Below are 72089 nucleotides of genomic sequence, written 5' to 3' on the forward strand. Positions count from 1 at the left end.
GGGAGATGGGGAGCTCTGATCACTTTGGGTATAGAAGATTTTTTTCTCTCCATTAATTTGGAAGTCATTTGAGGATTTAAGCATATAAATGACATGGTGTAACTTTAAAAGTTTTTGAGTAGCATACTTCAGAGAAAGGAAGTGACAAATCTGTCTGCTTGAGGTATATTAACTTCTAGCACCATTATTTAAGCTACTTTTATTTCTTAAGCGTGGCAGTAGCTATCCAACTTGTCTTCTCACAAACTGTCTCACACTTCCAAATGAGTTGTTAAATTGAAAAACAGTGCCATGGTCCCCAGCAACCAGGATTGACAGCTGTAGGCAAGAGGTGAAGGGCAGGGTGATAGAATCAGAGATTGTGAGCAAGAAGTTCTATTGGGTTTCGTAAAACAGTGGAAAGAATTACCCTGGAAGCAGCAATGGAGAATAAAGAAGAGTCAGAAATGGGCAGGGTTGGGACATGAGGAAGCCTGCGCTTGGGGGTTAGTTCTGGCTGAACCAGGCAGTGTGGACATGACAGTCTGGCAATATAGATGTACAGGGAGCCTTGTCTTCTAGCAGGGCTCATGGGACCAGTTGTGATCATCTCTTTCCGGAGGGACGCCCAGCAGGCTGTGCTTCTGAATGCTGTCCTGTGAGGCCTGAGGTCTACACTTGGTTTTGAGAAGGGTTGGATTAGTCTGTGAAAGATAAGGAGTTGGAAAGATGACTGAAATTTTCCAAACACTGCAGACCTTTTGCTTTCCAAATAAAAGGATATTTTTATTGGTGATGCCCTGTAATGCCTCATGCTGCAGTATCAGCACTTAATGGTCCAACAACACAGCAACACTATAGTTAGAGTTTTAATAAATGCATTGTGCTGTGAATCATATCATTCGCTTTTATTTTATTTATTACTCGCCTACAGCTTAGTTTTATATTCAGTGTGGATTAATTTTTGCAAGTTCTTTGATTTAGAGGAAACGTAAACTCATATGAAGAGTTTATAATCTAATTATAAACCTGCGAAGAGGCATTGTGTAAGAGATTATTACATTTGGTTGGAGGTTGTGTTAGATGGCTTTGAAGTTTCATTCTACTCAGAGTCTTTGATTTAATGATTCTAGCATTATTCGGTATCAAAGAGTGAGTCAGAAAAGTGAAGGGTGTTAAATGTGACCTGGAGAAAAAAAATCAAGCATCATAGTAAAGACATATATAATGTGAACAGTTCTGAAGTTTGTAATCACTTGGTTGCTTATATTGGTACAGATTTATGCTGGCTTTTAAAGGCATGTTTCAACTGAGCGAGTCAGTTGTAGAAAATAAAAGAGATTATTTTAGGTCAAGGTTTCAAAACAACATGGGGTCTTAGTCCTTTATTTCATTTCTATTGATTAAATTCCTTATATATTCACATTAAAATTTGATGAAATCAGTAGCATTTTTAGCAGCTTTTACTAATTTTCTAATGCAACGATGAATGAGTTAAAATATAAAGTAGAAAGTAAAATAGAACATGATAATATATGCTTTTGGGGTGTAGGGGTGTACAACTAGTAAGAGATTTTTTTTCATTATTGTAAAAATGTTTTTCACCTCATAAATATTCTCTCCACATAGATGCCCTGAATGATTGACTCATACTTTTAATTTTTGAGGAGGTAATCCGTAGCTGCAGAAAAAGAGTAAACGGTGATTTATATAAGATTATAAACAACCCAATTGTTAAATATTATAATAAACCAACATGAAGCACCTACTCTTTAAATGTTTATAATTTTTTAAAAAAAGTTTGCAGTCAGATGCTTTGGGCCGAAGGACAGCTGCTTGTTTACAAGGCTGACTTACTTAAATGTGGTAGACTGAACCGGGTATCTGTAGCACGCTTCAGCTTCAGGGTCACATTTATAAGTTCTGTATCTTACAGCCACAAAGCTCAGTGTCTATTTAGATAATACATTGCACAAATAATTTATTCAGAGCATATTGCCTAACAAATGTTAGGTGCATTTTCAGATGTTGGAGTGCTTGGGATCCTGGAATTTTGTGGATTCTTAAACAGCATTTTGTAGAGTTGAAGATCTTGTGGAAAGTAATCCTATGAGATTACTTTCCACCAGTAAGGAGGTTATTCTCATTATAAGAGGCAGGGAATAGTTTTATTCATCCTTCTAACAAAGGAAACCTTTACTCATGCAATTATGTAGAGTAATGTGAAGTATTTGTTACTGAATTTGTTCAATATCAAGTACAACATCCCTATACCAAAGACCAGGTTTTAAAGTATTACAGGGAGTCCCACTAAACAATTGCACATGAACATAAGTACTTTTATATAGCTGCCTTGCCTGTGTATGCAAGGAATGTTTATAAGAATTCGTAGATTTGGTCATAAATTAAGAGACTGTTATATAATTGATAGTCCAGAAAATTTCAATACAATAATTACTCTTTTGAATGAAAAATACCAGATGCCAAAATATGTATCACTGCCCTCCTGCTGACAACTATACGAAACACAACTTTAATCAAAGAAAGTGAGCTTGTGGACACATTGCAAGAAGGGAGTCCACACAAATGAGGAACCATACATATCCCAGTCAGCGTGTTAGAAAACTTCACATGGTACAGGTTTGTGCAAGATAATTTGGCAGTGGGTTGAAGGCAGTGGGTCTCTGTCTACACTGAATGCTGGCAGGGAGGGAGGTAATTTTCTGCTTGAGTATCTTAATAATCCTTATTAAAGTAGAAGATGTCATTGGTAAAGAATCAGCTGTCACTGATAATAGCCCAAAGAGAGGATGTACATCGTCATTCCTCTGGCCTGCGCAGTGGTTATTTTTGGAGGGCGATGCTGCTCTTATTTTATCTTAATCTGTCCTGATCTCAGGCACCTTTGCTTTATGATTGTGTTCTATGGAGCCGTTCATTTTCAGCAAGAGAACAGGACCCAGCTGTGAGTAGCAGCCTAACTTCTAACCAAGTCAAGGCCCTACTGATCCTGCTGGGTCAGTTGCCAGTTGTCAGGACATCTTTATTTATTTATTTTTTCTCACATGTAATAGCATATACTTGGAACTTTCATAACAAGATAATTTCACATGTGTGCTGATTATACTTTCATACTGATTATACTTTCATAACAAGATAATTTCACATGTGAGCTGATTACTTTATAGGTGTACATCATCTTCCATGTCATTAACCATTCCCTTCTGCACCACCACATCCAGCTTCCCCCATTACTGGACAGTAAATTCTACAAAGGCAGATGTGTGTGTGTTTTTTTTTAATTTTAAAGAGAATAATAAAAAAGAATAGCAAAATACCTTGACTTGTTTTATTTTTGTTTGTTTATTAGTAGGCATTTTGTCCAGGGTTTTTTGCTCAGAGATATTTCTCTAATTATTTTTATATTTTATTTTGAGACAAAGTCTGGTTATGTCACTATGGTGCCATGCTGGAGTTGAATTTGCAGTCCTCCTGCCTCAGCATCCCAGAATGTTGGGATTCCAGGTATGTACCACCGTGTCTAGAAATCTTAATATTTTTCTTAAAGAGCTGTACCCATGCCAGCACCAGTTTATCATGTTGACTACAACTAATACTTATCAAGCCTTCACAGGCCAGTTGTGATTCTCAGGATTTTGTATTACTACTGGCCCTTCATTTAGTGTACACAGAAGCACTCTGAGGTGAGTACAGGTTGTTGATTTCTTCATTGCATAAATGAGAAAATAGGGGAATAGAGAAATGAGGCAGTGTACCGAGATCGTGTACCATCAGTAAGTGATGCATTGAACTCAGGGAGTCTGACTGTAGATTCCTTGCTCCTCCTCACTGTGCAGTGTTCAGTACACATTTGTTGAATACTTGGTAGATGGATGAGGAATATTTTGATTTTTAGGAATATTTTTGTGGAAACAATTGATCTTTGAGACCTAGTATCAATCTAGGATGAGGGTAGACAACACTGGAGCTGTTCTGCAAGCACATTTCTAGTAGTCTGTCTGTCTGCCTGCCTGCCTGTCTGTCTGTCTCTCACTTTCTAGTAACAAAATTTAGACTTTGGTGTTTTTCATCTACTTTTATTCGTTACTTATTTAAGAATCTTACCACTAACATACAGGTAGAAGCCGTATAGTCTGGAGAACAATATATAATAGTACCTGTAGGGTTTAAAAAGTTCTTAATTTTATGAAGCTAAAAGGTTAATAACCACATTCACTGAACCCAAATCTTGTACTGAGAACACTGGACAGGATTTATGAGAAGCTTGTACAGTTCCTCCTGATCCCAGGGAATTTGTAATAACTCTGAACATGTGACTATGGTTTGTGTTTCATGTGCAGCTCTCTGTATGTATTACAGGCTAAAGTTAACTAATGCCTTTTATTTTTCCCTGATAAGGCAGTTTATTGCCTCTTAATAATAGTAAAAATTGGATTGTGCATTTGCTCGAAGTATAACTTTCAATAGAAGTCTTTCCTGAATTGATTTCTACAGTGACTCTGAAACCCAGCAGCAAACTTTTCTCATTGTTGTCCTGTTTCACTCTAGAAAAACATCTATAACCACACTTGTGTGTGAGGTTTTAGCTCACTTCTCTGCCTCGGTTAATGTGCTGTCATTGTTCTACTGGCATTGAGCTCTTTTAGCAATGTCAGCTGCCTTCTCGCCACTGATTTATGACTGCAGTGTTTTAAGTTCCTTGGAAAGAGGATCTTTTTTTGCATAGAGCACTCCTCAGAGATTACTTCCTTCACACAAAGATTGTATTTCTTGTGTAAAATCAGTCCCTCAGCTTTATTGTTTTTCATAGAAATAAAATTCAATAAGAATATGAATTCTAAAAATATTTCTTTTAATTGGATTGTTTTTCTAGCAACCATGTGAGGTGTTTTTGTTTGATGACCAAAGGTAGTGAACCTTTTGAATGAATTCTAGTATTTATTTAACTTTTACCTTTCCTTTATAAATGGTCACTTTAAAATGTTTTTAAAGTAACTGAAGTACTATGTTGTTCTACAAGTTTAGCTCTCCTGACGTTTTGTAAGTTGAAATATTAGATGTTAAATTTATTTTTTTTTTTTTACTGAAATTACTTATAATGAAACTCCTTCCTCTCCTATATGGGAAAGAACCATATAGGAATCAGTAGACTCACTCTGAAACTTTCTTGTATAACAGCTAACTTTCACTAAACTTCACCATCACCACAGACTCACAGCAAAACTCAGTTGTACTTACCGCATCCAGCACCAAAGAGCCCAAGCTTAGTTAATATGATTTACCAAGCAGCACAGGACTGTATTAGCGCAGGTGAAGTATGGAAGGAGTCGGGCCCTGTACTGAGAGAATGTAGATGATCCCCGCACTCTGCTGAGAGCTCATGACTTCAGGTTACCTGTTTTGTTTCCTTGTTCTCAACAGTATTTCCTGCATGGGGAAAAAACATTTATACGTATGACCCTAAAAACTGTATGCTTATTAAAATGCTATGAGTTAAATCATGTTTTAAATTCAGTAAGGCAGATAGCTTTTTAAGAAAACTTCTTAATATTATTTTATGTGATGAGTAATTTTGCCAGTTTCTATTTAAAGCTATATACGGTTATTAGAAATGTGTAACTCATTTAACCTCTTGTTGTAAGTATACTAAGCCCTTATATTTCCGATTATGAACTTTCTATTTTAAATGAAAAAGGAAATGCTGTGCTTCCTTATGTATTTTTTGAAAAAATATTATTTACTGCTTTGGAAAACTTCTTTAGCTTTCTTTCCTTTTTTTGAGTCTCAGGTTAATAATAATGTAACTTAAGTTCTCTTTTTTTTTTTTTTTTTGTACTGAGAATTGACCTCATGACGTTGTGCTTGCCAGGCAGGAACCATGCCTCTGAGCTATATCCCCAGCAATAATGTAATTGTAACAGAGACATTTTTTTCATAAAGTTAAATAATTTAAGTCTGTATAACACAAAATTTTTACTCCCCAACTTCACTCCTGGTGATTTGATTTAGCTTTCTCTTCCTCCTACCTTTTCATGTCTTACAAGTGTATTTTGTTGGCTTGTGTTCCATGTATATTTATTAGTTGCTTAAAATAGTTTTGCATATATATCTGAGAACTCATTGTATATTATAGAATTTATTATTTCATATATACTACATATAACTTTGTAGATGAATAAAAACTAATTGTTGCTATAAATTCTTATTTTTGTTTTAGAATACAAAATTTATAAATTTTATCAAAATATAAATTTATGTGTTCCAGATATGTTTTGCTTATGGCAGAGTTTACTATTTAGAGTATGATTTATTTTCCTTAAAAAAGAAGCTATTTCAGTTCCCATTTCCCTAATTAAATCATGAAACCAGCCATCTATGTCCATGAGACCTGTACCCCCGGATTCTTCATCCACTGATTTAACTAACAACACATAGACCGTGTGGTCAGGCTGGTAATCTTTGTATCTCAGCTGAACATGTGCAAAATATTTCTTATTATTATTCCCTAGAAAATCATATAACAACTGTTTACATAGCATTTACCTATTGCTAGGTATTAAGTTACTAGATATAATTTAAAGTGTATGGAAAGGGTGCTTAGGTTATATGCAAGTACTACATCATTTTATATAAGGGACTGGCAGTGATGGTGAACCTTTTAGGGACAAGTGCCCAAACTGCAACCCAAAACCCACTTACATATCATGAAGTGACAACACTACAATTAAACTTAAATACTGAGGTTTTAGTTTAGAAAAAACAACTATTATCCAGTGCTCAGCTGCTGGGGTGACTCGAGGGCTGGGATGACAGAGAGGGCGCTGAGTGTCCTCTGTGGCGTGTGTGCCATGAGTTCACCACCACTGCACTAGAGAGTAGCCACTGATTTTGGTATCTTGGTTGGAGGGGTCATGGGAAAAATCCTCCAAAGATACTGAGGGACCATTGAATAATAAAAACACCAGATATAACACTACGCTTCATCCTTAAACACACAATAATTGCTCCATGATATGCTCTGCAACATCAACAGTGGAAAGCTCTGTGTAACTGTTATATTAACCAGAAACCACTTGTTGTCCACCAGCATTTTTGTCCCTGGTATTAATCTGTTAGTTTATCTTGTGTGCCATACAGTGTGAAACTCTCCCTTTTGCTAGATACTGTTGTAGCTGCTTTAGGTTACCATTGTAAATTAATTCCAAAGTTAAACTAATTGGCAATGATTATTATTTCCATATAGGATGAGAAAAATGAGGCACAAATAAATTAATCAATTTCCCTTTAGTTACCCAGTGAGTGAGATCTTCAAACAGGTATGCGCAGCTCAGGTTTTCTCCACACTGCTGAAGTTTCTCTGTTCAAATGCATTCTTTTCAGGGAATGAACCACTACCATAAGGAATTCTTTGTAGCTTAATTTCCCTTGTGAAATATCAATGAATTGATTCTAAAATCTGAACTGAACTCTGACTCATTTCTCAGCTAGTATACAGATGCACTTTTTCTTATAGCTGCACTCTTAAATCTACCTTGTGCTTTTATTTTTGCAGAACCTATTTAATACCCTACCTAATTTCATTCCTAGACAACCAAAGGAGATGATAAAGAAAATAGAGATCAGAGTATATACAGAGTAGAAATTGATTTATTATTATTTTTCAAGTATTTTATTTTTTTTCCCCCTAAATAGAAATTGAATTTTCTAGAAATAGATTTATGGCACTAATTTTTGTAGGCCAGTGAGCATTCCATTAGTATTAAAAAGTAGTAGCATCTCAATGTATTAGAGTTTTAAGTTTGTCTATCTATGTATCTATTTATCTAGATTGAAAGTACGTTAGAGAACTAGAATTTAGTGTAAGTTTTCTTTATTCTGTTAAGTGACTGTGTGGAGTCCATGGCATTACATGTTCTCCTAAAGAAGGAGGTAATGCCATAGTTTTTAAGAGGAACTGAAAAAAATGTAGAGATACCGATCTCCATGGGAATGGCACCCATAGGGGAGGGAGCCAGTGTGTGCAGCTGGATACCGTGCAGAAACAGTGGGTTCTATGGGGAGGAGGAGGAAGATTTGGACTCAAGACTAGGGTGGGCTTTTAAAATGTTTCCAATTTAGCCATCTGTAGACAGTATTGATGTGTTTGAGCCCTTTTTATTATCTTAAACGTCATGTTAGTGATTTCAGTTTAGACTAGTTGAAGAAATGGGTGTTGTAAAATCAGTAAGCTTGTGTTTAAGGTTTGCACTGATATGGGGTAAGCGCTTCTGGAAGATAAAAAAATTAAGAAATAATTCATTGGCTGTGTACATTAGTGAGGAATTGCAGTCTGTATGCTAAAATAAAGTTTCAAATTTAGAAAGGTAAGATCCTTATTTCACAAGTACCTATTTTGTTTCCAACATGACTATGCAAGTTTGTATATATACCACATAGTTCTAGAATGCCATTTCTTTTAGTATGACATATATCATGGACACTGAAGAATGTAGATATAAGCATTTCTAGTTAATACTAAAGTGAGTTCTTTCTAGTAAATTAAGTTAGAATTTCTGAAAATGGTTTCTTATTTTCTAAGTAGTTTAATTTTTTCACAAACCTAAGTCATTAAGTGCCATATCCAAGCTTTCAAGCCATAAGTACGAGTACTTAAAATTTGTCTTTGAATCCAGTCTACCCTCTCCAGCATAAGAAACCAACCCATTTGCTTTCATTTTTTCCTTCCAGGGTTTCTGGTTTATCATAAAGGCCAATATAGAGAAAGATACTTTGTAAGGTTCTTAACTTTCCTGTAACTCTAAACAACAGGGCATGCTCTCTATTCCATTTTGTCCACCCCAGTCTTCAATTAAGTACTCGCTATGTATCTCTTCTTTTTCTTCTTTTATTCCTCTGCCTCTTCCTTTCTGCCTCAACCTCTTTCTAATGATGATTGAATAGCTGCATGAATTATTTGAAGTCTCCCTATAACATGAGAATATAAAATTCAACATTAAGTTATCAGTTATCCTAACGAATGTGCTTGCTTAGAGTCAGCTAGTGTTTAAAGTCAGCTAACTAATGCTTAAATCAGCTAACTAAGCTAACGAATGTTTTTGCTTAAAGTCAGAAGTGTGTGAGTGGTATTCAGTGTGTCAGGCCTACATATTGTTACTTGCAGTAATTAAAATCAATGAAATTTATTATCCACTGCATTTTCCCTAATGTAGTACACATACTTCTGCCACCTCACAATATCTAACAAATGAGTCTTAAAGCTTTTTGTTTGGGTGTTAAAACCTTTCTTAAATGAAAATGTCCTAAATATGAGAAACAAGAGGAAGAAGAAAGATACTGTAGCTGAAAAGAGGGCCTCTCCCAGCTGAGACTGAAAAATATGGTGAACTTTTAAATAAAAAGAAAATAGAGTGAAAGACACATTGCGGTTAATACCCCTCAAGGTTCTCCTTCTTTGAACACACCTCCCGTTTGCTCTTGCCACATTCTGGTGCAGTTCTGGGGGTCTTCTTTCATCAGTGTCTTTAGCTGTCCTGTTCAGGCTGCCTCAGTATCCTGAAGAGATTCAAAGCATACACTTTTCACGGTCTTGACTTAGAGGAAGAACCAGAAGGTGTACAGTGCCAGTCCTATGGGTAATGTGGGTGAAGTCACTCTCATGTATTAAAGAGCCTGCTTTTCTATTCGATGGCCCTGGGCTGTGACATTCACCCTATTTTTGAGCATAGCTTATTGAAAGATATTCACAAAAGAAGACTTCCAGAACTGCTTCATAAAGTTGCAAGAACAGTTAAGTGTTTTCAAAGTGAGGCAAAGTAATTTTTTGGAGTGTGGTTAATTCATTGTGTCTTATAGGGTAATGATTTTTTTAAAAAATTTAAGCATTTGTCATATATGCTGATTGTATCTTATGTATGAAATGGCTGTAGAGCCTCATCTAGAATGTAATCCAGGGCTGGGGATTTAGCTCAGTGGCAAAGCCTCTGCCTGGCAAGCTCAAGGTCGTGAGTTCGGTTCCTGGTACCGGAGAAAAACCAAAAAAAAAAAAAAAAAAAGAATGTAATCCTATGAGAAATTGGTGAATTTTTGTTTATTTACTGCTGTATCACCAGCGCAGACAAAAGTCCCTCAAGTGAGGAATTTCATTAGACACAATGGCCCTTGAAGGATTTGCATGGAATGCACTTTGAAAAACATGAATGTTACTTAATGGTCCTAGATTTCTACCCAATTTATGCAGCTGTCATGCACATTATATTGGTATGTGTGTTTGCATATGTATAACATGGAAATAAGTGGGAACTGTAAGATACTAGAGCGTGTGCATTAGTAAAATACTTGATGGATAGGAAGATATTTCACACTAGTAACTGCCTGGGTCATTTTCATTGTGTGATTCAGTGAAAAACTATTTAAGTTTCAGATTACGTCTGTAATGGGTCCAAAGGGAGATGTGGCCAGAGCTGAGAGGAAGACGCCACACCATCGGTTTGTCACATTTACTGATGTTCTCTTACATTACGAGAAATGCTGGGTGACCCTCACAGAATCTGTCTTAAAAATTAAAAAAATGAAATAGTCCTGGTAACTTTTCTACCACATGTTGACCTTTCTGGTTTAATTTGTTTTGATAAGCATTTGGCATGCAGGTTTTTTTTTTTTTTTTTTGGTTTTTCTCCGGTACCGGGAACTGAACTCACGACCTTGCACTTGCCAGGCAGGCGCTTTTGCTGCTGAGCTAAATCCCCAGCCCCTTGGCATGCAGGTATTTGACCTACTCTTTATCACATATTTTCCCAGGTAGAATTCAAAAGTTTGCCTACCTTCGGCCAGACGACTGAATAACTATTTGAGTAGTATCTCTAAATCATGAGTATTTCATTGTCAGTATTGTGTAGCATTTATCTATTTAAAGAAGTGTTTAAAGATAATGGTCAGATTTTGCACTAGATAATTTATTGTAGTAGCATAGAATATTTTCTGGAGTTACAAAAGATAGAGCTATGGTTACATAGTCTAAATAAGAAAATAAAGCGTGGCCTTTCTTAAATTGATGTTGATGCTATAAAAATATCTGAAGAAAAGGTATGCAATCCAAAGAGGCATGGAATTTGTAAAACACAGGAAGTACTTTCCCGAAGAGTTTTTTCAGTGTATTTTACAAACAAAATTACTACTATCTATTCATAAATTAAAAGGTCTGAACATTTGACAGTGTTTAGAGCTCTTAAATAATTAGGTTTTTATACATTTATTTAAGAATAATAGCTCAGGATACACAAAAATTTGTGTAAATATGGTCCAGTTATATATATATATCCTTTATTTTCAATTATGAGAAACTATATTATTTGGAGTTAAGTATAGGAATAAAATATTTGCATCCAGAAGGGATATATAGGATATATCTATACCTGTATTTCTCTCTCTCTGTATACATATCTCTGTATATATAATCTATATATATATATACAATTTTTATATGTTACATGTATAGCTAATTTACCTTTGAAATAAGCAGTTCAGTAGACAAAATACGCCCTCTGTGAAATGTCCTCTCATTGCTGATAATGAAGGGCTTGCTCTGTGATGTGAGTTCACTTTCATGTGGCAGTATTTTGTATATATCCTTTCCACTGAACCCCTACAGGCAGGATGCTGCAACGAGCTAGAATTAGCATTGCTTCCACCTTTTTGTTGTTGTTTTTTGGTAAAATGTTTCAAGCTATTAGGAAGCACGTCTATTCTTTAGCTATTTTATCAGATTTCCTTCTGACTATAAGCTGGATTTTGTCATAGACCCATAATCTGTATTCACATTCAGTGTTGTGGTGTTGAGCCCATTCTAATATAAGCATCAAAGTGATGTGTGCAGTGTATGCCACGCTAGAGTCCTAAAGGGAAAACTAGAGCTACCGTATTAAATTTTAGTCTTAATTGACTATTAAATACTAAGCTGTCAGTTGTCTCCATTTTCATTACTGAGAAAGTAATGACGAAGATATATTATTGAAATAAATGCAAATGAATTTTATTCGGTAAATGTGTACTTAGAATACCACAAACAAGATTAAGAAAACTCTTTTAGAGAGAAAATACACTATTAGCATGTAGATATGTGGATATGATTAATTTAAGACAATGCTTGATTTCAAAACCTTCATCTAACAGTATTGATAAAGAAGTATGCATTACCCTACCAGATATAAAGAAAATTGCTCACATGACAGCATATATGAAAAAAAACCATACGGCTCTTTTCATAGTATTTATTGAATAATTTTGAATTTATGCAAAATATTATGACTAACTTTACACTGACCAAGGAAGATAGACATTGATGTGACAGATTATAAAACATAGTTACCCTTGAGATGCACAGTCTTACCTTTAGAAATTTGTTATAGAAATTATTCACACTACCTATGCTGATCATTAATTTGCTGCTGAAGGTCAGTGAGATAGACAATATATCTGTGTTTACCTTGTTTCTCAACTATTAAAAAAGTGTTTAACAAAACTGAACAGAAGAGCCATATTTGCTTGACAGTATCACCTTCAAAGTACACTCTGTTGACCAGAATCCATTTAAACCAAAAAAGAGAATGATCTGATAGTTTCTTCTGATTTAGTTAATATTATTAATGTAAACTCACATAACTTTCGATACTTAAAAACAGTATGTTTCTCATAGTTCTCACATCTCAACTCTAGGAGTAGAGATATTATACAGATTGGGAAATAATATCTAGAAAAACCTCAAAGTGGTAAATTCTGATACTTATTTTCATCTTTATCTATCCTTTTGTATTCGCTGTGTCTTGTATAGGAGATGTCATGGAAGTCAAAATTATAAAAAGTATCTGTGCATAAGTGTAGGCAAATTGTGTGGGGAATGAAGTTCTATTCCACTTGGGTTTTGGTGAGCCCTGATCTCACTTTCCAGTGGATTTCTTAATGAAAAAGAGAGGAGTTTTTACTGGGGATTACTTCTGAACTTCCCAGACTGAATAGAGATTTCATCTGGATAGGTGTGACAGTTCTCAGAGTTCCTAGGAGCAGAAACAGGGACAGAGGTACACTTGATGGAGGAAAGGAGGAAGTATAAATAATCCAGAAAAGCTTGTTTTGTAGGGTACCAGTTTAATACTAATAACTATCTGTTAGATATGTTAAAGTCTGCACTATAAATAAACTTTGCAGCAATTCACAAGTTGAAAATCCCTCTTCCTTTGCCAATCAGATTAATCGAAGTTCAAACAAAAAAATTAGTTCCATGTTGTCCTTATTCAACCACAAGTCTAGCTTGATTGCAGAGTTAGCTTTGTGATTGTGAAACAAAGTCTAAATATAAATGAAAAACAAAAGAATAGTAGACAACAAGTCCTGAAATGTTTTGTTTGATTTTACAAAATTGTTGTTGCTGCAAGTGATACTATGCATTTCTCACCAGCACTGCATGGTACTTACAAAGATTGGTCATCTACTGCTAGAGAACTCTAAAGAGATCAATTTTCTCTCAAATCATTTTGCTGAGGGCAATTGCTGATATTGCTGTCAGAAAAAAGAAAAGGATAATCTTACAATGGGAGAGAGAGTTTAACCTTTTTTAGATCATCAGCTTTTTAGACCATCAGAAGAATGCTTTGCATTGTCTCAGCTATATAACTGTAATATTTTGCATGCAGTTCAATATTTTCCTGAAGTCACAATAGTGATCCCAATACTATAATGAAATGATCTCTCTGGATTTCTCTTTAGACAGCCACAGTTTCATTTAATTTGCTTTTGCCTTCCGTACTTTTTCATGACTAGGTCTTCTGAAGGTGAATATAAGTTGTTATCCTGGAGGAGGGTGATTGTGCAGACTCAGTTATTACACCGTATGATGTATAGATTTAAGTACCGTTGTTTCCAAACTTTCAGTTTTTGTCACTGGGACCCCACATTGCCTTTTGGAGCTTGATTCTGCTGAGCAGTCTGACAGTCTAGTACTCCAGCAGTGAGCAGTATCTCATTCACTCATAAAGATTGAATTCAGTTTCTGAGTTCTCATCACTTAGGTTATGTGTGTATATTATGTGTGCATGGATAGACCTGACCCTTAGCCCTAACATCTGAGTTCAGTCCTTGCTATACTTTTTTTGTTAAAATAATATTACACAGTCTCAATGACTCATAAATATAAAATTAGTAAACATTCATAGTGGCTATGAGATAAGGTTCCGTAGTTAATGAAGTGTGGAAATTGCTGCCTAACCCAGCTCTCTTCTAAGGTTTATAGTGCATGTCAGCAGCACACACTCTAGGATCACAGTAGGGGAAACTTTTGCTTTACCGTTTAACCTAACATTTTTCTAATATATTTGTGTATAAAAATTGTGTAGCATATTGACTAATATAATGCTGATATTTTAGAAAGTTTGGCATTTTAGAATCTCTGAACTAAATGTTTAATGAATTCTTTTGCAAAAATAACCCCCAAAATACTGTGTTATGTCCCCCAGAATCAGATATCCTGACCTCAAAATTACATTTTATTTAAAATGGCCATTTGGTTGATGTTACTATCATAATCATACATAGAAGAGATGTGGAAAGAGACAGTGTGGGCTTAGCAAATATAAAAACTTTATAATATGTGTTCTGAAAACAATTTTTTGTTTTCTGATAGGGATTCAGTGAACCTGATAGGACTTGAATATGATATCCTTCATAAACTTTTATGTGGCCATCTCACAAGGGAAGAACCCTTTGAGAACTAAGCATTCACATGTTACCAGTGGCCCAGTCCGGCATTACACACCTGTCATCTTTGTGCTCTGGGGGACAAAGGAAGGAAAATGGCAAATTTCAGCACAGCCTGGGCAGTTCAGTGTTTTAGTGAGACTCTGTCTGAAAAAATCAAATAAAATAAAAGAAGGGCTGGGGATATAACTAAACAAAAAGGCTCTGGGTGCAATCCCCAGTATTAAACAAACACAAAGATTACCACCTAGAGCTTCACAGTTACAAGGACTTATTTGATATCTAGTAGAGTCTACTTCTACTTTAGTAGATTACAGTGAATGCCATGATTGTTTTTCAAATAGGTGCTGCAGTTTTTACCGCTGCAACTTCTTTCACATACATTGTAAGGGAGAAGATATAGAGTTAATGAATCTATATTTCAAGCAGAAATTTATAAAGGTCTTTTTAGAGCCCCAGTTATCAAGCCAGAAATATTGCTTGATGATACTGAAGCAGGCAGGATTATAATTGATCTAAAGATAATACTCAGATGACCCTGAGTTGTGGAATAATTTTAATTAGAAGACGGAGTTTTAGTGATTTGTCATAGAACTTCCTTGAAATGGAACTTATTCTAAAGTTTTATTATTAAATTGGATAAGAACATAAGACACAATCTTCTTAAACTTACAGGTGCTCTGGAGCTGGAAGAAGTTTATTACATTGAATATGTTGAATTAAAAACTAGAAATTCTAGGAACTTAGAGAAAAGCAACTAAACTAACATCTATTAAAAAAAGCACAGTTACAGCTGGGGATAAAGTTGCTTTGACTACAGCCTGATGGTTTTTGAGCTCAAGGTGAAGGGCCGAGAGAAACGAGCATTAATTGAGTGTCATGTGCAAGTTTGACACTCTAGGCTTGCATGGACTCACTCCATTTATCTTCAACAGCAAACTGGTGAGATAGAATTTACTATAAATATGAATCAATTAAAAAAAAAAAACCTACTTGAAAGAAGATGATACCCAAAATCATTCCACAGATAAGTGTCAGAACTGACCTTTCTGCTCAGGCCTGTTAATTTGATTTCAGATTCTTATCAATAGAGCATGTGACCACAGGATTTGGAAAGAAAGTGAGAAAAGTCATGCTGCCTTGTTTCAAATGCACCTGGGTGCTGTGTTTAGTTCTGGTTCCAGATACTGGGAAATGTTAATAGAGTGGATCAAGTCCGGAGGAGAATAGATACAATGATTTCAGTCACGTACATTTAAAATTTTAAATCAGAAACATTCCTCATAGATGATTTAACATACTTGAAAGTCTTTATCTCAAGAAAAATTAGACTGTCCCTCATTTTGCCTCCACTGGGAAAAGCCAAGGCCAACGGAGAGGATCCAGAGAGTGGCAGATTTTACTTAGCACAAGAAACAACTTTATATATTGTTGCTTTGCTTTTTAGTTTAGTCTCTGTCTTTGTTTTGTCTATTTTCTGTCTCTCTCAATAGGAAAAATATTGTAAGATGTCAGGACTCACATGTGCTTAGGTGAGGCTTTGCTGATAGCAAGCCCAGTACCTGACATAAAAGAGGTGACTTAAAAATATTTGCTTAATGACTAAAATCATGCAAACATTTTATTCAATTTTTATCCCAGCAAATAATATTCTCTATACTAGCAAATAGTATTTTCCTTACATATCTATAGTATTTTCCATATCACTAGCTAAAGAAACGTTAATATGACTTGTGCATCCATAAATTTTATATGATCTATATAAAGGCAAATGAGCCCTGAATTCGCTACAAGTCATTTTAGAAATGGACACTCATAACTGATTAATCTATCAATGTCTGTATGGTATACATGTGGGATATTTTTTTCATTGTGACTTCATCACACCGTGTTGCGTAGAGGTGTGAGCTATGCCTGAGCTTCCAAGCGTCTCTGCTTGACTTTATGTGATCCTGAACAGTGTCTACAGCTTCTTGATTTCGGCTCTCCAACTAGCAATATCAGTACCTACCTTATAACCTTCAGGGATTCAAAGCCGTAATGTTTGTGAGTGCTTAACACTGCCTCAATCGCAGAGTGAATAAAAATAATACTGGTATCAGCAAATAGTGTTACTACTTATTGTAGCTAATCACTACTCCTGCTGTTTACCCTGAGACTGGTGAGGGGTATAATGAAGATCATTTAATATTTTACAAATGCTCAGAGTCTTTGCCAAAGTCCTGTCATCCTTCTGTCTTTCAAAGTATAGAAAACTGAAATGTCAGAAGACAGAATAAAGGGAGGAGTGTGTAGAGCTTCCAAGCGAAGATTTTGTCCTCCTGGAACTTAAAGTCTGTCTTGCAATTCTGATCCCTTCCAAGGTTGGCCTCTTGAGTTGCAGCCCCCACCCCCAGCTGGCCTTATTTCTCTTGGAACCTGGCAGCTAAATATCGAGCTGAGGGACCACGAGCAGCTGTGTTGTAAGAGTCTCATGGTCTGCAGGTACCCTGCTTTCCTCACCTGTGCAGTCTCTGAGGCTCACACCCGCTGCTGAAATCCATTCTCGAAGAACCCCTTGAAGATGACCCTCCCTCCGGCTGTGACAGACCTGGCTGGGTGTTTGTATCTTCATCATTCTGGTTTTGAAAAATTGTCATTTTTTTTCTGCATTACGAAACTATCATTAAAAACTACCAGTTGAGCTCTGTGTGACTTTAGTCATTGAAGATTCACATTGATTAACCTAAAGTGTGCTTCAGTTATCTAACCTGAGCTTATATCATTTTCTTAACTATGCTTCCTGAAAATCATATACGTTGCTCTGAACCATAGAAGAGTAATTGCATATATGATAACTTTTTAATTCCACTGTTTCATGGTGAATTTCTGAAAAAGAAATTCCCTTTCTCACATACTGCAGTAATAATCAAAATTGAAAAATTACCACTGACACAATACTATTAAGTAAACTATACATGTTATTCAGATATTATCTTCTGCAGCAGAAGTCTTTTTACAGCCAAAGAAACAATGCTCTTCATTTTTGAAAATGTTACTTTCTTGCCCCAAGATTACTTCGTCATTTATCTTACCTGTTACTAAAAAGGACGGTTTTGGATCATAATTGTTTTGAAAATTGTGTTAACAGCCTTTATACTGTTGTACAATTGTGTTAGTAGTCCTTTATACTATTAATTTTCCTCCTCGTTTACATAGGTACTCCGCAGAATCATGCCACATGATTTAACAGAATGACCTTCCTAGAGTCTAAGCAATGCTTTTTCTAGGTACAAAGCAAATTATATGATACTTGAAAGTATCAGAGAGGGAGGTACAGTAAGCACAAATAAAGGAAATGTAGATAACTAGTGCAGAGTTAAAACTGAAGTATGTGCATAGAATCTTAACTGTTGAATTTGTTAAATTTCCAACAGATTTTTATCCTGAATCAATAAATATTATTAGTTAAATAATTGAAAACTAAATTTAGCAAAGTATTTCAAGGATTTTACTGATAGTCTTGATGACTTTCCAGGTCATGATTTTAAAATATGTCCTGTTTGTGCATTTTATCACTGGTGAAAATGTTCAGTTGCAAAGATTCTTAACCTTGCTACCTTTCATTCGATAAACACCAACAAAACTTTAAAAGCACTGTCATAATGTTCCCTCTCCCTTTAGCTTTTTTGATGGATGAGTCTATTTACACAGTGCTGTGACGGACCAGTAAAGCCATAGCTCTTAATCCTTTAGCGCCAGCACAAACATCTCCCTTCAGGCCCCATTGGCTTGAAATGCAGTGTGTAATTACGCCCAAGTTCTTGAGCTATAGCTCAGTTAAAGGATAAGACAGAAAGTTCAGCAGAGGTATTATTTCCATTAAAATTTTGAAATCACGGCAGAAATTATAGTTGTTTTGGGAAGCACACATTGTAAATAGCATTCCGCTTTTAAGTGGTACTTACAAATATTCCTAAATGACCTATTCCATTTCAGATATAAAGGAAAATGCCTCAGAAGCAGGACAAATGCGTGGGTAAAGTATATTAAACTCCAAATTTTTCTATGCCATTTTGTTTGCAGAATTAAAGCCTGATTTCTCTGCCTATAAATCTTGACCATATTTGTTACTAGCCCATCATGCCTTTCTTTCCTGATCTCATTCTTCTGCTTATGTGACCCAACTTCACACCTGCAACACACACACATACACACACACACAAGAGATAGATAGTGGGATAAGGGTCTTAGTTAAAAAGTGAAAAAAGGTGTATGAGGGAGCGTCAAAGCGAACAACAAAAGACATGGCCAATTCCTTAACATGAGGGGAGGAGAATACAGAAAGATGCAAAGCGTGCTAAGGAAGCAGTGTATGATGACTGAACGTGAAGTGAATAAGCAAGGCACAGAACATACCTATCTACCAAAGAACAAAAGAGGAGAGATGGCGCTCATAGGTAAGCGATGAGACCAAACTATGCAAGCACGAACATTTGAGAGTGGATTAGAAAGTCCATGAAGGAAAGGTGAGTGGTCTGGAAGCTCTCATGATCACACTGTGCAGCATGTCTTTTGCTGACTTTTTATTTCCTAAACTTCACTTCAATAAACCTTCCATTCACTCAAGAAAAACATAAATATTGTTAAATTTAGAAGGCTAGAGTGATCTTTTACATAAGAGCATGTGACACTGTGTTACTATAGAAGGACATATTGTACAATATAATTTTTGCAGTATTTCAATTTCGTGTTTTAATTCTTTTCAATAATCAGTTTTCATTGTTTTATTCATATAATTTCTGGAAGCAAAATGTTGGGGTCTCACTTTTATTTTTTGTTTTTGCTTTTATTGAGACAAGGTTTCACTTGGTAGTTCAAGCTGGTCTTGAATGCACTATGCAGCCCAGGCAACATATGTAGCTCACTATGTAGCCCACGGCAGTCCTCTGCCTCAGCCTCCCTCTGCAGTGCTAGGATTACAGGCATGTGCTACCACACCCAGCTGGGTCTCATTCTTGATTTGTGATAAACTCCAAAAGAAATCTACAATATATAATTAAAGAATTTAAACACAAACATGAGGCTGCTCTTGTTTTATACTGCTATATTTTTGCCAGAATAGGAAAGATTTTTTGTCATTTTCCTTTGAAAGTGTTTGGTAAATGGACACAAATGTCTCTATTTATATCAAATAACTGATGATAGTGGATGGTTGATGCCATGAATTAGACATATTTTTAGAAAATTTCAGCTACCACTTGGCATCTCCCATTTGATAATTAATGACCAGTCACCAGGTCCTGAAATGGGAAAGCACAGTTAAGTTAAAAATGAAATTTATAATTGGAAGTATATCTTACCCCCAGAAGGAGAAGTTATGATCAGAGAAACATTAGCATTTGTGTGTACTGGTCCAATCAAAAAGAAGGAAAATTATTTGATTGAAAGTTTTCTGAATAAACATGGGTGACAATAAAACTAGCTAGGTGTTTATTCATGTAGATATGCTTCTCTTGTGTTAAAGTTTGTCATTTTGAATGAATTGTCACTTTTTTGGGTAGTGTCACAGAAATATTAGTGGTTACCACTTGTATCTCAAAGAAACGAGTATTTTCTTTAATCAACATATTTTCAAATATTAGGAAGTTAGAAGACAAATGATGTGGCTTCTACATGGTTCTACATGGTTCCTACCTACATGGTTATTCACTGCATGGCTCTACATGGTTTGCATAATGACTTAGTGAGAAAGGACAAAGTCCACTGATCTTTCACTGAGTCTTTTAGGTTTAGTAGAACACGTCAGGGCCTCATTATTCAACTCCTATTTTTTGTTTAATGACGACCACTAGTGCATTGTGTGTATTGCAGTGTTAATAGCCATCTTCACATCTAGGTTTTCATAATATTACTTCTCAAATATTTTCCATTGGTGTTATGTATACTTGATTTTAGTTTTTTTTTTTTTCCCCGGTACTGGGAATTGAACTCATGACCTTGTGCTTGCCAGGCAGGCGCTGTGCTGCTGAGCTAAATCCTCAGCCCGCTGATTTTAGACAAATAGTTCAAAAATGATTATTTTTACTTATTTTATTAGAGTAATGGTTCATTATTAATGATACACAGTGTTCCATACTTTCAGTAAAAAAAAAATCTAGTGATCAAAATAAGGTGGACTAATGTCAAGAAATAGTATCTTTATGTGTAATATCAAACATTTTTCCCAGAGGCTAAAGCTTCCTGACTTGGCTGAGGGCTGGCTGGGCATCCTCATTCACTGATCATAATATATACAAAGCTCCCTGCGGATATTTCCATTAGAAGAATAGAAATGCTTTGGACACAATCTAAAAAAAGACATCTTATAAAAAAGTAAAATAATTATAGATGAAGCTTGATTGAACATAAATTATTTTCAAATATCTGCACTAAATAAAAGGCTTTTACTTTTAAAATTTATTCTGTTTGAAGTTCAATTTGAGGAGATTGTAACTGTTTTCTGCAGTTTGTACAATAAACATGTCTTTTGACTTGAAGAGCACCATCAGTTTAGAACCCCTCACTGAAATAAAACTTTATGCAAATCAGTGTATTTCCTCCCACTTTAGTTCCTTTTAAGAATCATGTTATTTTATAACATTTATTTTCCTCACAAAGAATAATTTTTCTGTTTTGCACTTCTCTAATATTACACTTAGACTTTCTCCTCATAGTTTACTTTTTAGTTATTTATTCCTAAGTGATAGTAAAAGTAATCTGTCACTGATTTTCCTTTCATTCTCAGTGGTAATAAAAGATAAACTTACCAGATTCTGTCAGTTATATTTTTTGACACAAGTAATGAAATTGCTAATACATTAGAATTACAAATGGCTTCAGTTTCAAAATTAAATGAATTAGGATCAAGAACAATATTTTCATTAAAAAATTTTGGATACAGTATTTGTGTCCAGCACTATTCTAAATACATCCATGTATTGTATTAATATATTAATGGCAGATATTTTATACCAGAAAAAATAGAATTAAAAGTATGTTTTGGAAAAGTCTTAAAAAGAGAAAAAACATGTTTCTTGAGCCTTTGGAGCTCATAAAGTTATAGAGGCCATGATTGAATGTGTAATCGATCCATTTTGTAGGAATGTAAACATGTTAATATATTTTTTTTTGTTGTTGTTTTTTTGTCCAGTACCGGGAACTGAACTCATGATCTTGCGCTTGCCAGGCAGGCGCTTTGCCGCTGAGCTAAATCCCCAGCCCCAATATTTTTAAAAGTTTAAACACACATACCTGAAATGATTCGTGCAAGAGATGCAAAATGTGAAGTAAGCAGAACCAGTGCTCAAACTTAGGACTTCTCACCGAAAATATTAGTTCTTGGCAACAGCAATCTTTGATACATTTGTTCCACTCATTCCTTGGTACTAGAAATGCATTTCATAGCTAGATTAACATGACACTTGCAAGAAACTAGATAGAGTTGTAATTGTAGAGGTAACACTGCATGCACATTATGTACTGCATTTGCATACATTATTTCAGTTTTTTGCATTAAGCTATACATTTAGATGTAGATGGAATTATTCCCACCAGTAAGAACACTGCAATTTTGTAAGGAATATTTATTTTCAAAATGCAGTCTATTACTAAAAAATTCTTTCTTTATCTTTGATTATTTGTATTTATAGAAACTATATTTTGTAAAGTTAGGATATCCTCAGAGTTATAGGAAACATATTAAAGATTTTTTCTTATGCATATAAATGATTCTTTCAGAGCTTATATATTTTTGAAGTGTTTAGTTACATTTATTTATATTATTGGTGAAATATTTTAGGGAAATTTGCATTTTGAGTCAAATCATTTTATGCAAGAGAACATTTACTTCAGTTGTAAGATGTTACTATATTTGATTATTGAAAACAGAAAAAGAGTGCTAAAAGTACCTATTGAAGAAAGCTTGCACTACATCTTATTTTTAAAAAATATCTGGCCTAAAGTGTTGTATATACTATATTTAGTCCTGTATATTTATATTTACTAGATTGATAATTCTGGTGAAGCAAACATTAATTATTACTTCTCTGAATGCCAATCTGTGTGATGTGTTTTTATATACCTAGCCTAATGATCTTATTTAGTCCATCATCTTCAAGAAGGAACTTTTAAACTTCGGCCAGGAGAGATTTTATTGAAAGATATAACAAAGCCAGTGAAGAGAATGTCACCCTTGACCTCACTATGGAGAACCTAATTATAGAGCTAAGACCTAGACCTGAACTCCAGTGAGCAAAAATACAGTACATGGAAGGGAGACGGGCTGTGTAAGTAAGTTGTATTGATGCAGAGCGAGAGATAATTGTCACCAAACTGCTGTAACCCCCCTCCAGATTATTGTCACCGAGGAGCGGTCAGGATCTACAGCACAGCTTTGAGGAGCAGAAAAGTTAAGAGAAGGTTCAGTACGGCAGTTGCTTCCAATTCTTGCTCTGTTCTAAATAAAGAACTTCATTGCAGTAGTGCTGACCTTTCAGCAACTTCGTGGAATGACTTTATCTTTCATTTATTTGCCTCAAGTGTGAGCAAACCAGTCATTAACAGGAAAACAAACTGCTATTGTTTTTTGTAACAGTATTTGAAATAGGATAAAAATCAAAAGTTAGTCAATTTTGGAAGAATCACATTGTCAAACAAAGGTTGAAAGGTAAAATCATTTTTGCTTCTTTCATTGAAAGTCACCTAAAATCCCAATATTGGGCACAATTACAGTTGAACTATGACATTCTTGAAGCCCTTTGAGATAGCTATGTAAAACTAACAATATTCAGAATAATAAAATTACTATAAATAATAAGAGAAAGATTATTTTGCAAACTGTGTGCATTACTATTGACTGTTACAAGCTAAAATTTTTTTTAAATTTAACGTCTCATAAAGATCACAAGTTTTAAGGAACAGCTCTCTAACTATACTGAGAGATAGAAAAATACAGATGGCTAAAAAAGATAATTGCTAAAATAAAACTGTGTGTGGGGTGTGTTCATCTGCAGGTTATTCATGCAGAAGAAATAATGAGAAATCTTAAGCTGTGAACAGCATTGACACTATTCAAGTCATAGAATAGAGTACCAGAAATACTTTAGTCTAGTATATTATTTACAATTCAAAAGGAAAGACTGAAAGTAAGAAAAATAAATTATTTGTATCACTGGCTATAGGGAATATACTGGATGTGAACAGAAGTACTCTCCGTGTTACGGCTTACGCATAGATCTCCCTGCCCCAGGCCTCATGAACTCACTCATAGGTGAGGCGTTTAAGAGGTGACTGGATCTAGGGTGCCTGATACTGGGGTTAAGGATGTGATAACTAAGGGGTTTGGCCTCGTTCTGAGTGTGGATAATCGGAAGGTCCATGTTGGGTGTAGGTTGCCCCCCCGAATAGGTGTGTAGTCTGCATAGGATAAAAGGGAAAGGGAAAAGCTACCGCCGGCTGCTTGTTGGTTCCTCCCTCCTCTACCAGGACTGTCTCTCCTCTGCGATGCCTCTCTGCCAGGCCAGTGTGCCTTAGAGCGAGCTGACTGTGGACTGAAACCTCCACAAACTGTGAACCAAAATAAACCTTTAGCTTGTGGGTGTCAGGTAGTTTGTTTCAGCAATGACAAAACTAATAAGAAAACTCATCATAGGGGAAAATGACTAGGGCAGCACTGTAGCACAGAAGAGGCAGGAAAATCCATGGAGTACTATCAGCAGGAGATGAAGACAGAGCCCTGGACTCATAGCTCACATTAGGATGTGAAGGAGACAAAGTGTCACAGGTGAAACCTGGGACACAGTACTGTCTGTGAAAGTGATAGATGCTGCACGGTTAATTAAGAGACTTCATCAGTAATTACTGGCACATCTGAAGAGCTTTTGATTCCCTACACACCGTTGGTCTAAGCTCAGTCAGACAGGCTGAGATGGGGTTCCCAGCACGCTGCAGACTCCAGGCTGACTTTGCCTGTGGGAAGAGGAGTTTCACTGCTGGATCTTATATTCACATAAGTACTTCAGAATATAGAAGATGCATTTAAATGTGAATAATGCTTTGTGTCCTTGGGGAATGTATTTTACAGAAATGCTGAACCATACACAAAGTAATATATGCTCAAATATTCATTTGCAGTGCTGTTTAAAATGGTAAAGTTTTGAATTTTTCAAAAAGGTTAAAGACACTAAAATCTAAGCAACACGGAGGTACACTTGTTATGATGATAGACCATTTCCATAAATACTGATGTGGATGTATCACCAGGGTGCCCTTCAGCGTGAATGAGGAAGATGCAAGAGAGCAGTGTGTATTGTATGCAATTTTTATGTGAAACCATGAAGTCAATGTTGACCTGTATTGATACTTCCGTGAACAGGCATAGAAATTATGACATTCTATTTCACGAAATAGGAATAGTCTGCTTTCCTAGGGGAGCTAGAGGTAGAAATTGGTCAGGTGAAGGAGAAGCATGAAACTAGATTAGATATTCATGGTTGTATAACTAGTGTTTTCTAGACTTCCTGCTGTCTCATTAAGAAGTGAAGTTAAAACATTATACTCCCTGTGACAGGTATGTTACTTGGAGAAGGTCTAAGGTGCCTGACATCCCTAAGAGTGATAACTGTGGAATCAGGTAGTATTATGAAATTAATTCCAACTTTTGCTCGAATTGATTCATTTGTATGTGGGCATTTAGAGTTACATCTCATAGTTGGAGAACAAGCTGCTGCTCACCCAGTTCCTGTCAGCAGTATAGATTTTACCTTAGTGAGAAAACAGAGCAAGTAATCATGCAGCTAGGAACACGGGCCTTGGTAAGTGTCAGGGAGGACTCCGATGTACTCAGATTCCTACATCCCAGAGTGCTGGGGAGCACTTTCCATAATAACGGCCCGGAGGATGTCCGGCTGTGCTCAGAATTGGGAAGTGAGCCACGACAGTGTCTGTGCCCGCCCAGTGGACTCGGCCCTCAGGTGCAGACCCACAACCCCAGGCCCCTGCATGCTCCCCAATTCGATTCCCAGGCCTAACCCCATTTGCTGCCTTCCATCTCAGTAACAGCCTTTTGTTCCTGAAGGCAGTTTGTTGTCCTTTCCACCTGTAATCATATTTAAAAGCTGATAATTATATGGTCAAATGCAATACTTGGGGTTAAATAATAAATTGTATTCTGTTCCCATTAAAAAATGGCACTGTTACTTGTTAACTCAGTTGAGAAATATAAAAATATATAATTAAGAAATAAATATATATTTTACAATGTAAATTTATTAGGTAGAGCAAAAACATCAAAAATACAGATTATATATTTATATATATAAAATATATTCAATCTGTACCATACACATGGAACATATACATGTGAATGCACACTTGTGTGCATATGTACAAAATGACAGCACTTTTGAGTTTGGCAGAGCATATTATTTCATTGCAATTACAATTTATTTTTTTTTATTTTTTATTTTTTCTTCTGATACCAGGAATCGAACTCACAGCCTTGCACTTGCCAGGCAGGCGCTGTGCCGCTGAGCTAAATCCCCAGCCCTGTAATTACAATTTAAATGCTAGAAGATATTTAAAAGATGCCTTAGCTATTGATTTTATAATAGTAGAAGCTGAAGCTCAGACTGAATACATACAGATGTAGTTACTATAAATATTGCAGCTAGAACTTGCCTCATTTGCATTTTTAATAACATATATTGAGATAATTCACATACCATAAAATTCATTTATTTTAAGGTATGCTGTTTAGTGCTTTTTTGTGTACTCCCAATGTTATGCAAATATTGCAACTATTTCAATTTTAAAACATATTTATAACTTCCAAAGAAAACCCACTCCCACTGGCATTCGCTTCCCACTCAGTGTATACTGTAGTCCCCGGAACCTGGTAATTTTTTTCCTCTTAGGGATTTGCTAATTCTGGGCATCTAATGTAAACAAAATCATGACGCGTTCAGTACATTGTGAATGGCTTCTAGTAATTAGTACAAAGTTTTCAGGGTTCTTTCATGCTGCAGTTTTATCAATACTTTATTCCTCTTTATTGTTAAATATTGTTACGTCATGTAGCCCATACTGAGGTTTGTTTATTCATTCTTCAGATGGTTGACATTTGGGTACTTTTATTATTATAATTTTATGGACATTAGCGAGCAAGTTTTTTGAGCGTCCTTATGTTTACAGTTTTTTTTTTTTTGCGTTATAGCTATGAGTGGAATTGCTGGGTACTGCGCTAAGCTTATGTTTAATATTTTGGAGAATTTCCAAATTGTTTGTCAAACTAGCAGCACCATTTTCCATCCCCACTTGTAATGCAGGCAAGTTTCTATTTTTCAGTGTCTCTACTAACACTTACCATTGTCTGCCTTTTTAAAAAAGAATTAACCATGCATCTGAATGTGAGGTAGTAGCTACTTGAAACATCGATTTGCCTTTCTGAAAGCTCATGATGCTGACCACTTTTTTCTGTACTTAAGCGGGTACTTTTATGTATTTCTTGGAAAAATATCTATTGAAATCCTCTGCAACTATTTTTACAATTTGGGTATTTGTCATTTTGTAGTGAAATTGTAAGGGGATTATTTTATATATGCTCAGTACAAATCTAATCTGATACACAGTTTGCAAAAAGTTTCTCCTATCTGTGGTCTGTCTTTTCAATTTATTGTTTGAAACTTTCTAACTTTGATTAAGTCCAGTTTACCTAATTTTTCTTTCGTTACTGGGCTTTTGTTATCATTGCAAAGAAACGATCTGATAGAAGGTCACAAAGTCAAACTCTTATTTTTACTTCTAAGTTCACTTGTGCTTTTAACGCATTCCTCAAAAGAATTGGTTATATGCATTTTGGCACTATGTTAAAAATATATAAACAAAGAAACAAAAAATAAATGAGAAAGCATATAGGCATATATTTTTACAGTAATTTTCTTAATTTATTCCATAAATATTTATTGGATACAAGTAGGGAAGCAAATATGATAGTAGGAACTGAATGTTTTTATGATAATATTAAATTAAAATTTAATATTATCATTTATAATAGTATTAAATTATGATTATTATCATTATAATATTACCATTTATGATAATATTAAATTACAATTTAATATTATCACCAGTTCATTGTATTGGGTATTTTTTTTCCCCAAAAGGAAATGGAGAACTAATTTCCCCAAAGTCACTGTGTGTTAGTGAGTGATGCTAGAGTTTTAAAAGTAGTTTGATTCTTGACCCAGTCTTAACTGAGGAGGGATCAACAGCTGAAAGCATGAGTGCCGGACCTGAGAGCCACTGCCTGGCTTGAGAAGAGACCCTCAGTGGCCAGCAGTTGGACTTGAGTCTTCTTATTTAACAACTTTGCATTTCCTCCTAACCTAAGTGCAAATAATAGCCATCTCTATTTAGGACCATTAGGGTAATTTAACAAAAGTTAATGTGTTTTAAAGTTAGCAAAACCATTCCTGGTGCATTATTAATGCACGTAAAAGGTTGCTCATATTTACTAATACAATGAACATATCTGATCTCTGTTCTAATGGAACTGATGCTCTATTAAAGGAGACAGATATTCAACTCATAGCTATAGAAATAATTACGTAGTTACAAATTGTGGTAAGTGCCAAAAATAAAAAACTCAAATGTAATAAGTTGTAATAATGATTAGGTAGCTCAATACATTCATTTTTTTGTTGTGTTGTTGAGGGATACAGTTTTTACACTTAGTTTCAGATAAAATAATTAACAATTCCTTTTTTTTTTATATATGGGGTTTGTTCATACCAATATATAAGGAAAAACATTTCAAGTAAAATAAAAATATCTTGACTGCAAAAATTAGATCTAAACCTATGTTCAGAAATATAAAATATCAGTATATAAATATATCTTATAGTTGTATGTAAGTTAAATTCAGTATCACCACTTTCAATTCTTTTTAGAAATAAGTGGAGTATAAATCATGTATTCTGTATAAGTTATAAATTTAGTAATTTCAAGGTCAACAATGTCCTGTTTGAGGCCCTTTAGTCTTTTCTTTTTTTTTTTTTCCTGTCTTTTTGAGACAAGGTCTTGCTGTGCAGTTCAGCTGGTCTTCAGCTCACTTTGTAGCCCAGGCTGGTCTCAAAGTTGTAAGGATCCTCCTGCCTCACCCTCTGGAGTGCTGGAATTGCAGGCCTGCGCCACCACAGCCTGCTCCAGTCCCTTTAGTCTTAGAAGTGCTGAAAAATCAAAGCTAAATGAGCTACTTTTATTAAAGTGTTTCTATTAAAACTCATTGATGTGGGCTTAGTGCTTAGGTTTTGAAAAACATGTATGCAGCCTTCCCGGACCCAGACTTGAGGGCAAGTCGGTGTGAAGGAATGGAGACTGTGTGCTGTGGGAGGGGTAGGTGCTTCCTCCTGCAGTAGCATGATGGCTTCCTGATTCCCTCTTCCTACTCCACAGTAACAGATTTAAACTTCCTCTTCAGGAAAAAATGAAGAAAATTCCACGTTTTGTAATTAATTTTCCATATAAATTACTAAAATTAATATATATTAGCTTTGTGGCATTTTTATATCATATATTGCACATTTTTTTTAAAATAGAGTTGTAATTTCTTACGTAGGGCAAGCATTTTTCCCTTTTGCACTGTTGAGTACCCACCGACCTGATGTCATTGCAGGTAAGGTATCCTGCTGGCTGGAAAGCACTCTAGTTTTGGAAATAAACGTCCTAAGTACAGTAGACAGAGCTAGGCAAAGCTATGGACTCCTTTACAGTTCCCTTGATCAAGACGACTGTATCCTTAGAGGAGGCAAAACCAGTTTTTCTAAAAGTTGACGTTAATAAAACTGTGTGTGCGCACGTGCATGTGTATGTCTTCGTGAATGTGTGTAAACAGCACAAATAGCGACCTTTTTACTTTTAGTAACAAGTAATAAATTTATTACAGTAAAAGACACAATGCCATTAACCTCCTCCCTCAAAATACTCCCCCTGCCTTTGAACACACGTATTCCATTTTTCCTGCCACTTCCTTTGTTTTACTTTTTATACTACATGAAGTTCACATTTACTGTGGTGAATAGCTATATGTACATAATACAGTTCCTTTTTCAGTCAGTTTCCTTTTTAACCCTTATCCTCACTTTTATTCCTGCTGGTAATCTTAATCTTAGCTCATGTTCATGTCATATAGCGTTTACATTCATTGAGGTTATCAGGATCCCCCACATGGCCCATCTGCTTCTACTGACCTCCCTTCCCCTGCCTGTTCCCTTGGCTCAGTCTCCTGGATCTTTCCTAGTTGCAAGAGATCAGTCTCTTTTCTATCCATCCTTTATTATGCTGTTTGTTTGTACTTTGTCTTATTCAAATGAGAGATTCTAGGTGGAATTTAAACTTCTATGTCAATTTATTTCACTTAGCATTATACTTTCCATGTACATCCATTTTCCTACACTTATCTCAACTTTGCCCTTCTGCATTCCAGAGTAATGTTCCATTCTGTATGGATACCACATGCTCTTTATCCATTTATCTGTTGATGAGTACATAGGCTGCTTCCAGGATTTTGCTATTAGGAATTGTGCTGCTATAAACACTGATATGCATATGGCAGTGAAGTATAATATCTTTGGCATTTTGGGAAAGATACATAGAATGGAGAATAGCTAGATCCTGTGACATTTCTAATTTTAGTTCTTTGAGAAATCTCTATACTGATTTCCATAGTGTTTGCACTAGTTTATGTTCCCACCAACAATGTAAGAAGGTTCCTTTTCACCACAGCCATACCAGTCATTTATAACCATTCATGGTAGCATCATGAAAAATGAAATACCACAGAATTAATTTAACCAAGAAATGAAAGGCTCTACAAAGCAAACGCCAGTACTCTGAAAAAGGAGACTGAAGAGGACATCAGAAAATGGAAGGAGAACCCCTGCTCCTGGAGAAGCAGAACCAGTACTGTCAAAATGTTCACATTGCCAAAACTGTTACACAGATTTAATGGAATCCCAATGAAAATACCAGCGTGTACTAATGACTATTTAAATAAATTGTCCTTGCCTGTGTACACTTGAAAATAAGTAGTAGACCAGTTGGGCAAATTCTCATGAACTGTGCTATTTAGAACTTCAGAACAATCACCCAATGTACACATAGTTGGAAAATGTTAAGAATTTTTTTTTGCAAAGCCAGTTGGGATTTTATTCAAACACATATTGGATTTTTATCCCTTTCCTAGCATTTATAGGGTATCTTTGTCTTGTCTGTTCTTCAACCCCACCAACAACTACCTGAGGTTGTGCCAGTCCTTGGATGGAGAACAATATGAATATCAGACACAGGCCATTCCGTGGCTTTGAGATTAGTGCCCAGAGTTGAAGGCACATATCACAAAAACTTATTCATGAAACTATAAAGTTTGTTTCAGTGTGACCCCTTCACCTGAGAATGTTTGTTTTGTTCATGGAGTCTGTTGCCTTCTCACACTCTCTCTTTCATCACATATTTAAGGGACATATTTTTATCTGAAGGAATAAAGTGGCAATGGAGACAGCATAATGGAAGGTCAGGGGAAAAGCTGGAGGATGGTGTAGGGACAAGGGATGCATCAATTTGGTTTCTAAATTAAAACTGTGATCAGTCTGCCAAGATAGTCAGCCATGGTGGTGGTAGGGGAACAGAGAGGCTGTCTATGTTAATGCCACTGGTACAGGATAGACACAAAGAAACCTGCATAGAACTAACCCCTTAGGGCTTGATCGAAGCGAGGTGGGGTTCTTTAGGACTTTGGGAATTTAATGGCATCTCAGTTCTCCCTACTGTTTTGGTTTTCAGTCAGGGAGTCCACTACTAAAACTACAGTCTTTCTTGACTTTAAGATTAACTCTAGAGAGAGCTGTTGTATACTCTAGATGGATAGTAAATGTCATGTATATGTACTCATCACTTTTTGATCAATGGTGCCACTTAATTTAAAAATCCATGTTATCTGATATATAGTGAAACATTTGTAGATAAACTTACAAGTCACCATTTAGGCACTCATTTCTTAAAATTAGGATTACACAAATATGTGAATTGGCTTCTTAACAGATATCAGCTGATGATATAACAAAACTTGAAATAATAACTAAAAGTGAAATATAATGTTCAAAGTAAATTAAAATGCACCTCATAAATATATTCTGTGTCTGTTATAAAAGATAGAAAATTGATCCAATAATTTATTCAAGTGAATACCAAAGTCCTTCCTACCCATTCTGTTTAAACGCTATGCAGAAACCATAGAGAAGGGAAACTTTCAACTGACATACTTTGAATATGTTCAAGGGGGCTATACCTGAGTATGATGAGTAATGGTGTGCTTCTTTGTTTATTGTGTGAGGACTTTAGGTTTGCCTTTGGCCATAGATACTGCAGTGGATTTTCTTTGTTATTTGCGCTTCTAATAGAGAGGTTATGGGGTATGGACTCCAGTTCCTAAGGCTCCTCAGAATTATTTTGTAGAAAGATTGTATCAAGTGAGAGAGCACTCTTGAGCTAATTTCTAAACTATACTATCCTGGTAGTTCCTTCACAATGCTGTTAAACTGTGTATGAAGGAGAACTAGCATACCTTTCTGGGGAGCATCTTTTATTTGCCTTTGAACACTTTCAACTTCCTCTTTTAACAAGGTGAACTGCATATCTCTTGGGCGTATATTCTCTGTAGCTTCTCCCCTTCCCAAGAAATAGTGCTATACCGAATTTATCTACAGATAAAGCACTGCAGTGTACTTAAAACACAGACAGTTATCCATGTTAAGGACTGCGTTTTGAACTGTCAGTGATCTGAAGTTGTACTTGAATTAAAAGACAACTTCAAGCACATTTTAGATATTCAGTTATTTGTAAAATACATTTTAACTACAAGTTAAATATCCTCTTTCTGAAACTGTTGGACCAGGTGATTTTATGATTTCAGAATCCCTAGAATTTTGGAAAGGTAATGAGGTACACAGTGCAATATTTAATAACTTCAATAGGCCACAGAGGTAACATATAACTAGTGCAAAGAAACACATTAAAGTCACCCTCTGGGAAATAAATGAGGACTATAAATAGCCTCACTCAGTTCAGGTCAGAATTTGTCTGCAAATGCGCTTTTGTGCAAAATTTATGGAAAAACGAAACTATAACAATAAAAACAGCTTTTGATTTTTACCATGCATTTGGGTTTCAGAACCCAAATAGCTGAGAGTTTATGGATCTGTAGTATCTACTTCTCGGTAAGCTAAGAATACCAAGGGTAACAATTTATGTCTTTGCAGCACAAATTCTAGTATCTTGTAAGTGCCTATCTATTATTAATATCAGATTTGGTCTGCCTGTTTCTTTAGAAAGTAAAATAATTATTATTGACTCAGCCATTCCTGGAAAGAAACATACTTGAGCTCTTTTCATTTGGTTCCATACCTCATGTCAGATTATTCTTACAAAATGTGCCTGGAGTGTTTTTCTGCGGAAATATCATGAAACATAGGCATGTGAAACTTGCTGCATTATTTACATTTACAGTCATGTTGTGAGTTTTGTGGTTTGTTTTCCATTGACTGCTAGAAATTTAGAAATATAGGAAGCAAATCTGCAGCAAAGATTTTACCATGTATAATATATATTATTTGCTTTTAGTATTGCCTGTCATTTCCTACTATAGTTTTCCTTTTTCTTTGGTTTTAATGAATTCTGTTTTACAAGTTTCTATCTGTAATATCATTTTATCCTCTCTCAAAACTTCTTTGTAGCAAAGTATTTATTATAAATTCATGTGTTAGGTATATGAATATATCTGCACTAGTGTGTAGATTTAGTGCCTTTTCTGATTTTTTACTTCATTAAGTCCAATCGAAGACTAACCTGTTATGCACTGCTTATTCACTAGGAAGTTTTTCTATCTTCATTGAAAATATGATATCTAAGTTTTTTAGTGTTGTGTATCTTATATCAGCTCTTGTGAGTTAGCCTAGAAAATTAACCTTCACTTCTGGTCTGTTTTCTAGCAGGAAATAAGTTAGCAGTCTTATGTACTTTTCAATATTGCAATAAAAGCTTTTTTCAGTTGGGTACTAAGCTTTATACCAGCTAATTTATTGCATATGTTAAAAGGGAATTTGTGCTTCACTTTAAAACCAAATTGTTTCCTTGCAATATAAATTCCAAAAATTTTAGTAACTGCTTTTTTGAAACTCCTGATTCTGAAAAGTTAGAAGCAAGAAAAAGAAAAAAAGAGGACAACATCCATGTTTTTGGCCCAAGTAATAATGTTTTATATAATGTTGACTTGTAATTTTTATAATTCTGTCTCTTTAACCTTAAAAGTTTTCATGTAAAAGGATTTCAAATTTAGAAACAAATCACTTTATATGAGTTAATCAAATACCATTGTTGTATACTTTCCCATCAATTTATTATACTTAAACCTCATTGACTATGAATTTGTTATAATAATAACCATTCATTCCCGCCATCCTGTTTAGTGTCACTATTAGCCATTCACACACCCTGCTGTACTTCACAAGGCAGAAACTCTGAATTGCGTATAGGTCACCAAACACACCCTGGCATTTCAGAGTTTTATCCCTCTGCACTTGTATTCTCTTTGCCTATAATAAATGTTCTCTTCTTTGTTTGCTGGAACAAATCTGATGTGACCTTCACACCCAAATCAGAGGTCATTTCTTTCAGAAATTTTCTGTTGACCGTTACAGAGAGCATTCTTTGTGTTACTTCTCATGTTTTATATTTTTTCTTTTCTGTTATACATGTGCGTTTTTGTAGTAAGCTGCTTCATTGTACGAGGTTTTTGTGATTTTTTTTTCTAAAGGAGGCATGCAGTACCCTCAATTTTTGTACCCCTGTTGTAGTATTCCTTATATGCTTATTACCTGTAAAATGGATTAAATTAAATCAGATTGAAATTTAAAGGTGTGTATCAGGTAAAGAATTATGCAATTAATAGAAGAACTTCAGAATAGAAAGCTGAGACTTGATAATGTGAGCGGCAGAGGAGGTGGGAGAAGAATATTGGAAGATCAGCTTTAGACCTTGAGCTTCAGGGCTCAGGGCACTGTCCTGGCAATAGTGAGATGGTCAGTCTGGCTCCAGGAGTAGGTCTAGACAAGAGGAAATATAAGACAAGGTGGCTAGAGTAATTTAAGAGAAAAACAGCAACAAAAATTACTACAACAAGTATATCTGGAAGAATGCTACCTTTAAAAAGGTTACAGGTGGAAAATGTAAATATTTTTAAAGGAAAGGCTGAAAAATACAGTAGGAGATGAAGGAGAGATTTTTATCCTGGAAGCTGAAAGGGAAAGAACTTAAAAAAAGTGATTGTTTAGTTCCCTAAATAAATACATCTGGGAGATGCTGGTGATGATAGTGATCATGGTTCGTCTGCAATAAGTGGAAGAAACTTAGATTTTAGTGTTTTGAAGACTAAATGGATTTTAGAAGAGAGATGGTTTCTACAGATTGTGAGCAGGAATATGCTAGATCATGCTAGAGGAGGTTGTCAGGTTGTTGATGGACTTTTTAGAAGTGGCTTTGCGCTGAGACTAGGGATGTATAGTAAGGTTTTGTCATTGTAAATGTTGAAGCTCATAGACTGGAGACCATTAGTAGTCTGTGAATGTAGTTGCACCACGCTTCTCTTGTCTCACTGAAGTATAAGATGGTGTTGCCAGTCCAGGTAATAGGTAATGAGAAGGCAAGGGTTTGTCAGGATGATACCAGTTAAGAGCAACTGCTTTCTGGGGAAGCGAAGGGGAGTAGACATATATAGAGGGATTATCAGCCCTGATGGTTCTAAAATGGGTTAGATGCATTGGATCTGTGGCTGCACAACCTTGGGAAGATACTATGACTTTTCTTTTCCCACTGGCCCACTACTCTGGTAGAAAGGCAAATGCAAAGCTACCTTGATGCAATTTGGAGTTTTTGGAATAAATACTGCATAAATAAAAACAAAAAAAGAACTAAGAGAAGTAACTTGTTCAGATAATAATTGGGGAGATGGAACACTAGTTTGAATCTGAGGTAGAGATAGCCAGCAAAAAAGGGTGAATACTTGTAATGGTTAATACATTGTGTCAACTTCAGAAGTTTAGAAGTTTAATTAAGCAACTCAGCAGGGAGCCATGGTCCTCAATTTGTAAACATCCTGAGCTTTGCAAGAGGAGAGCACCAGAGATGGGGTGAGCACTACACTTGCCCCAGGGCAGGTAGTTTGCTTACAATATAAGGGAAGAAAAAAGGCTTGCTCTTACCCCACACCTTTTGTTCTTGCTGCTTTTGCTGTCTTCTGCCACCTCGAAGTATTGGCCCTTGTGGGAGGCCACCCTGCCTTGGAGTCAGCTGAGTGTAGATTGAAATCTTTACCAACTGTGAGCTAAATAAACCCTTCCTTGCTTAATTTGGAGTGTCAGGTATTTTGTCAAGCAATGAGAGAAAAGTCACCAAGACAATGCTAGTTTTATCAAGTGACGGAGAGTGCCAGTGGCAGTTTTGAATTTTACTGAGCTGACCCATTTGCTTGTGGACAGTGCGCCTAGAAAGTAACAATTCTTTGGAAGGTTTCGTTGTGATGATTAATTCTATGGTATATGTAGATGCTGCATGAAATTTTTTCATCTTTATTTTCCAGTAGTGTATGTTAATCTGGCACTGATTTTCATGGTTAACCATGGATAAATTCAGGCTTCAGGCTGATACTTCTACTGCTGACCAAATTACTAAGTGTCATATTTTAAGATGACAGTAAAGATGTTCATTTAAAATCGTAGGAATGGACTATATTGATGCAGAAATGCATCTCAACTCTCATTGTTTCATTGAAAACATTTCATTTATATTTTTAATCTCAGTATCCTAGACATGAGGTTTGTTAGGGTAGCCAGAGCATTACTTTTTACCCTACCTTTCTATTTTAATTGACAAAGAACGAGAAAAATTGAATAGGTCATTTTTAGCCCATAACACCATTTTGTATCTTCTTACAAATCAAAAGCAAATTCTGACTTTTTTATTTAATAATAAACCATTTTCATTAAATATTGTATTTACATGAGTCATCCATTGCTAATATATCCTAACAGAAGTAGTTGATGATATTAGCAGTAACTCACATTCCTACAGAATTTTATTATACTTTCATGTACAGGTATCTCATGCATACTAAATTGCATTGAATTCTATGGCCAAGACAAATAATTTTATTGCTTGAAGAAGTAAAAATAATTATCTGCAAATTTACATTGACAATGTTATAGTTCATGAAAATAAAGTTTCCCTTCTGTTAAGATGAAAAAAATATACAATAATTATATTCTCATAAACAGGACATTTTAAATTTGACTTTAAACTCTTGGTTGTTTTTTGTTGTTGTTGGTTTTTTTGTTTTTTTTTTTTTTTTGGTACCAGGAATCGAACTTGGGACCTCGCACTTGCCAGGCAGGCGCTTGTGCAGCTGAGCTATATCCTCGGCCCAACTTTAAACTCTGAAATATAAAAATAGGTTTCAGAGAATTTAGAAACCTTATAAAAGTAAACACATAATTCTGTTATCTTGTTTTTATTTATGGTATTTCATATTTAAAGCTTCTTATGTAATGCAGACTGATAAATAGTTAATAGATAGCTACACAGTATGAAACATATGTATATAGATAGTATTAAGGATTTATGTAGGAAAAATATAAACCATCTACCTGCACGAAACAGATGCTGTCAGGTTATATAATTATAATAGCAAGGTAGATGTGTAATGATCCTTTCACTCACTCATTCAGCGACTCTTTCTGAGACCATGTACACATGATAAGTACTAGATGGAATTGACTCTGGAATTATGTTTAGTCCATTGTGAAAACTCTGGCCTTATGAAGAGAGGAACGATAAGTAATTAACAATGAATATACAATTTTAATAGTTCACATGGTAAGGAATGGCCTATATGTAAAGCTACTATGCTGTGTAATCGAATGTCCTGAGTAGACTTTGTAGGAGGAATGCTTTTCTGAGGAAACAGTGACTGAGCTGAAATCTGAAATCTGAAATCTGAAAAATCTGAAAAAGTGACAGCATTGAGCATGTTCAGAGTGTGTGGACCAGGAGGATGGGATCGGTGAGTGCAGTAAATTCAGGGCAGTCCCAACTGGTTGGTGGCCAGAGTGAAATGGATTATTGTACAAGATGAGGCTGAATGTCAGGTGGGCTCCTAACCATTAAAGACCTGGGATTATTTAGGTGCTGAAGGCCAGTGAGAAGGAAAGGGAGGGTGGGGTTAGCAGGCCGTCTTCTGCACATATTTGGGTTTTTGAAACGGTACTCTGGCTATGGCTTAGACAAGACTGTGCTGAGGAATAACGGTAGTGTGAGTTGATGCGTGGGCAAGGAGAAGAGTGATGCTTTGACAGAAACCAGTGGGGGTAGATTCCAAATTTAAATATGAGACAAAGTAGAGATGAATTGCTGTGATCGAGTAGAGTGAGCAAGGGAGAAAAGAAGTCAAGAAATTGTTTAGATTTATGCCTTACTTAATTAGGTGATGGCGGTACCATTTACTCAGCTTGAATCTACCCCCACCAAGGAAACTGGTTTAATTTTTTTTTTAATTTTAAAGAGAATTAAAAACAATAACGATAGCAAAGTGCAAACAACCTAGACAGAAACAAAACAAAGCAAAAGCAATAAGAATGATACAGACTTTCATAAGAAAAACATAGAGATGAACAGAGGTTGTTATATTACATATTTTTATCTTCATCAAAGTTGCTTAGATTACCAGATGTAAAAATGCAAGATTGATCAAACCAGTAAAGAGAGCAAAAAATAAAAACAAAAAATTATAAATGGTACAAAGTTTCACTAAACACTGTATTGTCTCCCTAGTGTAAGAATATGTATATTTGGTTTGATGTTTCTTGAGACACCCTAAATGTCAAAGAAGTCCTTCTAGAGTGATAATTCTGTTTTCTTAATCTCACATTTCTAAGAAGAGCTTCCAAAAACCATCATGCTGGAACTTCTTTTTTTTTACCAGAAATATTTCCTGCTTAATACTTTTAGAGGAAAAAATTGATACTCACCCCTTCCAGGCTCTCTCTCCTCACTCCCCTCTTTCTTTCATCAGGTAGGGGATTTCTGCATCTTACATAGTTTCAGAGCTAAGTTTTACTACATGGTGTCTGCCTTGGACTTATCCTCCCTGCTTGTGACGCTATAGGGAGGGATCTCTCTACTAAGATATATTGCAAGCCTGTTTTGGTCACAGATACAGCTTGCAGTTCAGTCAGTCTTCCAGTGATAAAGCTTTTAATTTTCCATTTGTCTTTCTTCTGGGACTGTCTTTTAAGTAGCCTTTTACTTTAGAATTAAAGGGAATGATTTAGGGCGCCTAAAAGCTCATACAGTTCAAAAAAACTGCATATTTTGCCTTGAGGAATAATTGAAACTGAAGATGGAGGAGGGTACCTTGGGAGAGAAGGAAGGAAGGAAGGAAGATGAGCACCTATGATTGAACTTTTGACTGAATGTCAGCCAGGTATATCTAGGGGAGGGCTAAAATAACACTAAATTAACAGAAGCAACTTGAACATTGGGTTTGGCATATTTAAAGGGCTCTCAGAGCTGGACATCAGCTTGAAGTCCTTTGTGGTGACTGGTCTTGTTTGACGATGTTGGCAAATTCGAGGAGGAAAAACTCTTTGGGGGAAATGTTTCTTTAGCTTCTTATTTTTTCTTTTTTCTTTTCTTTGTTTTGAGACAGGGTCTTGCTATGCAGTTCAGGCTGGCCTGGAGCTCACTTTGTAGCCCAGGTGTGTCTCAAACTTGCAATGATCTTCCTGTCTCAGCCTCCTGAGTGCTGGGATTACAAGGGTGTGCCATCACTCCCAGCCTTCAACTATTTCTTCTTGTCTTTTTGTTAGAAAAGTTCTTTAATCAAAACACGTTTCCACATCAGCACTTAAAGCTTAACTAGAATATATCTGTCCAAAACTCTTATTACAGGCAAAACAGATAATGAGTGATATAGTAGAGTTCCCTCAAAACAGCAGGTCTTAGCTCTATTGTAAGACCTCTTAAAAGTAAAAATCCAATTATTGAAGTAATTCAAGTATTTTATGTACAGATGAAAACAACTGAGAGGTCAAAACATACAGTGCATGTCACACACAAGTACTGGTATTAAATCATTTTCCCATATTCATAAAATTTTAAAACATAAGAACAAACTACTTATTGAAATCCATCAAACCAAATATTTAAAATGATTTAGAAATGTTATCTGTTAGTTAATAAAGTGAAGTTGTCTCAGAGTTAGGAAAGAAAGCAGAATGAGCAAACTTCAGATGACTGCGTGAAGTTTTAACATCACCTTCCTTTCCTTTTGTTCTTAAAAATCAGTTTCTAAGAGCTAGTACTTACTTATAGCTGCTTAAATTGAGGAAAAAAAAGCTTTACCCACATCCATTTTAGGACATTTTTTGTAATTGCTATTCATATGGTCATTAGCAATAATTAAAAATTTTTCTAAAAATATACTTATTTTAATTACTTCGATTCTTCAAGTATCACAGTATTTTTCTCTAAAAATATAAAAAAGGAAATCCATCAGAATTTCTTACTGTTTATTATAGTATCATGAGATTATAATCGTGAATTGGCTCACATATAGAGTTTTAGGGTATAAATTATTTTTGGTTTATAGTGATGTCTGCATTGAAGAGGATTTAGCTCTTCTGTAAAAAATAAGTTATATAAAAAGCATCCAACTAGGAAATTCACTTCCCCTTGGAGAATTCTGCAATGATTACAAAGCCAGTCTTGAAAGTTTTCTTCTCTAGCCTTCCTTGGTAGCATATACAATATTAAACTGCAATATAAACTGTTTTGGGTTGATTCATTTATGTAGTTGTTATATATGTAAGGAATTTATCACCATAAACATGTAAACAATAAAATTTACCTACTAATATGGTGTTTTTATGCATACAGCAGCATTTCTAAAGTGATGATTTTGTGATCATGTCATCTAAACTACAACCAAGTGCTGTACAGAAGTCTGTCTGCCTTTGGAGAAACTGGCATTTTAAAAGCAGGACAACAGAGTGTGGTATTTAATGTCAGGTAGTGGAAAGCACAGCAAAAAGAAGAACAGTAGGAACTAAGAACGATGGCTGGGAACAGCATGAGGCAGGCTGAGTGGATGTTTTACTGTTTGAATTAAGTAGATGAGAAAGGTCCATGTAACAGGGTGCAATAGCGCTGAGACCTCTGTGGTGTATTATAATGAACCTTTCAGCCAGGACATTGGCTGAGATGTGATATAGAGAGGGTATGTAGTGTGTGGGAATATGCTGGTGGGTTCTCAGGAGACCTCCGTGGGATTTTTGCAAGAGCCAGACAGTGCATCTCAAGTGGAGACAATGAGGTGGAGAGTTTTAGGAGCAGAAGTTGGGACTTTGCCAGGACTTAGTTCTAAATTAGCAAGAAATGATTTGGGACACTGCTTACTAGGGAATCAGTGGGGAAGACACTGTAGACTCAGTTTAAAAAGAGAAGAGATAGGAGCTGGGGATTTAGCTCAGTGGCAAAAGCGCCTGCCTGACAAGAGCAAGGTCGTGAGTTTGGTTCCCGGTACCGGAGAAAAACCAAAACCAAAAAAAAAAAAAGAGAAGAGATATATTACATTCTGGTAGGGAAGATGGCATAGAGTTGGGGATAAAAAGAGATTATATTCCATTGGTATATGCTTAAACAGAAGGAGAAATGGTTTCTTAAAATCTTATTTACACCTTATTTTTCTTTGTAATATATTCTAGGTAATTTTTAACATTGTAATTCAGCAATTCAGAGTAAAATTTAGCTCCAGGTTAAATTTCTGTAAGAGTTTATCAGGGTGGTTAAATAGTGCAGCAAATAAGTTAGCCAGGATCTATTGAATAGAGATAGTGGTAGAAATAACCTCTAACTTTGAAAACAAGAGTAACACAACTAATTAGGCTAACTAACTTTGAAGATTTATGGTCTTGATAAACACAAGAAGAGAGGGAGAAGTAAAATGCTCTAGAAATGTTTGAAATGGCCTGCAGGCTTCCATTTACAGTAAATAGTGTTAAATCCACTTTGTTTCATTGACAGAGGATATAACCAGTATGGCAGGTGACATTTTAATTTTTTTCTTTTTTTTAACGATAAAAGAATGAAAACATTAACAGACACACAGGCAGTTCTGATTTAGTTCACTTATGAGTGTGGTCTGTAGTTGTGTCCATTTACCTATAAAAGCCTCGAGTTCATCTTTCTTTGTAGCTGAGTAATATTCCATTATATAAAAATACCACAACTTTTTTATCATTCCTCAGTTGATGGGCATTTGGGTTGTTTCCATGATTTAGCTATTACAAATTGTACTGCTATAAGCATGGGTGCATGTATATTGCTGTGATATGATGGTTTCAGTTAATCTGGAAAAATACCCAAAAGGGAGATAGCTGGGTTGAATGGGACCTCTAATCCTACTTTACTGAGGAATCTTCAAACTGATTTCCACAGTGGTTTTGCTGGTCTACACTTCTACCAACAGTGGGGAAGGGTTCCTTTTTCCCCACACCTCCTACAGCATTTGTTATTGGTTGATTTCTTTGTGATAGCTAGTCTTTCTGGGGTGAAATGGAACCTCACTGTTGTTTTAATTTGAGTTTCTCAAATGATATTTTTTCATGTATTTATGTGCCATCTGTATGTCTTTAACTGAGACTCATGTATTGATCTCAGATGCTCATTTTTGTATTGGGTATTTCAAGGGGGGGATAATTGTTTTTTTGAATTCTCTATATGTTCTAGATAGAATTCCTTTGTCTGAGGGACAGTCTGCTAAAATATTTTCCCAATTTGTGGGTTTTCTTTTTACTGTACTAGTAATTTCTTTAGATGTGCAAGAACTTTTCAATAAGATGAGATCCCAGTGGTTGATTTTTTGAAGCATTTCCCATGCAGTTTGGTTTTTGTTCATGAACTCTCTGCCTACCCCTATATCTTCAAGATGTTTACCTGCTTTCTCTTCCAGTAGACTTAGTATTTCTATTTTAATATTTAGATCTGTACTCCATTTTGATTTAAGTTTGGTGCATGGGGATAGACATGAGTCCAGTTTCAGTCTTTGGCATGTGGTAAGCCAGTTTTTCCAGCACCATTTATTAAAGAAGGTATGTTTCTTCCAGTGAACTTGTTTGGCCCATTTGTCAGAGATAGGGTGGTTGAGTGTGTTTGTAGTTGTGCCTGCTTCTTCCAGTCTGTTCCATTAATGCTCAGGTCTTTTTTTTTTTTGCCAGTACAGTGTTGACTTTATCACAATAGCTTTGTAGTATAATTTCAGGTCAGGGATTGTGATTCCACCTGAGTTGTCTTTGTTGCCCGGGATTGCTTTTGCTATTCTGGGTCTCTTCTGGTTCCAGATAAATTTAAGGCACATTTTCTCTAGATCTGTGATGTATCCTAATGGTATTTTAATTGGAATTGCACTGAATCTGTACAACAATTTTGGGAGTATGGCCATTTTTACAATGTTGGTTCTTCCTATCCATAAGCAAGGAATATCTTTCCATTTTCTGAAATCCTTTTCAATCTCTTTTCTCAGAATACTGTAGTGTTCACTGTATAGTTTTTTTGCTTCTTTCGTTAGATTGCTTCGTAAATATTTCAATTTTTTGGATGTTCTTGTGAAAGGTATAGTTTCCTTAATTTCTTTCCCAGTGTGTTTGTTGTTTGTGTATAGGAATGCTATTAATTTTTGAGTGCTGACTTTGTATCCAGCTCTGCTGGATACAATTAATTTGTTGATTAATTCTAGGAGTCTTCTGGTGGAGTTTTTAAGGTCTTCCATGTAGAGTATCATGTCATCTGCAAATAACGATAATTTGACTTCTTTCTTTCCCATTCTCATTCCGTTTATATCTTTCTCTTGTCTAATTTCTCTGGCTAATGTTTCCAGAACTATGTTGAATAGGAGTGGTGACACTCTGTCTTGTTCCTGATTTTAAAGTGAAAGCTTTCAGTTTTTGCCCATTTAGTATAATGTTGGCTGTTGGTTTGTGGTAGATAGCTCTGATCAGATTGAGGTAAAGACCATCCTATTTTCTATATGGTTTCTATCATGAATTCATGTTGGACTTCATCAAAAGCTTTTCTGCCTCTATTGAGATGATCATGTGATTCTTGTCTTTGGCTCTGTTGATATAGTGTATTACATTGTTTGATTTCCATATAATGAACCATCCCTGCATTCCCTGGGATGAGTCCCACTTAGTCATGGTGTATTATCTTCTTTATGATTTGCTGCATTCTTTTTACTAGTATTTTATTGAGTGTCTTTGCATCTATGTTCATTAGAGAGATTGGCCTTTAGGTCTCTTTTTTGGTTGTGTCTTTCTCTGGTTTGGTATCACTATGATACTTGCTTCTAGAAATGAGTTAGGGAGAATTTCTTCCTTTACAATTTCATTAAGTAGTTTGAGAAGTGTTGACATGAAATCTTCTCTGAATTTCTTGTAGAATTCAGTTGTGAATCCATCAGGACCTGGGCTTTCTTTGTTGGTAGGTTTTTAATCACATTTTAAATTTCAATAATTGATACTGAGTTATTCAGGATTTTTAATTCTTCTTAATTCAACTTTGGTAATTCATACTTATATAGGAATCTGTCCATTTCTTCTGTGTTTTCCATCCTATTGGAGTAAAGATTTTCAAAGTAGATACTGATGATCTTCTAAATTTCTGCAGGATCTGTAGTGACTTCACCTTTTTATTCCTTATTGCATGAGTTTTTTCTGTCCATTTTTTGATAAGGTTGGGTAGGGGTTTGTCCAGTTTTATTTACTCTTTCAAAGAACCAGTGCTTTGATTCATTCTTTGTAGTGTTTTCTTTGTCTCAATTGCATTTATTTCTGCCCTGATCTTTATACTTTCCCACCTTCTTTGGGCTTTGGGCTTGACTTGTTCTTCTTTGTCTAAAAGTTTGAGATGCAGAATTAGGCTGTTTATGTGTTCTTATTCTATTTTCTTGATAAGTGATTTCTCCTCTATGAACTTCCCTCTGAGGACTTGCTTTTAGTGCATCATGCAAAAGTTGTATTTACATTTTGTCGATACTATTTCCTTTTTTAATTTTATCTGTGACCCATTGGTTGTTCAGGAGGCTGTTATTTAATTTCCAAGTGTTTATGGTGATTTTTGGTTCCTTTTGTCATTAATTTCCAATTGCATCACACTATGATCAGATAATATGCATGGGATAATTTCAATTCCTTTGCATTTAGTTAAGCATGTTCTATGGGCTAGTGTGTGGTCTATTTTAGAGAAGATCCCATGTGCAGCTGAGAAGAATGTGTATTCTGATGTTGTGGGTTGGAACACTCTGTAAAGATCTACTAAATCCATTTGTTCACAAGTTTTATTCAGTTATTTTATTTCTCTGCTAATTTTTTCTTCCATTGACCTATTTCTTTGTATCAGTGGGGTGTTAAGTTCCCCTATTATAATAGTGTTATAATTATTTGGTTATTCATGTCTATTAAGGTTTGTCTTATATAGTTGGATGCTCCTGTGTTTGGTACATACATATTTATGACTGTTATCACTTCCTCATGAAGTTTTCCCCTAATATGCATGTAGTGACCTTCTTTAATTCTTTTGATCATTCCTGGTTTGAAGTTTGCACTGTCTGCAGATACAATAGTTACCCTTGCTTTCTTGGGGGGGTTCCTGTCTGTGGAGGAGTGTTTTCTGTCCTTTTAGTCTGTGAATTTCCTTTTGAGTGAAATGTGTTTCTTGTATACAGCATATTGTTGGAATTGTTTTTTTTAATGCACTCTGCCAGTCGGCTTCTTTTGATTTGTTTATTGAGGCCCTTTACATGAACGGTTGCAAATGAAATGTGTTGGCTTATGTTTGTGATGTTATTTACCTGCTGTTTGTTTCCTACTTTTACTCTGTGTTTAATTGCTTGTTCTGCTTGGTGGTTCCTTTCTATTGTTCTTGAAATTTTGGTCATTTTTATTTCTTTCTAGAGTATCTTTTAGTACTCTTTGTAGGGTTGGTTTGGCACTCATAAAGTTGTTCCATTGTTCTTTGTCATGGAAGTATTTCATTTCTCCATTAAATGTGAAGGATATTTTTGTAGGATACATCAATCTAGGTTGGAAATTGTTTTGTTTTAGGATATGGAATATGTCACTACAAGCTCTTCTTGATTTGATAGTTTGTGTTGAGAAATCTGCTGTGATTCTGATGAGCTTTCCTTCATAGGTGATTTGTTTCTTTTCTCAAATGGCTTTTAATATCTTGTTCTTATGCTGGATTTCTGGGATCTTGATTATTATATGTGTGGGTATAGTATTATTTTGATTATGTCTAGATGGAGTGCTACATGCCTCACTTACTTGTATGTCAGTTTCTTTTCAATGCTTGGGAAATTTTCTGGTATTACTTCTGCAAATATTCTTTTTATGCCATTTGTATTGCCTCTTGCTGTGTCATTGACACTTACTAGTCTTACATTGTTTCTCTTTGAATCATATTGCTGTTATTAAATTTATATTTCTTGATTTTCTTGTTATTTTTAAGGGATTTTTCCTTTTGCGATTGTTAGCTGCAGTGATATCTTCAAGATCTGAAGGTCTGTTCTGCTTCATTGAAGCCACTTTGCCAGCTTTTGATGAAAGTTTTGATTTCCTGGATATGTCTTTGAATCTGTTTCATGAATTCTAGTTCTTTCCTATATTGTTCATTTAACATTTTTATCATTTTCCTATGCTCATCTGTTTCTTTTTTTTAATATGTCTTCTTTAGATGCCCTGAGCAGTTCTTTCATTATTATCATTTCTTTTTTTTAATCTGAGAGATTATTTCTGATCTGATTTCTTTTATGGCCTGATAGTTGTTTCTTTACTTCAGTTTCAGTCATTTCAAAGATTTCAAGTGTGTGACTTTCAAGTTCTCCTGTGTTGATGTCTCCTGGACTTGTTTTAGGTGACAATGAGTTCTGAGATTGCATTTTGCTCCTTTGTCTTATCATTTTGTATGTCAGAGGCAAAGTGCTGAGCCTCAACTTCCTGGACAGGTCTCTGAAGTTGTCTAGGTCTTCCAATTTTCCTGAGTGTCAGACAAATCCCAAGATGGCAGTGGGCATTGGCCACTGGGTCCAGGATCTCCAGGCAGTAGGTGGAGCACAGGGCTCAGACCACACCTGTGCTGGCAGTGGAATGCTGGCCTTTGATACAAGGGTCTGCCGGCAGTTGATAGAAAGTATGTGGGCCTCACCCATGAACCAAGATGTTGGCGTTAGGTGGGCCACTGCACCAGGATCTTCAGGCCACTGGTCTTGCATGCATGTGCCTCACCAGTGAACCACCATTGGAATTTCTTACAATACCTCTTTACTGAAAGGAGATTCAATAAATACAATTCTGCAGGAGCCTAAGAAGTTTGAAATTCATAATTGTCTAGTAGTTATTGTTGATTCAAGATAAAAGTTACTTAGTTCAGATAATCTTCCATAAAATTTTGCAACTTGTAGCTTGTCATGATTGGAGTAGAAAGAGTTCAAAATACAGGACCTGTATCTCTCTTCCTGTTATCAACAGGTTATACATGATCCCATGTATTTGATACTTTTCTAAATTCTATGGTATATTTATGTGGAACTAAACAAACTTCAAATATCCATGACTCTTATGTGATATAACAGGATGAACAACTCTTCTGAATAAAGTAAATTTTCTAAAAGTATATATATAAAGAGCAAAATAAAAGATAGATAATAGGAAGTAGGGGAATCTGTTCTAAATTTGGAGAACAAGAGATAGAATGGTGAGCAAGAGGAGGGAAAGAGGATGGACAAAATGAATGGACGGAATATAATGGAAGTAAAATGAGCAAATGGGCAGGACACTGAGAGCTGGAAGGAACAGGGAGGGATTGAGAAGGAGAGGGGACAGAATGAATTAAGGTGTACTGTGTTAGTGTACCAACTCTCCACAGTAAATGTAGTCATTATGTACTGCACACATGTACTAATAATTTTTTTTTTTAAAATACAAATCAGTGCATACTGGCACACACCTCTAATCCCAGCACTCAGGAGGCTGAGGCCAAAGGAGTGACGGGTGTTTGAGGTCAGCTTGGACTACATGGTAAATTTAGGGCTGGCCTAAACTATACCGCAAGTCCCTATCTCAAAATAAAATAAAATAAATTAAAAATAGAATAAAATAAAAATAGAACTAAATATTTGGTAGTGAAACAGTTTTTGTTAGTTAAGGAATGCTAGTATTAATGACTAGCATGGTCAACTGGAAATAATTGTCTATGAACCCCACCAGAAATTCCCAGCAAAAATGTACCTACGAATACCTATGAAACACTTTTAGAAAGTCTAGAATATTAAAAGGTAACAGAAATTTAATGAATATTGAAAGGTTAAATTGCAACACCAATGTTGTGAGTCAATTGGCAGTCTTATTTCCTTAAAAGTTTTATAGGGCCAAGATAAATTTATTTGAAGTAAAACAAAATATGACAGCACACTCCAGCTACTAGGGTATTTCAAATAAAAATTATCTGTTCACAGGAGTAGTTCTTATAACAAAGACCATTCTTTATAAGCCTACTAGTAAGCAAATACTTAAAAGTTGTTGTACCAAAATGAGATAATAACCATTATTAAATATTTACTTGAATAAAAGAAGTTAATGAGTGACAATAAAATATAATAGCCAAACTATCTAAATTATATTTAAATGCTAAAATTAAGTTTCAAGTTGTTACTAAACATTTTAGCAAGGCAGTTAAATGTTCAGTTTTCCTGTATTCAGCACAATGTTTGAGGTTACTACAATAATTATAAGATGAATTTTCACTACCGAGCAAAAATATATCAGATAGTTTAAACATAATTTTCTGTATTAAAGAAGTACAAGTTTTTTTTTTGTTTTTGTTTTTTTTTTGTTTTTTTTTTCACATGAGTATGATTACTAAGTGGATGGCAGCAAATTCAACCAAGGAAATTTATCTTTGAAGTGTGCTAAGGGGTTGCTGCTTTAGAAATGGCAATTAATCACTACATTATTTATAGTATGGGAATAGTTCATAGTACATTAATCAGACATAACTTCTGTTTAATTAACAAAACTGCCAAAAAATGTCAACAAAGATCACACAAACATAATCAAGCAAAATAAAATGTATTAGTTAAGAAGTGATCATCACCACAAAATGAAATTTTAACTTGCCTCAAATTCTTTCACTTGTTTGACTTTTATACTTCCATTGGCCATTTTATGAATCAGTATTTTCATCCCACAGTTCAAAAGGTTATTTTAAAAATATATAGTAGCACACTAATAACATAATATATAGTATGTGATCTTTCCATTATGGCAAACTCTTCTTTCATATTTTGGGTAGTTTCTGGTGCTGGGGCACCCACCTGCTTCATTACACGATTTCCTGCATGACTCAGGGGCCAGGTGTAAAGTCCTAGTTCAGTCATTTTGCAGCTACGTGATTTAAAACAAGTTAGTCTACATTCTGTATTTCCATTTCATAATTACAAAAAGGACTAATAATGTCACATAATGTGTAAGGTGCTTATGAGAATGAAAGTAATGCTTTCAAAGGGCTCAGTTAATCTCTGCACAATAAACATTACTCTTCATTTTAATTTGTACTGTTCTGATGGTGAGTGTTACACCCTACTCTCTCCACTTTTCCAGGGTTCTATTCTTCTTTGCCCTGAGAAGTATCCCATCCCCACACAATTTCTTTCTCTTTAGAGTGTTACATCAACATGTGAGCAGCCGCTGTCCACCTACTGCAATGCTGTGACTACAGTACTTGATGGTTCAAATGCACTATTCAGGCTTTCTAAGAAACTTGCACCTAATACATCTCTTGCCTGCCTTTCTTCAGATATTTCATCCATTCATGTATTCAAAATAGTATGAGGTATAAAGAACTTTTATGTGAAGTGATACAGCAGGAAAATAGAAATCAGAATGGACAAAGTATATGTTTATTTTATGCATGTAGTGCAACAGTGTCAGATAATTGAGACAAATAGATAATTGCAGATGTCTACCTGCAATTTCCATTTTAGAATGAAAGAAGTAGGCAGGAGCTGATGATGAGAGGAGCCTTAGGAACACAGTGAAAGCTTCATATAATACATTTTTCTTTGATTCTTAAGTGGCATAATATCCAAGTATACAGGGTTAGGAACCCTTTGGTTACATGTTAGGTAAATGGCTGCATGATTTTTTTTTACCTTATCTTACTACTTGTTCATGGAAGTAAAGGGGGCTTTCCCTGTGTTTTATCTCTATGTTATATATTCTGATTGTGTTGAAGACATCTCCTCAGAAAGCTCTGAGATTACTTGAGATAGGACTATCAGGCTGGTGAGCTGTCCAGGGGCTCACGTGTTTTGTATTGGAGAAGGGTGGGCACAAGTGCATAGGTTACTGTCAGGACACATGGATTTCACTAGAGGTGTCTCACCTCACCGGATTTGTTTCAGTTCCCTTAATCTCACATACTAAGAACTCAACTCATAATTAGTTGATAAGGAAGACTTTCAAACCCAGACGGTTATGTATTTGTCCTATCATTGTGTCAAAAATTTTTTTAACTAGTTGTTAATATCTTACTACCTTTTTAAACCCTATTGCAGTTCAAATTATCATGAGAATGCTCCAAGAAATGCATAACTTTTTATCCTTATACTTAGTCTTCTTTTATATCAGCTTTCTCTTCTTAGTGTCTTCCACATTGTGGGACCCTTCCATAGTAATTAGATAATAATGTGCTGATCAGTTTCACTCCCCACAACACAGTACAAACATAGTTTCACAAATGAATGCAGAAGTGAATGAACTGGAAGAAAGAACACAAATATGTACTGCTGAGTTACCGACTAAATTGCACCACGTTTTGTTCATGGAAAACACACCCTTGTAAAACGCACTGTTTTACCAGTCCATCTCAACTGTCACAGGAAAAATAAAGAAACGCCAGCGCAGTGAGTGGTCCCCAAACTTGAATTTTTTCCAGTAATATAATTGGATGGTAGATAATTTAATTTATTTAAAAATGTAAATGTTAAGACCATCATATGGAGGTGAATTTTTTTAAAAGGTCACAGTCTTTTATCAAAACTTATAAAGGTTAACAAATAAAGTAAACAGACAAGTTAACTTAGTTTCATTGGATTTTTCAATTTAATTAAATGAATATAATGAACCCAACAAACTAAAAAATTTTATAGTATATTAACTTGTTCATATTTTCTTATCTAAATTAATGCATATTTCTTCTGTGTTTCCTGCTTAACACAAACTAGGAAATATTTTCAGGAATTACCAGAAATCAAGTTATTGCTAGGAAATCTTTGTGCTTCTTGTTTCCTTGGAGATTAGTATTATTATTTTATTTTAAATATTTGATTAATGCTAGTAGGAGAGAATAGTTTTGACATTTTTAAATGACTTCTAGTTTCTAAGCAATTTAATGGAGAAATTTATTGTAAGAAATTTATTTTTAATTCTTACTGTCTTGTTTTCATTCTCTTAACTTCTGACATCTCCCTTGATAGCTTGTTTATTACAGTTTCTAAATTTTAGCAAGGGAAACAAAGGAGAAGAACTTACATATAATAAGTTTATTTTCTCTTTCACATTGCTGGTATATTCTCATATACACTTTCCCCATGATATTAACAAATATATTTATAATTATGTTTTTATTGAACACTTTGTTTTATTATATTTGTTATCTTACTTGCCAGTAAAAACACATCAATAAAATAGGTTAGGTATAATTTGCCACTTTATAGATGAAAAATATGAATGTCAGAGATAATATGTGAAACTATGACTCATGTTTCCTGGTGTTTATGAAGTGTTTTATTTTTTTACTATGTTGTTCCATGATGGCTAAATTGGTATTTCAGTTTATCATATCAGTAATTAATTTTCCCCTTTTATGACATACTGAAAATGTTTAAACAAGGTTGGAAGAAACAGCAAGCATGGAAAAACTAAATGTAAATCAATGTGTGGAACCTGCAATCAGGCAATAAGCATGTCATAGTGATGGTATGGTTAAAAGATTTAGCAATCAGTTTCACAGAACTGGATTTAAAAAGAAAAGTATAGTCTAATCATTCATGGTGCTCAGGAGTTAACAGCCAATTATTCTTTTTTTATTTTAAAGATAAAAGTATAACAAAACAACAACAATGGAGACAAAATCAAAACAACACAAAAAGAACAAAAATGATACATCAACTCAAAACAAAATGTCTGCTGCAGCCAATTATTCTTTGAGCTAAAAATAATTGTTCTCAGTAGTAACATCAGAGTAGAAGTTGTCCAAGTGTAGTGGCTCTCCCAGACACTACGGGATGTGACACATTTTTAACATCACCATCTCAGGATTTTTCTACTGATTTTCACAGATCCTTTCTTGCACAAACTCTGATTGCAACCCAGCCAAATTCAGTTCAACCAAAACAGAGTTATGGGTGTGTGTAGAGTAAAATAGAAACACTAACTTACTGAGTGGACTGAGGAGTATCGGTATACTGGGGACTAGGAGCCTTCAGAAATCCTCTAGTGGTATTCTGTCTCTGCTAACTGGTTGATAAACATAAGCTAATAGTATGGGTACACTTTGTATTTCAGTACATTGTGCCTTGAGCCTATAGTGAATTCTAATGTCAGCTAAAAGAAGATCTACAAAAGATAAAGCAGAATCAATATGAGGTCAATAAATGTGATACATTTAACAACTGCGGAAGTTGGAAAACCCAGGGAGAAGAAACAGTTTAATGTGCAGACCTAACTGTATTTGGAGATGGACCAAGTAAATAGAATATGGGTATGGTAATTTGATATTATTTAGATTTCACTTATGACAACATTCCATGTTTAAATAAATATATTTGATGAAGATATATAAACTCAGCATATCTCCTAATCATACAAATTTTTCCAACAATGGAATTAGTGTTACATACCTATAGATAGACAAGTTTCTCTGAAGACAATGCTAATTTTCTTCTGGATATTTTGGGACTACTTCAAGTTGATCATCCGTACAGTGCTCAAGCAGTTTTGAATTTTAGAAAAAATTAGATTTTTGCACTAAACATATTCCACCAGTAAATTTAATGTAACTATTCCAAAATGCATTTTTTGCCAGTACCATGCTGATTTTATCACAGTTGTTTCATAGTATGATTTCAAGTCAGGGACTGTGATGCCTCCTGTCTTGCCTTTGTTATCCAGGATTGTCTTTGCTATTCTAGGTCTCTTCTGGTTCCAGATGAATTTTAGAAATATTTTCTGTAGTTCTGCAAGGTATGCTAATGGTATTTTGATCAGGATTGCATTAAATCTACACGAACGTTTGGGGAGTATGGCTATTTTCACATGGTTTGTTCTTCCTATCCAGGAGCAATAGATTTCTTTTCATTTTCTTATATCATCTTTGATCTCCTTTTTCAGTGTACTGTAGTTTTCAATATATAGATCTTTTACTACCTTTTTAGTTTGATTCTTAAGTATTTCATTTTTTTGGATGCTGTTGTGAAGGTCGTGGTCTTTCCAGCTTTTCTCACAGTGAGTTGGTTGATTGTGTACAGGAATGGTGTTGATAGTTGAGTATTAACTTTGTATCCAGTACACTACTGAATTTGGCTATTAAATCTAGAAGTCTTTAGGATCAGTGGAACAGATTAGAAGATACAAACACACTCAGCCACATTATCTTTGACAAAGGAGCTGACCGTGTTCACTGGAAGAAAGATAGCCTCTTCAATAAATGGTGCTGGAAAAACTGGCTCTCTACATGCCAAAGACTAAAATTAGACCTATGTCTATCACTATGCCATAAACTAAAGCCAAAACAGATGAAAGATCTAAATATTAAAAAGAACCTACTGGAAGAGAAAGTATGTAGAAATCTTGAAGACATCGATGTAGAAAGAGAGTTCATCAACAAAACCCAAACTGCACAGGAAATACTTCAAAGAATCAACAACTGGGATCTCATCTTATTAAAAAGCTTTTGTATGTCAAAAGAAATCACCAATAGAGTGAAAAGACAACCTACAGAGTGGGAGAAACTTTTAGCCTATTGTCCTTCACACAATGGACTTATTATCTAGAATATGTAAAGAACTGAAAAAAATATCAGAGCTCTCAATTCAAAGACCCAAACCAAAAATGGGCATTTGAGATGAATATACACTTGTCAGATGAAGAAATACAAATAAAAATAAATATATGAAAAAATATTCAACATCACTAGTCATTCAAGAAACACAAATTAAAACAATATTGAGATTCCATCTCACCCCAGAAAGAATGGCTATCATCAAGAAATCAACCAATAATACATGCTGATGGAGCTGTGGGGAAAAAGAAACCCTTCTCCACTGTTGGTACGAGTGTAGACTGGTGCAACCACTGTCTAAATCAGTGTGGAGTTTGTTAAAAAAATAGAATTAGAGCTCCCATTTGACCCAACTATTACATTTTTGGATATTTTTCCAGAAAAAATGAAAACATCCTACCACAGCACTATATGTGCACCCGTTTTTATAGCAGCACAATTTGTAGTAGCTAAATCTCAGAAACAATCCAAATGCCCATCAACTGAAGAATGGATAAAACATAGTTTTTTTATATAATGGAGTGCTACTCAGTTCTAAAGAAGGATGAACTTGAGACTTTTATAGGTACATGGGTACAATTTAAGACCATACTCGCAAATGAAATAGACCAGTCTTGCATATGTAAACATTGTATTGTCTTCCTAGTGTAAGAAGCTGAGAAAGTAAGTAAGATCCAAAATGTACAATAGATATTATGAAATGGGAAGAAACTTTTCAAAAAGAGAGAATAACAGGAATAGGAGAAAAGAAAAAAGGAAGGAAAAAGGAAATATATACACACACAACAGTTGAAATAGTTACACTACTAATTTTGTTAGTTCATTGAAAGGAGAGGTTTGTACTGTATTGTTTGATCAATTTTCATACTTCTTTCTTGTAATCTAAGCACCTACTTTGAAGATAATACTTAACATATGAACCATTGTTGCTCTCCTACTATCTTTTTTTGTGTCATTTCTTTTACTGTTTTTAAAATAAAAAAATAAAAAGTCAGACACTTCTGGTCCCAAATGTAATGTATAATCATCCTGTATTATAAATGTTTAGCATTCTCAAATCCATGTAGTACTATAGAAATTTCACGTTTTAAAATAGAAAAAAGCATTTGCTATTTTTGATTATATGAGGATGAAATTCAACAAAACATTTGTTCATTGGATGATAATATAGTACATAATAATTATTTATGGTATCTCTCTATAGATTGCACGTGTGTGTATATATAGATGTATACATGTAGCATACATGTAAATATATGTATGTATATATATGTTATACATACAGACATACTTTTATATATTACTTTTTATGACAATGAAAACAACCTTCTAATTGCTCTATATATGATAATTTATTGAAGAAAAATTCTTATATATGAGTAATATTTATAGGCATCCAAACATCACCATTTATTTAAAATTAAATGTATATTTATCACATGAAATCATAGGTATCATAAACTTTATTTTTTAAATATCACTTTTATATTAGTTCATGATGTTTGTAAAATATCCTAATAAGTTTGGTTTAGGTGCAACTCAAACAATTTTTAAGCAGTTCATATTCAAATGTATACATTTTTTACACAGTGATTTAATGTTGAAGCAAACATGTGATCCTGAATTGCAATTTTTGCATTCATAATTGATGATAACCTTTTTGTGGGATTTACACTTTTTATAAAGAATTTTTTTAGTAATGAGTTTAAGGGTTTTAAATTGGAAAAAAAAAGTAGAAATATCAATACACTGAGCTTTTATAGCACTGTTCAGTAACTAACACTTCACTACACTGCTAAATTATTTGAAAATAATTATGGAATAATATCTCTCCAGGCATCCTTAAAGCATTGTTAAAAAATGTTTGAATGGTTTTAGAATTGAAAAGTCTTCATATCACTTATATATGATTGTGCATATTTTATTTTTGATTTTAGTTTAAATATTTTGTAACAAATATTTTTATTGTATGTATTTGATAAACCATCTAAAATCAACTCTGGCACTGTAGTGGTAGTATTACACTTTTGCGTAGTTTCACAAATAAAGCAGCCTACTATTGCGTTAGTTCACATTCTCTGCTTGCTTCTAAGTGTGGATTTTAGCCATCGGCTGAACATACTCCTTCAGCTTGTCTCAGCTTATCTTTGCTCATCATGGCATCTATTTAACTAGTGTCATCTTCAAATTGAAAAATCCCTGCAGTGTTACTGGAAATCATATTGCTGAATTCCCTTATTTTCTTTGATATAACCCGCAAGATGAAAAAAAAAGTTATACAATCATAATCTTGCTTTTTAAAAATAATGTTTCCCATCCATTTATTCATATAGTACTCATGGAACAATTTCAAACGTAGTAAAATATTTTATCTCATTGAGGCTGCTTTTTCATAGTATCACAGTACATTGCACCTCCTCTCACACAGCTGCCATGTATACCAGGAAGATTAATGAAGAGAAAGTTTTGCCTTCAGTTTCTCTTTAAACATATTTTGTATTGACAAGAGTCTCTGCAGCAAAGTCATGAATGCTGAATACTAGAATATTTGGTAAAAATGTTGCATGTTTCGTCAGTTGATTTGTTTATTTATTTTTTACCTGTAATATAGTTTTGGAGAACTGATATATTTTGGTATTCATTTTCCTGTTTAAATAAATATTCTTTTAAAAAATGAAGACAAGTCTTTCTGAAAAATCTTTACGAGATTGTTGGGTTAATTAAGTGGAAGTTATGTCAGAATGCTGTGTGTGTGTGTGTGTGTGTATGTGGGTGAGATAAGACTGTGGTTATTAGGCACAAGCAAACATATGGAACTGGATTTTAGCAAGGTATGTTCCCCATTTCAGTAAAAATATGTAATATTTCTTTAAATTTCCTAATGTGTCAGACACTTCCTCGTATTTCATATCTCACTCATTTGACTTTGTCAGCAGTTTAGTTTAGCTGGTTTCCTTCTCTCCATTGCACTGATGAATAAACTGAGTCCAGCAGCTGGCAAAGAGGTGATTTACATCTTAGTTTTCTCTGAGCCTCAAATCCAGGATTTTAAATCACACTGTTAAACTACCCATCAGTAGAGGGGAGAATCTTTTCCTTTACCCTCAAGTACAACGTGGCATATAAAAGTGAAGGCAAACTATTTCTATTGGAAGCTTCAGGGCTCTTGTCCAAAGTTTATCTTATTTATTTGAAAATTTTATCAACCATGTAGGTATGGGGAAGATCTTCATCAAGCTTACAAGTTACGTACAGGTGAGAGATTTAAAAAAAACAAGACTAAAATGCTAAGTAACTGACTGTGTATTCTAAAGGAACGGTGGGGTTGATCCTGTAATGCATTTGGAATACATGTCAGGTGCTACCCTTGGATCCAGTAACGCATGAGAACAGGACAGCATAGGAGAAAACTGATTTAGGAGCGAGCTGTTTGTCAAGGTCTTAGTGATTATAATGAGTCCGACTCCAGTGCGGTGTGGTTCCCAAGAAGACAAAGTCAATCTTAGGTAAGCTGTATTAATATGTTACACTTGTTTCCTTGTGTAATCTTTCCTCGATTAGGGAATAACTCTGAATTATGTCCCAATTAAAATTTTTTATCTGTGCTCTGTTAATCATTCCCCATGCTGCAATGTTCTCAATAATAGATTTAAAAATTCTTTGTAATCCATTTTGCTATGAAAAATCAGTGAAATCTCAGGTCTCAAACGGTGTAAATCATACATTCTTACCCCTCTCTGTTGTGACAAATTGACACAGTGACCGCATGGCGTGAAGAGCCTGTGGGGTGTGGGTTGGCCATGGTGCCCCTGTCTTCTCTCCATGGCCTGACTGCCTCAGTGCCTTGGGTGAGAGCAGAAGGAGCAGAAAGCACCCCATATACCAGTTACCATAGTGGATTATATGTACATTCTCTGCTTCCCTGACTCCAACACGTGGGCTTGCGAGCCTCACTTGTGAATTATCAGGACAGCCTATTCTACAAAAAGATCTGACATGGGAGATCCCATCTAAATTTCCATTGGAGACAACTTCGTTGTAGCTTCTTTGGTCCTTTGTTTTTGAGATCTTCCTGCTCACCACTGAATGACTCTACTCTAGCTATTATTTGCATATTCACTTGACTAACGGGAAACTTCAGGTGTAACTCTAGAGACTCTGGGCTGCCCCTCCCCCATCTGGATCAGGTTTGGGTGGGATACCTGCTTGACATGCACAGAACATCAGTTTGTGCAGAGGTCCTCAAATTTTACTGAGTAACTTCTGAAGTACCAGGCAGACTCACTCCAACAGTACCCTATTTTTGTATTCCATCCAGAAGATCCTGAGAATGCTTTTTGTTTATTGATTCTTTTTAAAACAGTTTAGTTATTTCAACTACAGTTGGGAACTGCTGAGTCTTATGTAGACTCGTAAGTGTCTATGTCATTTACTCTCTTTAAAATAAAATACATTTATAATTATAAGATTATATTTAATATTTCAAAGCAACCATAATAAAAACTTCAGCTGACAGACTATTCAATATGCAAACACAGGTTTTAATAAAATAATTCAGTTTTTATTAATGTGATAATCTTTCAGGGAGACCTTGAATGTAGATACACTTTGTGGGTGTGATTTGGAAACTAGTGCAGTGAGATAAAGGGTTAAGACCACTTTGAGGACAAAACATCGTAAGATTATCTTTAGGAATGGCGATGCTAACACCTCCCAAGGCAAAGTGTTGGCAGAGCTTCCAAGGGCAGATTGTGTGCATCTGTGCGCGTGAAACCATTTGAAGGGTGGCAAGTGCTCCTCTGAGTCACACTGGAGTCCCTTTATGTTTATTTCCAAAATGAAGCAGGAGTTGCCTTTTCTGCCAGCCCACGCAGTCCTATCATTTTCTCATCTTTACTTTATAAATAGCTGGCTCTGATTAGCAAGTTACCTTTAGTCTTAGTCTGTATGGCTGCTATAACAAGCTAGCATGAACCAGGTGGTATAAAAATAACAGAAAGCATTTCTCCTATTTGGAGGCTAGGAAGCTCATGATTCAGGAATCAGCAGATCAGAAGCCTGGTGATGACCTGCTTTCTGGCTCCTGGATGGTGCCTTCCTGCTGTGTCTTTACATAGTGGAAAGAGCCAGGTAGGTTTCTAGAGTTTCCTTCATAAAGGCTTCGATCTAATGTTACACTCACCATCAAGTCTCCTCCTAATACTGTCATGGGAGGGTGGTCATGATTTCACCGTATGAGTTGGGGGTGGGGGACAAAAATGATTAGACTGCAGCACTCATTTCTGAAAAACTTGTCACATTCGACTCCTCATGGGCTAGTAAACTTACAGGATATAATCAGCCCAAAGATGTGTGTGGATGTATAACACTCCTTTGAGAAATAGCAATACTGATTTTAAGTTGTCACAAAATAGTTGATTTTAAAAGATGTTGCCTTCACTATATAGGAGGATGGTGCATTAGTAAATAATCCAGTAAAAAAATCAGTATCTAAATAATAAAAAATTACAAACCTAAAATAATTTAATTGTGGAAAAATTCTAAGGAATGAAAGTTTTTTTGTTGTTGTTGTTTTGTCTTTTAAAGCAGGGTCTTGCTATGCAGTTCGGGCTGGCCTTCAGCTCACTTTGTAGCCCAGGCTGGTATCGAACTGGCAACAATTCTCCTGCCTCAGCCTCCTGAGAGGAATAAAAGCATCAAATCAAGTAAATGTAGTAAAAATCATATAAGGTGTATTTTACTGAAAACCAACATAAACTCATTTAAATATTTTATTAAAACATTCAATTCTCAAGAGATTTTTAAAACGTAATAATAAAAGTAATAGTTTTTATCTCATTACTCAGTCACAACTTCTGACCACATTCAGGATCCTTAGCGTCCTTCTCTTTATTCTGTGACGTTTATTTGTCAGGGTTATTGCAGTCATGTCACTCATATCCTGCCTAATCCCTCCACATACTGTTTTTTCTTACAAACATCTCCACAGTATTACCTGTTTCTCATGCACATGATTAGAAATTATTGTACAGTGTTTTATTAGATGACATCGTTTAGTAAGCTGATTCTCCCATAATCATACAGTATATATGGCTTGTTCTCAGGTTTTTCTGTCATGTACAGCATGGTTTAGACATCTTTGTCTGCAAGACTTTACCGTCCTTGGATTATTCCCTTAGGGTATATTGCCAGAAGTGAATACTAGGTTAAAAAACTGACCTTTGAAAATTTTTTGTTTCATAGCATGAAATTGCTTCCTGTGACTTCCAGAGCTGCCAGCTAGAGAGGCAAGCACCCACTTCACCAGCAGTTTAACGTGATAATCACCCTTTTTATTTTATAGAATACGAAAGTGACCATTTTATTTCACTGTTTCTCACATTCATGTGCCATACAAATTATTCGATTAGTAGAGATTAGTAAAATTGAAAAGAATTTTCTGTGTTGGATGATCCATTTGCTTTTTCCTTGTAAACAGTCCTTGTGCTTTTCCTTCCTGATTGTAGGAATGTTGGTACTTTGTGAACATTTCCATGAGTGCTTTATGAAATCATAGCCATTGACTTGTCTTCACTGGAAAAATATTACCACTTATTCTTACTTGTATCAGTGTATTATCATGAAAATTTTATATGTAGTCCTTGAATTTATCCATTTATTGTTGGTATATGTAATCTAAACCCAATTCATTTATCCCTCAGGCCACTCAGAAACTTTCCTACCTCTTCCCTGCTATTCTGTTTAATCTCACACATTACAGTTCCAAAAGTGAGTGTGTGCAACTTAGTGAGAAAACTGGGAGCTTGTGGGAAAGCACCTTTATCAAAGCAGCTAGATCAGAGCTGACTTTGAGTCTTGGGAAAAGCAATTACGTTAAAAGAAAATGAGACTCTTGGCTCAGAGTAAGAGCATGTGCAACATAATTCATTCTGATTCAGATTTTTTAATCTTTTACCGTTGGGTATCAAATATGCCAATTAAGAAAATTTCAGCTTTGTTTTCAACTTTGCCAAGTTTGGACACTGTTCTTTAGAATTCAAAGTTAAACTTTACTCATGATAGAAAAGAAAATAATTTCAGGCATTTTAAAACAGATTTTATCAATGACACGCGTGTAATAGTGTCCTGCGCTTTGATCTTCTGCTGTGTCTGTCTTCCTGATACATAATAGCTGCAGAAAGTATAATTGTAGACTGAACAGGTGGATTCCCTGTGAGAGAATATGGGAAGTCATTAAGCATGTCCTCATAATACCTTTAGGACTGCCAGAGGTTTGCTTAGAAGTTGAAAAAGAAATAGAGAATGATGGGACCTCAAAGGAACGTACGAACACAGTTCAATGAGCAGTGAAAATCAATGAAGGCAAAAAAGGTCCATTTTCACCTCGTTCATTTCCAAGACAGACCAGTTTTACTTCATTGATCTTCGGTGCTCATTGAGTTGTGTTTTCCTGTTCTGTGGCTGTGCTCTGTTCTCTCTCCTTTCTGCCTCACTTTTGTCCCTTGTTTGAAACTGAAGGTGTTTTGAGATAGGGTTTGATGGCAGAGTTCTAGCTCAGGGAGTCACTTTTACTTATGTGATTTTCAGCTCAGACAGCATCACTACTTTTAAAATAGTTATGTTATTTTTCTAAAGAATCTTGTAATGATGATTTTTCTTTGCTGTGATTTGTCAACCACAATTTTGTGTAAACATGTTGCTGTTAAATATAAGATAAGAAAATTGAATTATATTAAAATTTAAATATGTTAGGATAGTCATTTAAGAAGTAGCCGTAGAACCCACACATGCAGACATAAGATTTAACAAGCGTAAGTTCACCACTCATATATGCAATGTGCTTTGCAATCACTAAGTATCGTAGTTCATTGAGGTTCATCCCAGTGTTCTGTAGTTCTCAGTTCTGATTTGTGAGATCTAGAAATATGGACAGAAACTTGGAAGACTAAACTGACCATAGAGTTGGCAAAGAAAGAAGGGATGCTGGCCCCAGTCACAGCACCCATAGGTAACTGGAGAAAAAGTATTTGAATCACGCTGTTGAATGTTGTGTAGACCATAGCAACAGATACATCAAAATAGTAATAAAATTTATTAAATCATTGACTTTTTTCTAGATTCATTGTAGAGTTAGGAAGGATTTGTGCAAAAGTTTGAAAGCAAGGACAGTCATTTAATATTTCAAAATACAAGAGAATATAAATCATTGACAATATATACACATAGTGGAGTTGAAATAATGTGTTGTCACTTCCGCCATTTTTGATAGATATGCTCAAAGTATACATAGTAAATTACATTAAGCACAGACTGTGATAAATGTATAATATGTAGAGGCAAATCAAATGAACATTATGAAGAAGGGAAATCCATTTCAACAGACACGTGCCTGATGTTTCATATGGAGTCTAATTTTTATCTCAGGCTGAAATGACAACTATTGGCACTTCTCAGCTTTCCAAGTTGAAATAAAGACTGATAGATAATTCATGGAAATTAAGGTTTAGACCAGTATTTTCACAGAGTAATCCTAGGGTAAAGAACAACATTTTCTATATATCAATCTGACAGGGCCTACAAAAACGGTTGGGGTGCTCTGATTTCATTACAGCCGGAGATGAAATACTGAGACAAACCAGGACTGGCTGAACTTGTATTTCTGCTTTGTCAGATAGAATCCATGATTTTCTATGGATTTGGGAGTTCTTTTAGATTTTGTTAAATATCTACATATTTAATCATTTAGTCAGTCAGTGTATTAACCATTCAGAACTGTAAAATATAAAGACACATCCATACAAACCGTAGGTATAGTATTCTCTCATGGAATGAATAATGATGGAATATTTCCTTTACATTTTTGGCTATCACATGTAGGTGCTCTAAAACTAAAGTTTTATGATGATGACGTGTTACATAACACTCCCTTATTGTGCATCTAGAAATGGTAATACTAGTGTCAAGCCTGTCTTTCTGTGATGCTTTTAGTAGGAAAATTTATTGAGAGGAAGTGAACCTCTGTCTTTCCAGATTGTTACCACAAACTTTCATGAAGTGCTGTGTGTTATTTTAAGCATGGAAGTGGAAACAACACACATAATAAAACATTTTGAGTGATAAAAGTTTTATGTGGAAAAATTTGATCAAATCAGATTTTATGAATTGTCACATGTACATTCATGAGTAGATTGCAAAACTGTGTACAAAGAGTGTCATCTCTCCATATATATCTGTCTGTCTATATATGTCACCTGTCATTTTTCGACTTAGGGACATGTGGCATATGTGTGCATATGAGCATATGTATATTAGATCATGTCCTCTGCAAAACAAATACTGTGTCCGGGTGAGTTAATCTTGAGATTTATTGAGGAATGTTGTAAAAAGGAAAGGAATCAAAAAGACTGCAGGAAAAAACACCAAAGAGAGATACAGTTCTGAGCTCTGAATGGAAAGGAGGAAAGAAAGAGGGATGTGTGGATTAGAAAATTTTAAATCATTGTAGGCTTTTACATCTTTTGGCTAGACCAGTGGAGAATCTTCGTACTACATTTCCCTGGCAGAAGAGTCCTGTATTACCAGGAATGGCGCTCCCCTAATAATCCTGACCTGTTCAGTCATTAGCTGAGGATAACACCTGGATAGCCTCAGCAAATGCAAGGATGAATTCTCCAGTAAAGCAGTTGGGGCAGAAGTTTACTCTGGTTCCTGCAGGAGGTACTTTTGAAGTGCATTTTCATGGACACTGCAGAGTACATACATGCACACACATATATGTGTCTACATTGCTTATAAATGTTGAAAAATTATTTCTACTTTTTGCTCATAAAAGAATTATTAATGAATATTTTAAAGCATATTCTTTGTTCACTTATGGATAACATTAGTAAATATGCAGTTTTTACTTTTTATTTATGTCTTTAAATATCCAAAAATATCTTTATCAGAGGCTGTGAAGGTGTAAGCATGTGTGCTCACATGTGTTCATTGCTGGGGACAGTTTCTTAGTTTTTGTGGAAGTACTTTGGCACCCAGAAATAAAATTGTAAACTTATCTTTTAATTTATTTTAATAACACCGATTCGCCTTTTGCAAATGAAAACTATTTAAACAACGTATAGTATCTTTTTTATTTAGTGCAAACTTAGAAAAGCTAAATTGTGCTATCCTTAAAAATTATGATCATTGTTTTTTTTTCTTAATGAAATAAAATAGTGATTATGGCTGAAAGACAACATTATGAAAGCGAATACAATTGAGCATTGTGCATTATCTACAGAACACACTTTGGCCACAGCAGAGACATAATTAGGTTTCTAGGAGATGCTTTTCCATATTTAAGAAAAAATAGTGCTGAATCCCCATCGCATACAGGCATATAAAGGGAGAATTGTGATGAAAAAAACGACAATTTGCTCTTCTAGTATTTATAAAATTTGGGTTGCTTTGTGTTTTTTCAGACACTAAAACAATTGCAAATGTCACAGTTGCATGCCTCTTCCACTTGCTTGTCCCCTTGCTCCTAATTCTATTCATTATCTAGTCAGCAATAAATACAAAGAATAGTCTCTAGGTAGATGAAAGTGGGCATCTGGCATAAAAATGCATTTGCCTAGTGCTGTACAAGTTTTTTGATATGATAATTTCAACATTACGAACTTTAGTTTTCATTCTTTACCTAAGTACTTTTGTTTTAAAGTTGGAAAGTATCTTACAGATTCTGTAACCAAATGCAGGTAGATTAGACCTTTCATATTTAAAATAGTACATTACTTTTTACACACGGACAAACAAGTTAAATGTTTCTAGACTAAGATGGCTATTGATATCAGTATATTGCCTACTCAACACAAACACTTTTACTGGTAAAATGAAGCATGAGCATAACTAAAAGTCTATGAAATTTAATAATGTCTGTAAATATCACACAAATGTCATGTAGCTGTAGATGCTGTTGTTCCATGTGGCAGAGTTCCAACAAATCTGCATGTCTGTAATGTCTCTGGACCACTTTTCAATTATTCATGTGTTTTGTGTGTTAAATAAAAAACTCAGAAAAATAGTTCTAGAGTCATAAAAAGCAAATTATTTCTAATTGATTGACTTTAAAATGCTATTTGATTTTTTTCCCAATTGAGATTCTATTGTTCTTTTAGCCATTAATGTTTTATGACTTTATGATTAGGAAGTGAAAATTAGTCTACTTTTATTGTACTGCTTTAAATATCTATTAATTAAACCAACTTTAAAAGAAAGTTATTTCTCAATTTTATATAGCAGACCAACTGCTAGAAAATTTTCATTATAGCTCATCTCTTTGAAGGGCACTTAATTTACATGAAAGTAAAAAAAAAATTAAAAACCTCTAATTTTATTTTTGTGATTTAGGACAGTGTTTTACCTCATTTGTTGAACAAGGATTCATTGCACTTGATAGGCAAAATACTACTCATCTGCCAAGGGCTAGGTAAACAAGAAGTCCCATTCCAGAGAAAATTATGTCTCAGTATGATCACGTTCATGGAAAAACTTCCTTCATCATAGTCTTGTGTTTCAACAATCGTTTGGTTGCAGTGGAGAATTTAGAAAGAAGCATAGTAGCAGCAGAGTGTGTAGCCTTGTCTCAGTGCGCAGCCTTGGGAGATGTCCTTGAGGTACTGCTGTTGGAGCAGAATTCTGAAGAACAAGGAGGCAGTGGAGGAAACGCTGCCTTGTGCACAACCAGAAACATGTAGGGAGTCCGGGAATGAAGCGGGGCATGTGCGGAAGGAAAGGGAGGAGACCTTCGTGTAAAGGTGTCATGAAGTAGGACTCTGAGAGCTGCGCAAAGGGGGTGGAAAGTAGGGCAGAGCAGAATTCCTGAATGTGTCTTTACTGCGCCATTAAGAGTCAAACTCTGGTGAACTTGGTTATACTTGTGAATTGAAGCTTATGCATAAACAGGGCCATGACAGGATTCAGAATGCGATATTAACCTGTACATTCTCACTGATTAAATCATAGCTTTCCTTTTTGTGTTCATTAGTATTTGTCCTCTGTGCATGTTGATTGCATTCGTTATGGAAGATTGGCGCATGCATGGAACACATCTTAATCCTTTTTCCTCCCCCTCCTTCACATTTGCAGATCTATCTTCCTTTACTGTATCATCTATCTTTTGTTTTGTTCTTTGAGTTATTTCTACTTTGCTTTCTATTATAAGAGAAGTCGTGCAATATTTAAGCTTCTGATTTAGTTCACTCAATATTATTGCCTCAAGGTGCATCCATTGTTCTACAAAGGACTTAAATGTACCCATCTTTATGGCACAGTAGTGCTGTGTGTATGTAGCACATTTCCTTTATCTATTTACCTGTGGATGGGTATATAGGCTGCTTCTAACATTTAGCTATATGAATTTTGCTGCACTACATATGTGTATGCATGTATAACTGTAATATGATTGCTTTACCTTCTCTCAGAGAGATTCATAGAAGGACAGTAGCTGGGTCAAGTGGAATTTCTATTTTTAGTTTTTTGAGAAATCTCTATTAACTTCTGTAGTGTTTGTAATAGTTTTCACTCTATCAATAGGGTAGATGTCTTCCTTTTCCACCCACATCCTTGCCAGCGTTTGGTTTTATTTGATTTCTTGATAACCATTCTTTCTGGAGTAAGGAGGAATCACAGTCTTTTAATACTTTTAATAAATAACATTTTAATATATATTTCTTTCATGGCCAGCAATAATAGTATGTTTTTTCATGCATTTAAGGGCATTTGTACTTCTTTTTCTGAAAAGTGCCTGTTTGTTTCAACTGCCCATTTTAAAATTTTGTCTTTTATTTTGGTGGATCTAGTTTTTTGAATTACATACACATTTACAATATTAGTCCTCTGCTAGAGAATTAGCACACAAAATTTCTTCCCATTCTGTCATTTTTGTCCACACTCTATTGGATTTTTTCTTTGGAGTGTAGAAGCTTTCTAATTTGATGTAATCTCATTGACTGATTCCTGGTGTTATTTCCTGCTCAGTTGGGGCTCTGTTAAGAAAGTCTTTACCTATGCCTATGTCTTCAAGAGTTTTACCTGTTAATTGTCCAGCTGATTATTTTTTTTAAATATCCGGCTCTTTGATTCATTTGGATTTTGGTTTAGTACAGTATTTGTTGAAAGATGAAGGTCAAGCTTCAATGTTGTGCATGTGGATAGGGAGTTTTCCAAGCATTTGCTAAAGAGGGTGTTGCTCCTCCAGCTTATGTTTTTGGACCCATTGTCAAAGATGAGATGATTGCATGTGCCTAGGGTTGTTTCTGCATCTTCTGTTTTGTTCTACTGACCCATATGTTTGTATTTTTGCCAATACTATAATTTCTTCTTGTCAGTGCAACTTGAACTCCCAGGATTGTGATGCTCCCTCCTTTGTACTTGTTGCCCTGCCCAGGCTTTGCTATTGGGTCTTTTCTGTTTTCATATAAATTTTAGGACTATTTTTTCTAGTTGTTTGCAGAATGTTCTTGGTGTTTTGATTAGGATTGCATTAAATCTACATATCAGTTTTGATAGTGTGGCCATTCTGTCAGTATTGGTTATGCCTACCCAGGAACAGGAGATATCTTCCAGTTTTCTGATGTCCTCTTTAATCTCGCATTTTGGAGTACTAGACTTTGCATATAAAATCTTTTACTTTCTTGGCATGTTAATTCCTAAGTACTGTATTTAACTTTTTATGAGGATATTAGAATGATATTGTTGTACTAATTTCTTTCTTAGGGGGCTCATTATTGGTGTACAGGAGCACTGTTGATTTCTGTTTGTTGATTTTGTATCTTGCTGTACTGCTGACATTTTTTGTTAGTTCTGGGAGTATTTTGGCAAAATCTTTGGGTCTTCTACATAGGATTACAGTAACTGTGAATAAAAATAATTTGAGTTCTTCCTTTCCCATATGTTTCACTTTTATTTCTTTCCCTTGCCTAATTATTCAGACCAAAATTTATACTATGTTTTTGAACAGTAGTGGTGATAATGGGCGTTCTTGTCTTGTTTCTGATTTTATAGTAAAAGCTTTCAGTTTTTCCTCATTTAATCTGATCATGATACTAGGGTTGTCACAGACAGTTTTTGTCATATTGTGATAAGGTCCTTCTGATATCTATTTTCTTCATTTTTTCAATCATGAGTGGATGCTGTATTTTGTCAAAGACTTTTTCTGCATCTGTTGAGATGATTATGTGATTTTTTTTCTTGCTTTTGTTCTTGTTATGCATTACATTTACTGATTTGTTCGTGTTGAACTATTCTTGCATCCCAGGGATAAGACTTACTGTGATGTATGGTGCTTTCGTGATTTGCTGCATTGTCTGTCAGTATCTTGTTGAGGATTTTTGCATCTAGGTTTATTAGAAAGATTGGCCTGTGGTTTTCTTTAATAATCGTCTCTTTATCTGGTTGAAGAATTAAGGTATGCTAGTTTCCCAGAGTGATTTTGGAAGCACTCCTTCCCTTTCAGTTTCATCAAAGAGATTGGGGTATATTTCTATTAGATCTTTGCTGAAGTTCTTGTGGGATTCAGTGGTGAAATTGTGAATTCTGGGGTTTTCTTTTTTTCTTCTCTTTTTTTTTTTTTTTTAAATACTAGGCATTGAACTCAGGACCTTGCACTTGCCAGGCAAGTGCTTGTGCCACTGAGCTATATCCCTGGCTCTGGGGTTTTCTTAATAGGTAGTTTTTGTATTACTGCATTATTGCTTCTTTGTATTACTGTTTTCAAATAGTTACCGATAATCTGGCTGTTGGCAGTGTCCTTTGTGAGATTTTCTGTTTATAAAATAATTGCTGCCACATACACTTAAAATTGGTTATGAGCAGTTTTGCAGAGTGTTTTATTTGTATACATTGCTTATTGTACTTAGTGGGGAATGGGTTATATTTGTTGGTGAATAATGTCAAAAGTTCAGAACTTTCTTCTATCTGAGTTTCTAAATCATACCTCAGTGACAAAATTTCTTGCTAAAAGGTAAAAGATGTTTCTCAATGAAAACAATATATGTCATTTTTGGGCAGATTTCCTCGGAAAAATATCCCTCCAACATTTTTGGACATGAATAAGGGAAAATGATAAATAATCTAAAATAAAGTCCCGTTATGCATTTATCTGAAACCAATGGGAGTTGGGAACCACATTTACTTTTATAATATCTTTAGCATTCAGTGCTTCTGTAAGAGTGGGAAATTTCATTCCCGTGAGAAATTTGGCATTAATTTCAATTCTTCATTGAGTGGTTTTGTATAACAGTTTGAAATCTATGTTCAGATAAGAATTGATGAGTGAGAGAGGAATAGAATTTTATGATAGATCACTCTTTTGACTACATTTAAGCCTACAGTATGGATGTCCAATAAGCACACTGGTGTTATAGAGGATGCAGGATTCAAAAGACAAGGTCAAAGATTTCAGCTCATCCAATGAAAAAGAAATGTGGGAAGTGTTGCTCTGAAGCTAAACAATTAGTGTGTCATTTCTGGGGTCCATAGTATGTGCTAACAGGTCTTGTATGTATAATAATAAGCAATGTGAAAATTATAGTAATATATAAACTATCCTATATTAGTAAGGAGTGCAGTTTTATTTCCCTATCATTGCTGTCCTGGCTTATTATAATAACCTCTTAAGTAGCCATGTTACTTTCTCCTTCTTATGTAAATTAGACTCACATTCTTTTACAGATATTTTATGAAAATTTGTGACTAATTTCCTTAAAAACATTCCCTACTCCCTCTCCTTCTTATACTTTCTAGATTAGATACATAGATAGACAGATAGATACATATCTTCAACCTATCTTATTTTCAAATATTTTTATGCTTGGCACTAAAGTCCTACTGTAGACTACATAGAACATGTTTTCTTATCTTCAGATGTGTGATTACTTTCTTCTTCAAGCTTATTCTCCTTCCTCTGTTCATTTCTCTCTGTCACCTAAATTTCTTACTGTTTTTTCAAGCCAAATTTAAATGATTTAAATTCATGTGCCTTTTCTTTACTCACATGGGAAAAACTATGCTCTCATCCAAGAATTCTTCGATATATTAATTTTTGTAGTTTTATAGGCCATTTCTTATTTTTCATGGCATTGTTTATGTATACCTTCTGGACTGCAAGAAACTTGAAGGTAAAGATCAAGTCTACGTCATTTAGTTCAGCGCCTTGCATACCAAATCTAAATGAACTGAATGAATAACTCTACTATAAAGTAGAAATACACGTATCAAAAGAAGGCAGGTGTGATTCATGTACACAAATGAGGTTGAATATTTAGCTGAGTTGAAATAAAAATGTGTCAGCATGGGAGCAGTGTATATTTAGCACTGATTTAGATTTACATTGAAAATTTAATTCCGCAGTAATTTATTGAATATCAGCTATAGATCAGGACCAAACAAGTAGCTTCAAAGTTTAAGATTGATATGAATCTTCAAAGCTGAATTGTTCGAGAAACATAACGTTTGTGTGCAAAATAATCTAACAAAGTCCAAGAGAAAAGAATTTCTGATTAAACTTTATCTATCTGTATACAGTAATTTGTAATTAATTCTTGCACTTTCTCTCTTAAAGACATTTCTCTACTAAAAACGTTTGTTGCTTTTGAAATCAAAATTACTATTTGTCATTGTTTTATATATTCGAAAATATATAAATACATGGAAATAATTTTAGCAGCTAAAATAAATGAGGCCATTTTGCAGTATGAGAACATGACATTAGGGAGAGTGGTGAAATCAGTCACGAACTCTGTGGTGAGAATAGCCTGAAGGATTTACTTTCAGCACAGCTGATATATTTAAATTATGCCAAAAAGTTCTCCTGGATGAAAAACGCTGACGTGTCTTTTTTTCCTTTTTCTTTCTTTTATGCTATCATTCTAGTACTGAGTTGAACACCTAGTACTCAATTATATAATTTTATTCTCCAAATAAACATGTAGGGAAGTAAAATGATCAGTGACGGTAGAATGAAGCTTACTTAAGGATCCTAGTGCTCGACCTGGGTTTGTCACTGAATCTGACCTGTGACACATAATTTATACTGCAGAACGTTGTCTAAAAATCTAGGGAGTAGTCTTCAGTGGTGATTTCTAGACTGTTTAGATGATTAGAAAAGTTCATGGGGTCCCTTTAAGAGCTGCCTAGCAGGGGCTGGGGCTATAGCTTAGGGGCACAGCGCCTACCTGGCAAGTGCAAGGTCCTGAGGTTCCCAGTTCAACTCCGGGTACTGTGAGAAAAAAAAGCAGCCTAGAAGGAACAAGAGGCCAATATGCCAAGCACCGGGGTTCTTGTATTAGTTTTGTCTTCTTTTGTACTTCTGTATTAAAATTCTCTTTACAGTAATTTAAAAAATTCTTAGTCTATGTTTGCAATATATAATTGATTTATTCAGCCAGGGATATTTTCACATATTACATCACAATCCTTTTTACTTCCTCTTCCCCTGTCCTTCTTCCTGTCTTTCCCTATCTGGAGATCCCATTCCCATCTCCAGAAAGTCTATTTCTGTTTCTTATCTGCTTTCTTTTACTTTTCTCTTTAAATTATTTATACTTTCACCTTCTCACATAAGAGAAATCGTTTGATCAATCTTGCTTTCTTACATCTGGTAATCTGAGCACCTTTGCTGCAGAAAACATGTAAGATAACAACATTGTTAATTTCCTATTATCTTGTTTTGAAATCATGTATTGTTTTTGTGTTGTGTTGTTTTGTCTTTGTTGTTATTTTGTTATTGTTTCTCTTTAAAATAAAAGAGAAATCATATGATAGTTAACCTTCTGTGTCTGATTTATTTTTTTAAGCATTATGACTCAAAAGTGTATCGATTTTCCTAAAAGTGGTTCAGACTATTATAGGTTTTTGTCATAGGCACAACAGCAAATTAAAAGTTAGCAGGCAACAACAAATTAAAAATTACCAGGATTGAACTATTTCTAGGTTCCGTGCTCCAGTAATCTTAATTTTTACTTCTTTATGGAGCATGACTAGTGATTGGTAAATAGAATAATCATTTT

This window comes from Chinchilla lanigera, unplaced genomic scaffold (assembly GCF_000276665.1).
Source record: "Chinchilla lanigera isolate Chin_1 unplaced genomic scaffold, ChiLan1.0 scaffold00004, whole genome shotgun sequence".
In the NCBI taxonomy this organism is placed as follows: domain Eukaryota; kingdom Metazoa; phylum Chordata; class Mammalia; order Rodentia; family Chinchillidae; genus Chinchilla; species Chinchilla lanigera.